The sequence below is a fragment of the Talpa europaea genome (assembly GCF_964194135.1).
Source record: "Talpa europaea genome assembly, chromosome: 16".
Classification (NCBI taxonomy): Eukaryota; Metazoa; Chordata; class Mammalia; order Eulipotyphla; family Talpidae; genus Talpa; species Talpa europaea.
The window spans coordinates 23,624,148-23,696,236 of record NC_140084.1 but is presented as its reverse complement, the minus strand read 5'-3'; the positions used below and the strand labels follow the sequence as shown (position 1 = coordinate 23,696,236).

The following is a 72,089-nucleotide window of genomic DNA, read 5'->3' as shown; positions in this document are numbered from 1 at the left end:
AGCATGCTATTATCTCTCATGTGAGGTGACCACACTCGAGGTTAACTCACCACGTCCAGCCAAATCAGCCACCTCTGTGTTGCCTGACTCTTGCCTTCATTCTAGTCATCGGTGCTTTTTTTTTTTTTAAGATTTATTTATTTATGCATACAAGAACTGAGGTAAAGGCCAGAGGCACATGGGGTGAGAAGATTCATCAGAGACAGAGTGGGGCACAGAACAGGCAGACTGACTGAAATAATCTGCTGAGGGGAGCAGCGGGCAAGACAGGAGAGGTCTGCTGTACCATGTATGTAGCTCCCTGACAGGGGATCAAATTCGTGCTGCTGTGGCTGCAGACAGCTTCATAGGTTGCACCACCAGGGAGGCCCAGTCATGGGTGCTTTTAAAAGTTTCTGCATTGGGGACAAGAAGTGTTAACATGTACCACGAGTCAACACAAACCCAAGAAATTGCAGACTTTCAAATGTCTGTTTTCAAAATGTTTACACTGAGGGAAATGTTAAGCCAGGTTCTCTAATTAGAACAAGTGTTTGTGTGATGCAAGGAAGATGGATTGTGGCTGCCAGGAGCTCCAGAGCAGAGGAGGCCAAGGCAAAATGGTGGCAGCGGGTTACAGGAAGCTGGGGGCAGGCCAGCCCACATCTCTTTTAGTTCTTTGGGTATTTAATCAACTAGAAAACCTACTGCCTGCTGCCTTCACTCCCAGTGGTCTCTCTATTATCACTAAAATAATAATGACAAATTGGGAGAGGCACAGAGGACAGCCCAATGTGAAACCAAGTGTTGCAGATGGCAACAGGAAGTGACAGCCAGCAGTCTTCAGATGCCAAGGGGAGCCCGTCCATCCTGGGGGCCTCCTCCCCTGGGAAGTAAAGTCAGCTACCTGCATTCATAGCCCACCAGGAAGAGGGGATGAGGCAGGAGGGCTGCAGGACAGGGACAAAAACCCCAGACCCAAGCTAAATCAGTCATAGGATCAGTCTTGTCTCGTTTCTATTGCAAAAGAGGAAAGGAAAAATCCTGGAGTCCCTGGGAAGAGGTTTGAGGTTGAACAAAGAGACCACTCCTGTTGCAGTCCGGCTCATCTGTAAAGATGGCCACGAGGACAGGCAGCCATGTCCCAACCTTCTGATGCTGTCCACAGTCTGGTTTGCAGGTTCTTTCTAGACCCAAACTTCAGAATCCTCTGTCTCATGAACCCATAAGTTAAAGCAGAAATTGGTTTATTATCCTGCACAAAATGATCTTCCAAAGTAAAAATGCAGGACCACCAAGTACCTGGAACTCCCTTGTGTTCCAGCCTCTTAGGTCCTGATTATTTCCCACATGCTCTTGTGATTTCATTCATTTCTCTGTGTTTCCATTACTCCAAGATTTCCTCTTCCCATAGCTCATCAGGCAGATAACTTCTGCTCACATACCATCTCTTCAGAGACACCAGCCTGCACCAGCCTTCCTCCCCATCACGTTAGATGCCCCATGTGCACTCTTTACCTTCGTGACATCTATTCCTTCTTTCCTTCATCCATAAAATGAAGGAAATTCAGCACAGAGGTAGGCCTTGGGGATTCGGCTACACTTAAGAAAGGAATAGTTCATGCCTTCTTGGAGATTTCCATCTAGAAGAGGCGATGTCATTAGCATTATGTAACTGACATTTTATTATGGTATTTGATATTTAAATGCTACGAAGGAAAAAATGTATTGAGCTATGAGGAAGCAATAATATATAAAGAAGTTGAGGAATTAATTAGAATTAAAGCACTACCCAAAAAAATGCACAAATGTTTTCTCCCCAGGCCCACTTCCTCCTGGCTGCAAACTCTCAAGATTGGGGGGGCCTGGACATGCAGCACAGGCAGCACTGGGGGGATGGGGTGGGCATGAGTTCCCAGCAGGGGCTGGCAGGGGCTGGTGAGAGGAGGGATGTTGAGCTGCTTGGCCATCTTTAAAGGAGGAGGGAAGCTGAACCCTGGCTTTCTCTTCCCTTCCTCCTACTCAGCCCCACAATTCTTTTCTCATAATTAATCCATTTGACAAGTGAGAAAACTATTTTCAAAGTAAACAAAATAAATCAAAATGGTGCTAACTTCTCTCACTAATGTCCTCCATCAATCACGGATGACTCAAGTTTTTAAATGGAAAGATTGGGGGAGCAGACAGAATGAAAGCTTTAAACTCAACTGCTCTCCCCAGTCTGTAACATTAAGGTGCTGGAATTGATTTGTCATTAAAAAGAGAGCTACAAGTATTTTATATGCCCAGAAGGAGGGGAAAAAAATCAATGTTAAACTACATAATTGGGAGAGGGGTTAGATAGAAGAAGGGGGTAAATTCCTTATTGATCCAGAAAAAAATGCAATAAAAAAGAGTCAAACACCTTCATTTAATGCTTCATTTAATGTTGTACAGGGCAGGGTGATGACACAGGAAAATGTGTGTGGTGGAGGCATTAATTCATCAGATCCCGACATGTGTGGATGGGGGTGTGGAAATGACTTCTCAGAGTCTCTAAGGACGGGAGTTAATGCTGTAAATCCAAAACCACAAAGGTAAAGTGGGACACAGAGGAGTAGACAATAGCAAGTGAAGTCTCCCAAGAAAACAAAACAGTGAGAATCTTCCAAATCAGAAGTCAAGTGCTTGCCTCCATGTTACTGATGAATAAAATTTTGCTAGGCAAATTAAAAAGTAAGGGTGGACTCATGAGATTAGTTATAATTTCAAAAGATGAACAATATCAGGTGTTAAGAAGGATGTGAAGAAACTGAAGTCCTCATACATTATTGGTAGACATGTAAAATGGTACAGTTGCTATGGAAAACAAGTTAGCTTTTCATTAAAAAGCTAAATATACAGTTAAATATATGACCCAGTATTTTCACTCCTAGGTATAAACCCAAGAAAATTGAAACTAAAAGTTTATACAAAAACGTGTACATGAATGTTTGTGGCTGCATTATTCATAATATTTTAAAGAATGGAAACAGCTCAAATATCCATCCAATGATGAATTGATAAATAAAATGTGGTATAAATGTGGTATATCCATACACTGGAATATTATTCAGCCATAAAAAGCACTGAAGTACTGATGCACTAAAACATGGATGACCCTTGGAAGCCTTGTGCTAGGTAAAAGAAAGCAGATGCTAAGGACTTGCATATTGCTTTTCTACTTCTAGGAAATGTCTAGAAGAGGAAAAACTATACACCCATATTAGTCATTACCAATACTCAGAATGTGGTGGTATTTGGAGACCATCTTTAATGAAGAGACAGTAAGGTCAAATGAGTGGACTCTAATGCAATAGGACTGGTGTCCTTCAAGGAAGACACACAACAAAGAAAGACCGTGTGAAGACAGAGAGGACAGGCATCTGCAGGTCTAGGAGAGAGGCCTCAGAAGACATCACCCTGCTAACACTTTCACCTTGGACTTCAAGCCTTCAGCAATGTGAGAAAATAAATGTGTAGTTTAACTCACCCATTCTGTGCTACTTTGTTATGGCAGCCCTAGCAAAGCACTACAGGAGGTGTGAATGTAATAGTAACTATTATAATAATATAATAAATTCAGTATCTGACTCTATAAATTATTATTATCATAAGCTGAAGCATATGATAGTGAACTAGCAAAGAGAGAACTAACTACTCCAGGGGTTTTCATCCTATTTCCTTAAGTCCGTAACATAATACTTTAAGGGATTTTTCCCCTATAAAGGTAATAAACAAGTTCCTCTCATGCATGGAGAGCGAACACTGGAAAGATGGTTACTCCCAAATGGGTGGCCCCAGGCTACTCTGCATGGCAACATGGAGGAAATGAATTTTGTGTTATTTCAATCACTGTGATAATCCCTGGGAGGATCATCTGGCTCATGAGAAATGTTTAAAATCAAGAATACATAATCAATATCCAAATAACAAATTGAACTCAGAATTCGTGGCCCCGATGCATTCCTAGAGAATAAACTCTTTGAGTGGATGGGGAAAGCAGTAAAAAATTCCTTTTTTTTTAAAGATTTATTTATACAAGAACCGGGGTACAGGCCAGAGGTGGGGGTGTGTATAAGAGGATTCACCAAAGACAGAGAGGGGAACAGAACAGGCAGACTGACCGAAATACACTGCTGAGGGGAGCAGTGGGCAAGTCAGGAGAGGTCTGCTGCGCCATGTGGGTTGCTCCCTGGCCGGCCGGGAATCCAACACGCGCTGCAGAGGTTGCGGACAGCTTCACAGAGCAGCGCTCAACCCGCTGTGCCACCGGGGAGACCAGTAAAAATTCTATTTTAAGCTTCTTTGGAAAGTCCCACCACAGTACTTAACACAGGACCAGACAAAAAATTACCCAGATCGTTTTCCAGATTCACTAACTGGTGACTTAACATCAAAGTAGCAGCTATTGTCCATATGGAAGAACCTGAGTTTCATGGAACATATTGGACACTACTACAAATAATCTTCTAATAATAAAAGCAATTTAAAATACTCCAATGTTGGAGCTAGAAGGGATCATGCTCAGCGAAATAAGCCAGAAACAAAAAGAAAAATACCGGATGGTCTCGCTCATAGCAGAAATTTAGAAAACCTAAATAAGGGACCAGGAAAAAGGCTAATAAATACAAAGTAAAAAATCAAAATTAACAAGCAACTAGAAACTAGAAACACACTACGGGGGGGGGGGTGCAATTGTTTGGGGAATATAACCAAAATGAAAATGCATACATTATGCAAAAATGAAAAATGGTGTAAGAATTATATAAAATAAAATATTAAATAAATAAATAAATAAAAATAAAATACTCCAATGTTGATTTTATTCTTTGTCAGTCTGATAGAAAATTTTAAGACGTATACTTCCTAACAGCCAAAAGATAGAAATACCCATCAGTGGATGGATAAGCAAATTGTCTATTATATATCTGTGTGTAGTAATATATATAATATTATGGTATATACAATATATATACACAATGGACTATTATTCAGTCATAAAAAGAAATAAAGTACTAAAGAATGCAACAACTTGTAAGAACTTCAAAAACATTATGCTCAGGGAAAGAAACCAGACAGAAGCAGTCACGTGTTCCACGATTCGTCTTGTGCTCTATTCCTATATTCAGAATAGGCAAATCCACAGAGACAGAAAGCAGATGGGGAGGCAAGAAATAGGAAGTGATTACTTAATGACGACAATGAAAAAATCTGAAACAAAAGAGAAGCGGTGTTTGCACGGCGTCGTGAATACCCTCGATGTCACGGAATTGCGTGCTTTAAAATGGTAATTGTATGTTATATGAATTTCATCTCAACTTAGAAGAAATTATACTCCTGCGAATGAAGGAGGCTGAGTGTGTCCCCCACACACACCCTCACCAACACTGAAGGTGGAATCTCCCACAGCCTTTAACTGGGACACGTAAGCACAATCTTACAGCTGCACATTCCCTTTGATCCGAAATTTCTAATTATTGGAATTTATTCTAAGGCAGTGTTTCTCATCTGAAGGCAATTCTCCCTCTGAGGAAACATTTGGCAACATCTGAAGACATTTTTGGCTGGTGCAACCGTGGTGATGGTCTGGCATCTAGTGGGAAGAGGCCAGGAGTGCTGCTAAACACCCAGAGTTCCCCTGGAAGCCCCACTAGGAACTGCCCCAGATAGGGTGGCCAGAGGGCCAAGGTCAGGAAACCCCATTGCAAGGAAATAAGCAGACAAGTGAGCAGTGATGCTCCTTTTAGCATGTTAACTATTATGCTATCATTTTATTATGTGATAGTGAAAATTTGTGTATAGTTAAATGTCCACCAAGGAGAAACTAAAGTCCAAATCCATATATTAGAATACTGAGCAACCAATAAAAACAATAATGTAGATTCACATAGAAAGTACTTTAGGGGCCTCCCTGGTGGCACAGGGGTTAAAGTCTCAGCGCTATCAATCTGTCAGCAGTCACTGCAGCATGGGTTCCATCCCCAGCCAGGGAGCTACCCACATGGAGCAGCAGACCTCTCCTGTCTCACCCACTGCTCCCCTCAGCAGTGTATTTCAGTCAGTCTGCCTGTTCTGCTCGCCACTCTGTCTCTGGTGAATCCGCTCACTCCCTGCCCCTCTGGACTACACCCAGTTCTTGTATGCATAAATAAATAAAAATGAATCAAAAAAAAAAAAAGGAAAGTAATTTAGGAATGCAATAGGTTCCTGAGTGTTATTTAGCAAACATAATTGTTGCCCAGTCCAAATGATGCGACACCCCTGAGCACTCACATCATCTGTCAGTAATGGGTGGAGTGGACCTGCTCTTGGTGGCAGCTTTGCTCATGCTTGCAGCTCCCAGAACAGTGCCTGGCACACAGTAGGTGCTCAGTAAGCCTTGGAGGAATACCTATATAAACATCACTAGATTTCAAGTTTTTAAGAGGAAGTTCTGTACAACAAAACAACTTCCATTTTGAAAAACTTTCCATTATGCTGCACATAATTCAATTCTGAAGACTGCTAATTGGACGTGTTAGGTGCTTTCATTGAACCACATTAGTTGTTCCAAAGTCTAAATCCACTTAGCTCTTTGACATAATAGACTTCTCCAAAGATATCCAAGCCTACTTAGGAAACAGAAACAGGAGCATTTAGCCACAACCACAGCTGTCAGCGGGCACCACTAACCCAGCTACCCAGGATTTGACTGTTCGGGGCTATGAGAAACAAGAGGCTACTCAGGATCTATCCAGTGATTCTCCTGACATTGACATTAACGGGTTAAAGCCTCTGAATGTGAGTCACTAGGGGCAAGAAACAACCCGGTCTGTCAATGATCCAACAGTTGACAGAAGAACAATCCACTAGCTTGCTATTCCCAAACTACTTAAAGACTGCTGTTCTCTTAAAAGACTCTTAAAAACAATAGCAACAACAAAAATCATTTTCTTCGACAATCACCTTGGGAACAAAAGAATAAGCCTGAGAACAATTTTTCATTTGACATACCAGAGTTTCTCATAGATTGTTTTTGTTTTCCTCTGTCACTTCCCCCATGCCTCCCACTTTGGGAATAAACAAGGAATTTCCACCAATGTTTCATCCTGACAGACCAGATGTAAATCAGCCTGGCAGGACCAGGTGGGCAGGGAGCTGTGAGGTTCATAGTTCCAGCTCCCACAGGGCCTTTCGACCCACATGGCCCCTCACTCATCCAAGAGCCCATGGCGTGGAGAAGCCTGGGCCAGACAGGATCCAGCTGCACATCCTCCAGGTTTTAAAAAGACGATGCAGGTCAAACAACACATCATGGGCCCATCTTTGGTTGTTTTATCTTGATTTTGATGCTGACCTCAATTCTTTCTACTCTTGGATCTTCTCTGAACAGGGGGACACATGGCTACCCCAGGACCCAAAAATTTACTTTTTCTCTTTACCACATGAATTTCTTAACACAACTCTGGGGAGAGAACTAACTCGTTGTCTTCTCCAGAACACTCCCGTTTTTGGAAGTCACATTAATTACACCCCCAAAATCAATTTTCCCCTCTAGTCAACTGGATAATAGAATTACAGGCCCTATTCCTAGAAAGGGCGCTTAGATAAACATTAGCAGATAATCATATCTGGATTGCCTTCTCCCAGATCCAACCCCCAATTTCCAACAAAGGCTGGGTGGCCAGTACAGATCGGAAATCAGGCCAGCCAGAGCGGGAAGTGAATGACTGTCCCTCAGCCACCAGTGCCTGGCACAGGGGAAGGATGCACAGATTACAGCCACTGCAGATGCTGGCTGTGACCCCATAGAAACTCTAGGGTCCCACCCCTAAGTGCCTCCCCCTTGGCCTTCTCTCCCCTGCACCTTTCTCTACTCCAAAGCTTCCTGTGTCAAGCACATGAAGAACATCTCCAGCCTCCCTCCCCATCCAGAAGCTTCCAGGGCACTAAGAGCAAGTACAATCCTCCCTTTAAGCTGGAGGTGTGGACGTGATGGTTACATACAGCACACCAAAGACGGTGCCAATTCCCAGAATGGAACATTCATCCCACCTTGAATGAAGACCTGTGACACCTGTCACAAGATCAATTCCACTTTCTCACTTGAAGCAGCATGTTGCAAGGGGATGAGCCCCCCACCGGCAGAGGCCTTCAGGCATCACCTGAGTGCAGAAGTCTCTATGAGCAGCTCTGCACCTGAGTGGGAGCCTGGACTTCGGGGCCACCCAGCTATCACTTTCAACAACAAAGCCTTACACTTGCACAGGGTTTGGGAAAATAGAAGTCCTTGTGCACATACCATCTTTCTATTCCTCCTCACAGAAACTCTGAAAGAGACATTTTATGCCCTTTTTACAAAGGAAGAAGTGGAAGCTTAGAGAGGTTAACTTAATAGGGAAGAGAGAGGCCTTTGTGTGGCTCTCTGCTCCAGGGCATCTCCATAAACAGTGGGCACTTGGAGCCAGGAGAGAGGGCAGAGGTGGAGACATGGCTCAGACTTCTTCGATAAAGGTTATGTTTGAAGTTGTATTTACATATGGAGCCAGCAAGGCAGAAGAAGAGAGTAAATCACTGCAAGCAGCAGAAACCAATTTTGAGTTTTTGATTCTCCTATCCTTCCCTAAAACTCCTGTTGTTGACTAAGACAAAGCTGTACAGAAAGAACCAGCACAGCCCCGAAGATCCAGGGGCAGAAATATGGATGAAGCACTGCCCATGGAAGTGTTACAAGGCAGGGAGAGGGACAGCCCAGGCCCCGCAAACCTGCCTATTCTACATGGGTTCTGCCATCCGCCGCATCAACACAAAACATATGAGAATTTAATGGGAAGGAACTTTAATACAATTAGGAAACAATACAGGAAAGGTAAAGAATCTATTTTCTAAACCCAGCACCCAAAGTCACCCGTCCCCTCGTGGGTAAAACTCCATCCAATTGGGATTGGCCCAGAGCAAGGCCCCAAAGACTGCCATGAGTCTAAAGCATCTTCCAGTGGGGACCCACAGAAAAGGGTCAGAAACCAGACAAGCCTGGAAGGAAAAGAGCAAAATCAAAATCAAAATAAAAGCTGCCATGGTCACCTCCCCATGGGTCTAACCCACATCTGTGTCACCCAGTCCACGACCAAAAGACAAGCGCAGTTTCTTCACATGTCTCTCCATTCCATGTGCCTCCTCCAGGTCTTCTCCTGGCTCCCCATCCTGTTTCCTTCCTTCTCAGTCTCCTCTGCAGATTCTTCTCTCCCTGCTCAGCTCCACCCTCCTTTTGGGTGGGGCAGGGAACCTGGAACCTCCCCCTTTCCTGGGGACCGCCCTGTTACAGAAGGAGCAAACGCTGCCATTTGCACTCTTTAGTCATTCTATGCAGACCCCAAGTTCTTGGTTGCCTGGCGGGTGTCTGTAGCAATGCACAGATATAGCTCTGGGAAGTCCTCTAGGTCTCGGGGAAGGGGCCAAAGCAATTCCAATTTTACTGGAGAAAAAGTAAGTGGTTGGGCCCAGACAGCTTGGCAATCCCAGAAAAAGTATGATCCTTAAGCTCCCCTACCTCAGAAGTAGGAAGAGTCCCGTGGACTTCAGGCTTGGACGCCCCATGCTTACCCTTCGCAGTGGAAGGTCAATGAAGACTCTTTAAAAATTTTTTACATCATTGTTCATTTTTAATCTATGAGATTTTTCTTCATGAAACACCACATGCCTTGGTATGGTATAGAGCAAAAGTCCTCATTTATTCTGCATCTTCATTTTACCTTGTTGCAATTGAATTTTGTTGTTTCCAATGTCCTATCAATCTGGGGCCATCATTGGTCTTACAAGTCAGATACTTTGAATTATGCCCACCACCCACAATTTTATCCAAATTAATAAACATCCTTGAAATGATCTGGAATGGAGGCTTGTTTTTAAAAGAATAATGATGCAATAATGAAAAAAAAAAATCCAGTTGTATTTGATAAACTAAGCTCATGTCAGCAGTCCACATATTGGCCAGAAGAGAACAAGCTCTTCAGCGAAGACTCTCCCCCAAGTCTGCATCCAATGAGAGATAGAGGGATAGTTCCTCTTGGCAAAATCAGGGTGCTTTATCAGGTGATGTCTCCACCCTGATTCTGGGGAGGGGACTGCATGACAGCTCACAGGAATTGCTCATTCAAGAAAGCAGCCTCAGCAGAGGACACAGAGCCCAGGCTGTCTCCCCCTTCCTGTCTTCTTCTCAATCCATGCAGAGACAACAGGAGATCAAATGTAGTGCCAACACTTGTGGACGAAGTTGGGGCCATGCTCAAAGTTCATTGCTATGTTCAAGCAACTCATTAGTGATCGCCAAGTAAACAACCAGCCTCCAACTTAAAAACACTCTTAGAGAATTTAAAAATACACCCCTTTGGAAATGAGGGATTTCAAAATATCTTTGGAGTCGAGAACCCTGCTGGCACCCCCCACACACCACAGCCACAGAGATAAAGGACAATCACACCGCCTTGCATCGGGTGCCTGATGGGACCGAGGAGAGTGGCTTCCCAGTCGACAAGACCAGGGAGGCTTAATGAGTTAATGTTTTCAAAAGCTTTCTGAGTGCTTTGATGGGAGCAGCTGCAGCACTACAAATCAGCCTTTCATCTCCCAAAATAGTCTCTTCCTGCCCCTCCAAATAACTGATCCTAACCAGCTCCACCAAGACTACCGCCTCCAAAAAGAGAGGAAAGGAGCTCACAGAACATGACCTCTGAGCAGCCCAAGGTCTCTGATCCTCTCTTCCCTTACCTAATGCACCTTGGCTAATTTTGCCCAAACAGTATCATCAGTGACACATGCAGCTCTGCTTCGATGCTCTGTGCCATCTGAGGAAGCGGAGAAACCCTTCTGCTGGAAAATGAATGCAAATAGATTCTAATCAACAGGAAGAGCTCAATTAGAGCCAAGTTCAGCGCGCTTCAGAGGTGTTGCTATTTTCTCACTGGCTTACCCCCACACAGTTCATTTGAAGGGATCTCTGACCTTGGGAGGGGGTTGGCAACCAGAACTTCTTCACACAACTGCATACCCAGACCAGCAAACTACCCAACCATCTTGGATATCTTCCACAAACCGGAAAAGTTGGAAAGCTGCTATTTACCTACTACAGTCGAGTTTAGAGCTACGGTTCTCCCGGTCTGAAGGTCACTGGGCCATAACAGCCCCCAGGGAATGCAAAAAACAGACCTCTGTCCCAGTTACTTCAAGTAGTGAGGGGTTAGTGTCTGAGGATTGGGAGGTGAGGCAGTGCAGGAAACAGGGCCCAAATGACAGGCACTGATTTTGGGGTTGTGAACTCAGCACCCACTACTCATCAGCTGTGCCATCTTAGTGAAATTTCTTAACAATCCTGCATGCAGTTACTATTATTTACTCCAGTTTGTAAAGGAAATAATCCTCACATTATCACAAGAAAAAAGAGGAAAATGCTAGGTACCTAGTAATTTCTCAATAAATGTTCGCGTCAACTGAAAGAGTTCTATAGCAGTGCTATAGAGGTCAAAGGACAGTGTGAAGGTAGAGACCAGGTCACTGTCTGTGGTGCTCAGTTGCAAGATCACTCAGGCTCAGGGAACAATGGGGTTTATTTAACAAACAGGGGGAACAAAGAGTTTCTAAGACCACAAATGCCCAGCTATCTCACAGTATCCAGAAGTCCCAAACAAAAGGCCACTCATGCAAGATGGCGCTGGCCCATCAATGAGGGCCTGGAGCTCATAATGCACTGACAAGCGGCGATCCAGGATCCAACTCACAGCGGCAGCTGGAGGTGCTCACAGATGGGACTGCTGAGATGACACCACAGCAGCCCACAGCAACAGTCTGAAGGCCAGACTGGACAGCACTGGATGTTGGACCAAACAGCAACAGAAGTAATAGCACCAGGAGGCAGTACCCAATGATCCAAAGCAGTGAACAGCTGTCAGTGGTGACCCAGACACGGGTTCTGGTCACCTGTCAACCGTGCTGGACAGCACTGACCAGTAGTGCAGGTCACCATCATCCACCAGGAAGCAGAGTCACACACAATAGTGTTAACAGCTTTTTATGCACTATTGGAGTGAACAACTAGCACAATGGCTCTTTGAGCCACCAGATCAAGGTCTATGGTGCTCCTTTCAGGGTAGGTGGCAGGCATCGTGGCCAGGTCTTTGTAAAAGTCTTTGCATCTCTTCTTTCTTGAGAGGCTGGCTGCTGATCCTTCTTATTTCTTTGGAGACCAGGAACAGAACTTTTAACTGACTCCTGCTCTGCCTTATATCCTCTTTCAGAGTCCCCCACCTACAAGCCTAAATGGACCATTTTCGATTCTAGGGGACTAAATGGACCAATCAGCTCATTCTTATTTATCTGAATAAATAATGAGCTGGGGGGGGCGGAGCAACATGGCGGCGAGGAGACGCTGCGAGTAAGATCTCCCATTAAAAAAAGTTAATAGGGAGGAAAAGCGGCAGGTCCCAGTGAGAGCTGGGACACGGAAGATAAACGGACGACTCCAGCAAACTGCTCGAAGAAGAAAGTTGCCATAAAAGAGGACGAGAAGGGAGGGAAGCGCAGAACCCTGCTCCCCTCCCCCGCCCACAGAGGCGGCACTCTCCGACCGGCAGAGACGAGGGAAACAACAAACCAAAACGGCCAACAAGAAAAACGGACGCAGCAAGTGGGACTGTGAGTGGAAAGGAACTATTTCAGCCACCACACCCCGTGAACGGGAGCTGAGGCGAACCCTGCAGGATCCGCCGCAGAGGTGAGCTCCAGGCGCCATTAAAGAGAGCCCCGCCCCCAGGAGGAGACCAGCACCAGCACACAGCCCCGGCCGCCCGGTAAGCTTGCGCAGAAAGCTGCACTCGGATCGCAGCTGCCCAGGTCCCCGTGCCTGCGACCTAGGCTTGCGGGGAGACGGCGGAGGCCCTCCCTGAGTGAACAGGAACAAGGCGCCCAGGCAGGGGAGCGGGATTCAAAAGGCGCCATTCCCGCGCACTGATCTGGGCTACAGCCCGCGTCCTGGAACTGAGGGCTTTGGAACTGAGACCCGGGGCACAAAATTAGGGGCGTGGGTTCCCCACGACGGTGGGGCACAAGGCAGACACAGCACCCCAAAGCCGTTGAGGTGTACCCTACCATCCCCGCTCTGCTCCCTGTCCCACGGGGTGGAAAATCAGCTCCCCAAGGGCTCTAGGAGAGATCTCTGGCGCCACCTAGCGACTTGACCCCAGCACAGGCTACTGAAGGAGCTAGTGGCCAGCTGGGGAGTTAGCCCACACCGGGCCCCTTCCGAACAAGTAGTCTGAGCCCACAGGGAGAGCGAGCACCCACAGCCGGGGCAGACCAGGCGCGCAGAAGAGTGTGCCTGAGACCAGAAGCGCAGGGAGTGTGTCCCACATCACCATTTTAGAACAGGGACATTTCTTCAGTAAAGACTACCTGCAGAAGGCTTCCTCAGGAGCCAGAGGTGAGCGGGGGAAGTTCGCCCACGCCAGACCCCCTCTGGCCTGCAGTCCAAGCCCAGAGGGGAGCAGGAACCCACCGCCGGGGCAGACCAGGCGCACAGGGGAGTGTGTTCCCACATCGGCATTTTAGAACAGGGACCTTTCTCCAGTAAAGGCTGCTTGAAACTGACAGATGACTCCTGGAAGAACCAGAGGGGAACAGAGAAGCCCACCCAAGATGCCGGCCAGTCCCAACAACACAGTGTCCCAACGCATACGGCAAATTAGAAAACAGACAGTAGGGAGGAGAAGAACCACACGCAACCTAGCAACTCTCCAGAGAAAAAGCACACCACAAAAAGAAAGCCAGCCCCCAGATTGCAACGACAATAACTTGGAAGAATTTCTGAGCCTTCCAGAAAGAGAATTTAAAATTGCCGTGATTAAAAAACTGACAGAAGTCATAAAGGAAAACAATGATAAGGGAAAAATAATCAACGATCAGAAGAATGCAATTGAGTCCCTAGAGAGGGAAAACAATGGTCAGAAGAAAGAAATTGAGTCCCTAAAGAGGGAAGTAAAAGAAATGCAGGAGATCAAAGAATTAATGGAAGAACTAAAGAATTCTGGGAAAAGCAATGAAAGCAGAATAGATGAAATGGAAGAACGAATAAGTAATCTTGAAGACACAGAAATAATAAAGAACCAAAACAGAAAAGGAAAGAGAAGTACGAAGGAAAAAGAACGAAGAAAGACTTCGGGAACTATCTGACTCCATGAGGAAAGGAAATATAAGAGTTATAGGAATACCAGAAGGAGAGGAGAGAGATGTAGGGACAGAGAAAATATTCAAAGAGATAATTGAAGAGAACTTCCCAAATGTGAAGAAGGAGCTGAAAATTGATATACAAGAAGCAAGAAGAACACCAAACTTCCACGACGAAAGGAAAAATACAGCAAGACACATAATAGTAAAGCTCCCAAGAATCCAGGACAAGGAAAAAATAATGAAGCTGGCAAGAGGGAAGAAACAGATAACATTCAAAGGAAAACCAATCAGGCTGACATCAGACTTCTCCGAAGAAACACTACGGGCAAGGAGAGAGTGGAGGGACATAGTCAACAGACTCCAAGAAAACAGATGCCAACCAAGAATACTCTATCCCGCAAAGCTCTCCTTCCTCTTTGAAGAAAGAATATGGACCTTCCCAGACAAACAGAAACTCCGGAATTTCATTGCAACTAAACCCCCACTCCAAAAAATACTACAAGGAGTCCTAAAGCCAGAACCTCAGAGCGACGAATAACAATGAAAGAAGGCCAAAAAAAAAAAAAAGTTATTAAAAGAATAAATAAATAAAATCAAAGGAAAGACAAACACAATGGCAAATACAGATGTTAACATATCAATATTAACTCTAAATGTAAATGGACTAAACTCTTCAATAAAAAGACACAGAGTTGCAGCCTGGATTAAGAAACAAAACCCAACCTTTTGCTGTCTCCAGGAAACACATTTAGCTACAAAAGATAAAAATAGGCTCAAAGTTAAAGGATGGAAAACAATCCTACAAGCAAATGGACCAAAAAAGAAAGCAGGAACAGCTATACTTATATCAGATAAAACAGATTTCAAACTCAAAAAGATAAAAAGAGACCCCAATGGTCACTACATTATGATCAAGGGGACAATACTTCAAGAAGAAATAACACTCATTAACATATACTCACCAAACGAAGGAGCACCAAAATATATCAGACAACTGTTGTCCTCTCTGAAAACAGACATCAGAGAAAACACATACGTAGTGGGAGACTTCAACACACCACTATCAACAATGGATAGATCAACAAGACAAAAAATAAGTAAAGAAACCAAAGCTCTAAATAAAGACCTAGAGCAATTGGGCTTAACAGACATCTATAGAACACTAAACCCCAAAAAAACGGAGTACACATTTTTCTCAAGCGCACACGGATCATTCTCCAGGATCGATCACATACTGGGGCACAAGACAAACATCAACAGATACACCAAGATTGAAATCATATCAACCATCTTTTCTGACCATGAAGGCATCAAACTAGAAATAAACCATAAAAAGAAGGCAAGGAACTTTCCTACCTCATGGAGATTAAAAACCACACTACTGGAAGACCATTGGACTAATGAGGAGATCAAAGAAGAAATTAAAAAATTTTTTGAATTGAACGACAAGGAGGACACCAATATCCTAAATGTATGGGATGCAGCAAAAGCAGTAATAAGAGGAAAATATATAGCAATAGAAGCTCACATCAAGAAACAAGAAAGAACGCAAAGAAACAACCTAATCTCGAAGCTCAAAGATCTAGAAAAAGAACAACAAAAAAACCCCAAAACCAGTAGAAGAAAAGAAATAATAAAAACCAAAGCAGAAATAAATGAAATTGAAACTAAAAAAACAATCCAAGAGCTGGTTCTTTGAAAAAATCAATAAAATAGACAAACCCCTAGCCAGGCTCACAAAGGAAAAAAGGGAGAAAGCACAAATAAACAGGATCATCAATGAAAGAGGAGAAATCACAACGGACACAGCAGAAATCAAAAGAATAATCAGTAACTACTATGAACAGTTATATGGAAACAAGTTTAACAATCTAGAGGAGATGGACAAATTCTTACAACTCTACAATCACCCAAAGCTAGATAAAGAAGAAATAGAACACCTAAACAGACCAATTACAATTAGCGAAATTGAAATGGTAATCAAAAACCTCCCCAAAAACAAAAGCCCAGGACCTGATGGATTTACAAATGAATTCTACCAAACATTCAGAGACGAATTAGTGCCTATCCTTCACAAACTCTTCCAAAAAATTGAGAAGGAAGGGACAATACCAAACACGTTTTATGAAGCCAACATTACACTAATACCAAAACCGAACAAGGACAACACAAAAAAGGAAAACTACAGGCCAATCTCCCTAATGAACACTGATGCAAAAATCCTCAATAAAATTTTAGCTATCAGAATCCAACAATGTATCCATAAGATAATTCACCACGACCAAGTTGGATTCATTCCAGGGGCACAAGGATGGTTTAACATCCGAAAATCAATCAACGTTATCCAACACATCAACAAAAAGAAATATAAAAACCATATGATAATATCAATAGATGCTGAGAAAGCTTTCGACAAAGTGCAACACCCATTCATGATAAAAGCCCTTGAAATTCTTGGGATACAAGGAACATACCTCAACATCATAAAGGCCATCTATGACAAGCCAACAGCCAGTATCATTCTCAATGGTGAAAAGCTGAAAGCAATTCCATTAAGATCTGGAACAAGACAAGGATGTCCACTCTCACCATTGCTTTTCAATATAATACTGGAAGTCCTAGCCAGAGCAATAAGACAAGAGAAAGACATCCAAGGAATCCAAATAGGAAAAGAAGAAGTCAAACTATCACTATTTGCAGACGATATGATATTATACATAGAGAACCCCAAAAACTCCACAGAAAAGCTAATTCAACTCATCAATCAGTTCAGTAAAGTGGCAGGATACAAAATCAACACGCAAAAGTCAGTAGCCTTCCTATACACAAACAATAAATCTGAAGAAGAAGAAATCAAAAAGGCCATCCCTTTTGTTATTGAAACAAAAAAATCAAATATTTGGGAATAAATCTAACAAAAGAGGTAAAGGACCTATACAAAGAAAACTATAAAACACTGTTAAAAGAAATAGAAGAAGACACAAAGAAATGGAGAGACATCCCCTGCTCATGGATTGGAAGAATAAACATTATTAAAATGGCCATCCTTCCAAAAACAATATACAGATTCAATGCTATTCCAATCAAAATTTCAATGTCATTCTTCAAAGAAATAGAACAATTATTGATGAAATTCATATGGAATCACAAAAAACCCCGAATAGCCAAAGCTCTCCTGAAAAAAAAAGAAGGGAATGGAGGCATCAGACTCCCAGACTTCAAACTATACTACAAAGCCATAATCATCAAAACTGCATGGTATTGGAACAAGAACAGACATACAGACCAATGGAATCGAATAGAAAATCCAGAAATAAACCCACAGATTTATGGTCAACTAATCTTTGACAAAGGAGCAAAGACTATGCATTGGAGCAAAGAAAGTTTGTTCAATAAATGGTGCTGGGAAAACTGGGTCGCTACATGCAAAAGAATGAAGCTTGACCACCACCTCACACCATACACAAAAATCAACTCAAAATGGATTAAAGAACTAGACATAAGACCTGAAACCATAAAATATATAGAAGGAAATATAGGCGAAACACTACGTGATTTGCACATCAAAGACATCTTTACAGACACATCACCCAAAGCAGTGATAGTGAAGGCAAAGATAAACAGCTGGGACTACATCAAATTAAAGAGCTTCTGCACAGCAAAAGAGACAATAACAAAAACAAAGAGAAACCCCACCAACTGGGAGAACATTTTTGCACCCAACACTAATGATAAAGGACTGATCACAAAAATCTGCAAAGAGCTGATGAGACTCAACAACAACAAAGAAAATAATCCAGTCAAAAAATGGGCAGAAGAGCTTAAAAGAAACTTCTCTGAAGAGGAAATGCAAATGGCCAACAGACATATGAAAAAATGTTCAACATCACTTGTCATCAGGGAAATGCAAATCAAAACTACCATGAGATACCATCTTACACCAGTGAGAATGGCACATATTAAAAAAACTAGCAACAACAAATGTTGGCGAGGGTGTGGAGAAAAAGGAACTCTTCTGCACTGTTGGTGGGAGTGCAAACTGGTCCAACCACTGTGGAAAGCTGTGTGGAGATTTCTGGACCTACTAAACATAGAGCTTCCATATGATCCAGCAATTCCACTCCTAGGTATTTACCCAAAGGACACAGAAACATCAATTCCAAAGAACACCTGCACCCCTATGTTTATAGCAGCACTGTTTACAATAGCTAAGCTTTGGAAACAACCCAAATGCCCAAAAATAGATGACTGGATCAAGAAGATGTGGTACATATATACCATGGAATATTACTCAGCATTCAAAAAAGATAAACACATGCAATTTGCTGCAACATGGATGGCGCTGGAAGGGATCATGCTCAGCGAAATAAGCCAAAAAGAAAAAGAAAAATACCGGATGGTCTCACTCATAGCAGGAATCTAGAAAACTTAAATAAGGGACCAGGAAAATGAATAATTATAAGAAAGTGAAAATAAAAATCAACAAAAAACTATGAACCAGAGACACTTTTAGGGGGGCGGGGGCGGGAGGGGAGGGATTGGGGTCAGAATGGGGGGCTGCAATTGTATGGGGAATATAACAATAAAATTAAAAAATAAATGAAGAAAAAATAAATAAATAAATAAATAAATAAATAAATAAATAAATAAATAAATCTTTTAAAAAATTTTTAAAAAATTAAAAAAAAAATATATAATGAGCTGGGCTTGAACCTGATTGGTTCATTTACCTCACACCTGATGGGTCCATTCTATGATCCAGTCACCAAATATTAAAGGAAAATTTGGTGCCTGCATAAACCTGAACTGCCCTGACCTCAGGACAGGCTCATGGGCTGGTGGGCTCCAAGGAGCCACAACCAGAGCTGGCCTCATTAGAGCTGGAGGAACACTGCACCCAGTACTCATTCAGCAGAGCCAGGTGTAGCAATGTAAAAGGTGTTGGGGGGTATGGGGGGGCATTGTTTGGCAGTAGCAGCACTGGGACAGAGGTCCTAATTGGGGCTCCATGCTCCTCCCTGCAGCCCTGGAGCTTGCTTTTACCTCCTCTGACAGACCCTGGGGCACTTGGCCAGAGGAACCACTGCTACCTGCAGTCACTGCTTGTGCCTCTGCCTGCAGCCTGAGCCCCAGTGGGGCCACCTGGGGAGGGCCATTAAATGCCTGCCATCCATGGCCGCCTGCTGCGGATTGTGCTGCCCGCAAGCAGCACACTCTTGGGCTCCTGTGCAGAAGGCATGATGGAGGAGAGCTCTCACGTTCAAACCCAGCTAGCACCAGGGCCAGCCATCTGAGGCCTCCGTGTAGCCTTCCCACAGCCTCCCACTGCAGGGCAGCTGGGTGCTAGCCAGAGCCAGTACTTCCGGGAGGCCAGGAAACTCTAGTTGCTGCTGCCTGCCACTTAGGGGCTATGGCTTTCCAACCCGGTTTGCCCCAGGGGCGGGGCTGCCCACAGGCACGAGTGCACCAGCCTAGCTGCCACTTGTAGAGCAGGGGGTGCTGGCTGATGGAGCAGCGGGAGGAAAATTGCCACTGCTGCTACCAGCCACCTGCAGGCAGCTGCATCAGCCTGCCCTCCAGCTGGACATGTAGGGGAGGCCAACAAAGCCAACATAGGCTGGAAAGAGCTGGTTTTTGCCCTGGGGCTTGTGCCCAGGGATCCAATTTCACCAATACTATGCTTTCTGTTGCATCTAAAGACACTGATGCCAGGGCCTTCCTGGTGGCACAGGGGCTGGGGACACAGCGCTATCAAGCTATACCAGCCACTGCAAAATGAGTTCAACCCCAGGCCAGGAAGCTAACCCACATGGTGCAGCAGACCTCGCCTGTCTCCCCCGCTGCTCCCCTCAGCAGTGCATTTCAGTGGATCCGCCTGTTCTGCTCTCCACTCTGGGGTGAATCCTCTCATGCCCCAAACCTCTGGCCAGTACCCCAGTTATTGTATGCATAAATAAATAAATCTTTTAAAAAATTAAGACACTGATGCGGAAAAAAAATGTTGACAGGAACTCTGAAAAGGAGCTAGTGACCAAGAAATTTTAGGAAAAGCCACATTCCTCCGCTGGGAGTTTGACAAGGCACTTTTCTCCACATCTTGAATATATTAAAGGAATGTTTAAGAAACATTTGTTAAAAACCCTTACTTATAAGCTTTTTGGTACAAAAAAAAAAATACCTGTGAACAGCAAGCTAGAGAAATGTTAGGAAGACGAAATTAAGAAATGCTGAAGCAGCACTTTCTCTGCGTGTTCTCTTCTCCCCCCAAATAAGGCTCCATGCAGTCTCCCCATAAATCTCATGCAGGGGTGAGGCAGGCACTGGGAGGGGAGAGGGGCCTGCCCCATTCAGGGTGTCACTATTGACTTCCTCTGTTTTACTTCTCCCCCCCCCCCCCCATGGGCTCTTTCTAGGCTGGAGGCCATTGTTCATTCCTCTTCAAGTTCGCTCTTGGATTTAGTAAAGTTCAGGGTGTGGTTTTGCTTTTTAATATCTAACCACATCTCTGCTGTTTTTTTAATAAAAGACCAAAATCTTGGAATTGGACTTAGGCAATTGAATTGTTCCTTCATCAATTTCATCTTTGCAACCTTTTAAAAAAAATAATTGGGTCAATCCATTCACTATCGTAATATCTGCAGCCCCAACTGAGAGCCTTTTGTTTTATTACAAAATCTAAATTAGGAAAGTGCTTCTCCCCAGGAAGGAATTTTTAATATAGAGGAGCAGGAGTCACCCCAATGCAAAGTCTTTGCCAGCAGAGATGAGCCTCAGGCCCCCTTTGCACTGTTTCTTGTGCAAAAAGAACCTTTGGAGCCTACTCTCCAGGCTCTGCAACTCTAGATTCTTTGTTCCCTTCCTGCCCTCTTAAACCTTTATCCTCAGTGAAAGCCCCACTCCACCTCACCAGGGATTGTGGGGTTTTCTCTTGGTTTCAAAAAGGATCCTTAGAAACATGGCTCCATGCCCTGAAGATGAACAGTAGCAAAGCAGCCTTTCAACCCCCAGGCCCTGGTCTTCTGAGCCTCCTTCTGACCTTCCTCAGGATTAGGAGGTGACATGACTTGGTGAGTCCTAGGGCAAGTCAGGGATAATTAGGCAGCCTCAGGGGCAGTGAAGGGACTTCAGGAAAGTTAAGGAAGTCTCCAGAGATAAGGGCAACAAATTCCTAAGGGGACTAATCAAATACCACAGGACTAGGGGAAACAGGACATTCTGGAACTAGGATGATAAAGAAAAGTATGCTAAGGGCTGGGCCACAGAGACTTAGTTCTGGGCACAGAGACAGTTAGGCAGTGAGTGAGACCACCGAGAACTAACCAATCACAAAGAGACTGGTGGGGCTTTAGAATAATCAGGGAAAGAAGGTCTACATTCCCTGAGGCACGACTCCACTTTGGCTTCCTTGCCCCTCCCTCTTCTGGTTCCACCGGCCTGGGAGTGCCACTTTATTTCTGTTCCTTTTCTCTCAATAAACTTTTCTTTTCTCTAAACAAATCTGCCTCCTCTCGCTTGCTTGTCTGAGCATGAGCGAAGTTCCTCTTGCAGCTTCATGAGACACCAGCCCATGGTGGTCTAGTGAGGCTGAGCCTGCACCAGGGATTGCTCCTGGTTGGGAGACTAGGCATGAAGACCTGCAATTTCGGTATCACCTGGTCAGAGGGTGAGTAAGGGGAGTCAGTTGTTTGTCCACTTGGTCCCCAGGTGGGGGCAGAGGGTCATTGCTCTACATCCTCCCCAGAGGCCAGGCTACCTTCTTGCAGTCAGTTCTGCCTCAAGGACAAGGCAACCAAGGGTCTGGCAGCTGCGTGCCACACAGTTGTGTGACCCACAGCGGGTGGCCACACAGCCACTGGCCCAGTCTCCAAGATGAAGAAGCTAATAGTTGTCCCTTAAGCCACAGGGTGGTTCTGAGATAAGCTAAACAAAGCTCTCAGCTCAGCTCCTGAAACATGATTAGCAATCAATATTTACTGAGGACAGAATAGCCTATCACTGTAACCAACAAATGAGCATTTCACTGCCCAAAAGAAAAAGGTAAGAAGGAATGGCTTCCAATCAATCAAAAGGGAAGCTAACATAAAATTGCCTGGTGTTTTCAGGTTTGGAGAGAGCATGCTGGCACAGATGTTACCTCACTTCCTTCCAGTGAATGTGTGAGTGGCAGGACAGGTGCCACCACGCCATTCCACACAGGAGAAACAGTCCAGGGACTGTGCAGGGACTTGCTTGAGGCCACAAGGCCTAGCACAGATCCAGAGCTGAGGTCCAGGTCTTCTGCCCCCAAGTACTGCAACAGGGTGGTCCCCAGGAAAGGGGGAGGTTCCCTGCCCCACCCAAGGGAGGGTGGAGCTGAGCAGGAAGAGGAGAAGCTGCAGAAGAGACTGAGGAAGGAAGCAGGATGGAGCCAGGAGACCTGGAGGAGGCGCATGGAGCCTAGAGACACGTGAAGAAACTGCGCTTGTCTTTTGGTCGTGGACTGGGTGACACAGATGTGGGTGAGACCCGTGGAGAGGTGACCATGGCAGCTTTTATCTTGATGTTGATTTTGCTCTTTTCCTTCCGGGCTTGTTTGGTTGTTTGTGATCCTTTTCTGTGGGTCCCCACTGGAAGATGCTTTAGACTTGTAGCAGGCTTTGGGGCCTTGTTCTGGGCCGATCCCATATGGATGGAGTTTTACCCACGAGGGGATGGGTAACTTTGGGTGCTTCATTTAGAAACTAGTCTCTTTGCCTCACCTGTATTGTTTCCTAGTTTTATTAAAGTTCCTTCCCATTAAAGTCTCATGTGTTTTGTGTTGATGCGGCGGATGGCAGAACCCATTTAGAATAGGCAGGTTTGCGGGGCTTGGGCTACCCCTCTTCCTGTCCTATAACAGTACCACATTGCTCCCACTGGATTAAGTTGTTTCCCACTTTAAACCATGAGCAATGGACAGAAGAGCTAAAAAGAAACTTCTCCAAAGAGGAAATGAAATGGCCAACAGGCATATGAAAAAATGTTCTACATCCCTTGTAATCAGGGAAATGCAAATCAAAACTACAATGAGATACCCGATCTTATACCTGTGAGAATGGCACATACTAAAAAAACTAGCAACAACAAATGTTGGCGAGGTTGTGGAGAAAAAAGAACTCTCCTGCACTGTTGGTGGGAGTGCAAACTGGTCCAACCACTATGGAGAGCTGTGTGGAGATTTCTGGACCTACTAAACATAGAGCTTCCACATGATCCAGCAATTCCACTCCTAGGTATTTACCCAAAGGACACAGAAACATCAATTCCACAGAGCACCTGCACCCCTATGTTTATAGCAGCACTGTTTACAATAGCTAAGCTTTGGAAACAACCCAAATGCCCAAAAATAGATGACTGGATCAAGAAGACGTGGTACATATACACCATGGAATATTACTCAGCATTCAAAAAAGATAAACGCAAGCAATTTGCAGCAACATGGATGGTGCTGGAAGGGATCATGCTCAGCGAAATAAGCCAGAAAGAAAAAGAAAAATACCGATGGCCTCACTCATAGCAGGAATTTAGAAAACTGAAATAAGGGACCAAGAAAAAGACTAATTATAATAAAGTAAAAATCAAAATGAACCAGCAACTATAAAACAGAGACACACTACAGGGGGGGAGGAGGGAGTAGGATCAAAACAAGGGGGGGTGGGAATTGTGTGGAGACTATAACCGAGATGAAAATGCATACATTGTGCAAAAACGAAAAATGATGTAAAAAATATATCAAATCAAATCAAAAAAATAAAATGAAATAAGCCATAAGTTCCCTTCTTCATGCCTACCCAGTGCCAGGAGACCCGTGGGGACGTTAACAATGGCAGCCTTTCTCTTGATTTTGATTTTGTTCTTTTCCTTCTAGACTTGCCTGGCTATTTCTGAACCTCTCCTATGGGTCTTCACCAGCAGGTGCCTTAGACTTGTGGCAGGCTTTCAAGCCTCAGTGGCCCTGCTTTGGGCCAACACTGTTTGGCCAGACATTTACCTACCAGGGGATGGGTACCTTCAGGAGCTTGATTTGGAAATCATATTCTTTGTCTTCTTGTTGCACACTAATTTAATAGTGTTGCACACTATTAAAGTTTCTTTTCATTAAAAGTCTTACATGTGGCAGATGGCAGAACCTATTTGGAGCAGGCAAGTTTGGGGTACCCTCATCATGTCCTTTAACAATTGAACTCTTTTAAAACTAGTGTCCTTCCAAACTTGTTTCACCATAAGCCCTTTGTGCAGATGACACCAGAACTGCTTGAAACAATCTTTAAGAGACTTTTTCACCATGGAAAAAGAACTCCCCTTACTTTTTTTTCTGGGCCTAATTCATAAAGTGGCCAGTACCTACAATGGCAGGATGGGGATGAGGATAAAACATCTAACCCAGTGCACTTAGGCAGTGATCAATAATGGCAGCCTTAGAAACCTTTTTTTTAAAAGAAATAATGCATTCGATAAGTGCACAAATCTTAAGTGAATTGTTCAGTGTACACACCCATGTAGCCACTATCCAGATCAAGAGGTAAAACTCTCCATCACACCAAGGTCTCCCTCAAGCCGAATTCTAATCAAAAACTTCCCCACACACCCGCCCCAAAGGTCACCAGTTCCTTCCTTCTCTCATATAGATCAAGTTTGCTTGTTGGTTTTTTTTTTAACTACTTATAAATGGAACCACACAGATTCTGATATTTTTTATGTTTGATTTCTTTTACCAATTATATCTTAGAAATTCACACATGTTTTATGTAATGGATTAGTCTATGAATGTGCTACAATTATATGTCCACTCTCCTGTTGTTAGCAGACAGGGGCACCCCAAGAACCCCAAACTTATATGATCTAAAGGGATCCTGCCATTTGCCACATAAATACAAAGCAGACTCTTAGTGTGTAAAATCTTTAACAGAATGATTGTGCATGGAGAGGGAAGGTGTGGAAGGATATAGTTTCCCATTGAAATACCCAAAGTTACCCATTCCCTCGTGAGTAAATGTCCAGCCAAACAGGGTCAGTCTGAAGGGAGACAAAAAGCTTGCCATAAGTCTAAGGCACCTTTCAGTGGGGAAGGGGTGAAGGGGTCAAGCAAGTTTGGGATGAAAGGGACAAAATCAAAGTATACATCAAGATAAAGGCTGCCATTGTCAACCTCCCATGTCTCTCTCACCCACGTGTCTCTTCTAAGTGTGTCTGCTTGTCTCTCTTGCACGTGTCTCCTCCAAGTCCCCAAGTCCTTGGTGCAAGTCCAAAGCAAGTCCAGAAGCAAGCAAACAAGTCCTTCTTTTTCATCCTCTCCTGTGTCTCCCCTTCCAGTCTCTTCTGTTTCTCCCACATCTCCTGGCCACTCAACTTCACCCCTCATTAGGTGGGGCAGGGAACATGGAAACTCCCTTTTTTATGGCCATGGCTCTGTTACATTAACTGTAGACATTTGGTTGTCTGCAGTTTGGAGCAAGCAGGAGCAATTCTACTATGAACTGATTTCTTGTGGGTCTATAGAGTAAAATGGGATATTGAGACTTAGCAATTATTTTTATCCACCACCTGAAATGCCCCTCCAAAACACACTCAAATTACTGCCAGATCTGGAGCCAGATCTTACACATCCTTCACAGTCCCACAAGATATGTCCTATAAGGTGCCCAGCAGGTATCTCCAGATATGGCACTGGATGAAGATTTAGACATTATCATGGAAACACTTAGCTTAGAGATTTGGATATTAAGGAACCCTTCTGAAATTAACTCAAAGCATGCCAGTAATGCTCTATTATTCCTATTTCTCAAACAGAAAACCTTCAGATGGGTTACATAGGTGTCTGGTAGCAGAAGTCAAGAAAAAAGATATTTTCACACAACTGTAGGTATTTGGAGTTCTGGGCTTTCTACAATCACAGCTACCAGGCGATAATGTACCAGCTTGGGAGAGTTTGCAGATCTGTTTCTAGACTTGAATATTAATTAGATTCTATCATTTCTTGCAGAGCACAAAATACAGTAAAGAAATCAGGCAAACACATCCCAGCACCCTTACTCTCTGAACAGTATTACGGTACTATTTTTACTGTACACCTTCTACCAGTGCTTAGTCCTAGCAGCACATCAGAATCTCCCGTGGTGGTTTAAAAAATTATCTATGCCTGAACTGACTCTAATCTGTTAATTAGAATCTTGGGAGAGATGGGAGGCCTAGAGTAGGTCTGCGTGTGTGTGTGTGTTTTTTTTTAAATGCCCCTAGTGATTCTAATGTGCAGCCAAGTGCTGAGAAACATCATCTAATACCCCAGCTTTGTGTCTTTTATAAAAGTGGCACAGATGAGGAACACAGAGGAGCTGAAATAATGTCCCCAAAAGCTTGGTCTCTAGAAATGACATTCACTACCAAACCCTTGAGTGATAAACCTGAAATAATTCCGCCTTCACATTCCTTTGGATCCTGAGAAGCAAAAGTGCTGTATAAACATCAGATATTCATACATTTCCATTCATGAGCTCTAAAGTGATATCTTCAGCCATTTTCCACCTTTAATATTTTTGAAAATGAATGTGAAAAAAGACCCAATCTCTTTTCTCTAGGTGCTCTAACACATGCCTCAGAAAAATACCAACATTTCCACTTTGGGGAAAACAATTTAGCTTTACTATTGTCAATATTTACTTTGATATTCTCAGATCTTTCCATACGATATTATGCAATTAATTTCACAGTGTAAGCCCTGTCTAACATTACCAGCTCACATCAGCCTCCCATCCAGAAAAGCTTTTAGGTGATAGTCTTCTACAGAGCAGATTTCCTCCCTCTCCCTTATCACAGCACAGAGCCATCAGCAAATTAGTCATTACATTCCACAGAGCCAGCCGATACCTCCCCTGTCAATTGCTGAATAGTCGATTACAGTCTGGACATACACATTTTACACTGATTAAAAAAAGAATTACAGCCGTTGATTCTGCTTTTTAAATTAAGGGACAACATCTCTGTAATATGGAATTACAGAGACTTGGCTTAACAAAATGGTTATTTAAAAGAACGAAAATTGAATTTAGAGGAAAACTCTGTGACCAAGACAATGTGACTTTCCAAAAACAAGGAGTATGAAATCGGCTAGCCTCTCTAAGCCCAAAGATTAAAAGACCCCAAGGAACGTAAACTCTAAACTAATATCGATACTGTGTTGAAAAGCCAAAATGTTAATTTCCTCCAGCATTGGCGTGGATTTGCCTCACTAGCAAATTTTAGATATGAACACCAAGTCAAAAATAATTCTCCAATGACTCTGAGCATTTTACCAATGACAACAGATTTGAAATGCATTTTCAGAGCAATGACAGGGAATTAAATAGATTTCTAGTGCTATAAAGCTTAATATTACCTTAGAAAGTGTTAAACTGTCTGCTCATCTTCCTTGCGGCTCATTTGGTACCTTGTAAGCACTGAAGAAAAGCTAAGTGCAGGAGCACTTTATTAATGTACCAGAAGCTGCATCAACGCTAGCATGCTTAACACCTTTAGAAAGTTTTTGAGAAATGTAAAACAGTAGGTGAGCGCCTAAGAGGCTTAAAGAAAAATATCACCAACCCTCACCTAAAAAGTTGTCTCTTGTTTAAGGGCCAATTATAAATTAGGGATACTTGATTCTTGCAAAAACAGTCACAACCTATTATGCTTCCCATGAAAATAATGCAGATCTAATTAGTTTTTAATTGCTTACTAAATCGGTCTGATTTTGTACAAAATAGACTTTAAAGAGCTATGAATGAGATTATTTCCGATATTTTCCTGAGAAAGCTCTCAGTCCACCCAACTTGAAAGCAGTAAAAGCTAAGCCTCAGAGGTAGATCTGCAGAGTGAACCTTGCCTTCACCCCCATGAGTAGGCCTGAATGCAGAAAACTTAATTTTGGATGTAAGCAAACCTAATCAGAGTTGACTGAGATTCTAGAAATGTGAATGTGTTCATCTGTGATGCTACTCCTCCCACACTCCCCTTTTGATGTTCTAAAAATGTTTTTATGGTCAAATACCAACTATTCTTATAAATATCAACAGAAACGAGAAACTTAGAAACTTGACCTGCTTATCATTGACTACTAATTTAGTATCTCCCACTTCCTATGAAAGTGGTTCCAATTTGAAGCATTCAAGAAAATATCCACTTTTAGTCAAAACTGAAAAGCAAGTAAGCAAGTATCAGATTTCTCTCCTGCCTTAAATAACTAGAAAACTATACAAAATATATCAGACAGTGATCTTCCAGACATCAGATGCTAGGCAAGACAGGCTTGTGATACCTGAGAAGAGAAAAAAAAGAAGAGAAAAAAAGAAGAAAAAGAACCACAATTATACCAGCTTACCGCTGGAGGTAGTTTCTAGGTCTCAGTAAAGGCAGGGAAGAGTCCAGTTGATTCACTAAGATAAGGAGACAGAAACCAAAGCTTGTGGCCAAAGCAACCAGAATTTGCAAAGCAAAGTACTGGAGGAGATACACAGGGAGCTCCAGAAAATGCAAAGTGTTCCCTTGCATACTGGTTGAGTTACCAGCCTATGTAAGTGTGAGAACAAACTACCTAAGACTGGAAAAGGGGTCACTAGAAAAGAGTAAGCAGAAAAAATGTCACTCTTACAGCCAAAGTGAAAAAAAAATCTCCTAACACCTGGGCACCAGATCCAAACAAAGCAAAGGCTAATGAAACTGCTAACCATCAGTAATAAATCTTTTTTTTTTTTAATACAAGCGCTGGGGTACAGGCCAGAGTGCGGGAGGCTGACAGGATTCAACAGAGATTGAGCAGGGAGCAGAACAGGCAGACGACAGAAATACACTGCTGAGGGGAGCAGTGGGAGCAACAGGAGAGGTCTGCAGCACCATGTGGGATTCTTGCTGGCTGGCCAGGACTGAACCCACACTGCCCAGGCTGCAGACAGCTTCACAGCATGGTGCTCAACCCACTGCACCACCGGGGAGGCCCCAGTAATAAATGTTAAAACAGTCAGGAGAAAAAGATTTGTGACAGCAGTCTACTGCTTAGAAACTATGTAAGCCAAACAACAATGGAGCAACATGTTTAAATACTGAAACTATCAATTTAGAATTCTCTAGGCAGCAAAAGTCAAATTTCAAAATTGAAGACAAAATAAAGGCATTTTCAGATAAACAAAAACTGGAAGAATTCATTGTTAACAGACCTGTATCAAAAAGAATGATAAAGGCAGAATATAATACCAAATAGAAATTCAGACGTACCCCTATGGCAAGGGAATTAGATATAAAAATAAACAACTGGAATTGACTCAAGTTAAAAAACTTCTAGACAGCAAAGAAAATACTAGATGTTTAAATAGACACCCTACTGAAAGGGGAAAAAAATTATACAATATATAACTGATGAGGGATCAATAATAACAAGATAAAATACATACAGTTCAACAGCAGAAAAACAAATAACCCTATTAACACATGGGCAGCAGATGTGAACAAACAATTTACTAAAGAGGATATCCAGGAGGGGCCTCCCCAGTGGCGCAGCGGTTGAGCGCTGGGTTGCGAAGCTGCCCGCAGCCTCTGCAGCACTGGTTCGATCCCCGGCCACCGGGCGAGGGTCCCACATGGTGCGCAGACCTCTCCTGCTGCCCACTGCTCCCCTCAGCACTGTACTCCGTCCTTCGTCACTCTGCCTGTTCTACTCTCCTCTCTGGCTCTGGTGAATTCTCTCACCCTCCCGTGCCTCTGACTGTACCCAGTGCTTGTATAAATAAATAAATCTTAAAAAAAAAAAAAAAGAGGATATCCAGGAGGCCAAAAGACATATGAAAAAAAATGTTCATCATTCCTAGTAAGCGAGAAGCAGATTAAAACTGCAAGGAGATACCACTTCAGACTGGTAAGATGGGCACGTATGAAAAAGACCCCCAACAACAAGTGCTGGAGAAGATGCAGAGAACCAGGAACCTTGGTATATTCATGTGTACTGGTAAGTATGGAATATGAACTGGTGAAACCATTATGGAAAACAATCGGAATTTACCTTAAACAAGGACGACTAGAAATATCATACAACTGGCAATCCCACTCTTAGGCATATAGCCACAGAACATGAACTCAATAACAATGCATCTATGTTCTGCAATATTCACAGCAATGTTATTTATATCACTAGGACATGGACACAGCCTAGATCTCCTTCAATGGGAAAATGGATCAAGTTGTAGTACTATGGAATATTATATAGCCACAAGAAAGGATGAAATGCATTCATTTTCAACAAAATGGAGGGAATTTGAAAAAAAAAAAGACTAACAATAATTTTCTTTATGTGTAATTCTAGAACATGCAAAATTATGGTGACACAAAGCACATCAGCGGTAGCCAGGGTCCAAGGGTGAGGGGAGAGGATTGATTGCACAGGAAAATGAGGAAACTTGTATAGTTGATAGAAACATTCGATACTGTGACTGAAATGAGGGAACTTGTAGAGGTGATAGAAACCTTCGATACTGTGATTGTGGTAGTGGTTATACAACAGATATATTTGTCAAGACTCAGAACTGTATACTTAAAACTGATGATCTTTTATTGTAATAAAGAGAAGCTGATAAAAGCTGTTTAATAAAAACTTCAATAGCCAAGAAAGTTCTGAAAAATAAGAAGAGAGTGGGAGTGACTTCCCCAAGTCATAACTAAAAAAAAAATCTTGATTCATGATTGGAAAACAGTCCTTCTGATCAAATTTAATTGAGTGCTAGTGGATCTTATAAGAAAATATACACATTCACCTGGAGATCAGCCAGGAGTATTTAAGCACAAGGGTGAACAATAGACAAACATGGGAATTTAGTATGGTTCCAAATAGGTGGGGAAAGAATGGGCTATTCAATAAACTATATCGAGAACTTGCTTAACTCTAAATAAGTTCCATGTCATACCATATACAAACCCAATTACAATGGATTAAGAATGTAAATGTAAACAAGATTATAAAAGTGCTAGAAGTTAATATAACATATTTTCATAATCTTGTAATAGGCAAGTCCTATGTAAACAAGCCACATGACCCAGATAAGCAGATTTGACAACTGAAGTAAAACAAAATAGCATAAACAAAGCTCAGACAGATCAGCAGGAGAAAACTTCATATGTATATATGTATATACACATACACACACATACATTTTCACATACACCTATATATTTAATATTGCAGGGTTTGGTGCCAGCCTAAATAAAACTCCTATAAATCTTAATGAGAGCAATAGACAATGTGAACAGGCAACTTTCAGAGAAGTAGATATAAGAAAATATAGTTTAAAAATATCAAATCAAATAATAGTAATCAAATAAACACAAAAAATAACAACTTTTTTTTCATTCAACGGATAAATATTTTCTTAAATTTGATATTTGGTGTTATCAGACTCTTGGGAGGATGGTAAACCAATGCTCCTCTTTTAGAAAACAATCTGACAACAGTAATCAAAATTTAAATTCATAACTCTCAACCCAAAAAGTTTTCATCTAATAATCTAGTCACAGAAAACCCTAGAAAAGTCACTAAGTATTACATTCTTTTGTTTATCTCTTTGCTATAATCAAACTCTAGCAACCTAAATAGGGGAATTGGTTCTGATTCACCCATCTTTGACAGATCACTGCTTTTGCCTACAAAGCAACCCTTCCATTTCTAAGAACAGAGTTCCCCTTTTCCACTGCAAACTGCTCTTCTAATCACCAGGCCCAACCTGTTGCCCATGAGAGCAAAAATGCTACTCAAAAATGCTCCTCAGGCTTACCAGTGCCTGGTCAAAGGGAAAACACAAAATCAATCAGATTTTAGAGCCAATCAGATGCTAGGTCTCTCCCTCCTTGCGGGACCATAAAGACTGGAGGTACTAAGGCTATATTCTACACCACGTGGATAAAGCCAAAACACCAGGGAAGGCACAGCTGAAAAGATGGGGCCACACAACCAAGCCAAAAATCAACTCTCGTCTTCAGTCCTCCCAGTTGGGGAATAACCCTCACAAGCCTGAGTTGGGTTTTTCCACTTACAAATGAAAGGATTCTGACAAATGTATTATCCAAACATCAAAATTAATGAGGTAGATCTGTGCAGAGATTTCTACAATGTAAGGAAAAATACCAAAAGCAATTTTCGGAATAATGCAATCCTATACTCATAAAGGAGTTTTTCCTATTAACTGTGAGAACTGGGAAAAGAATGTTCACTTTAACACATAACTTTAACACGCATCGTGTGTGTTCACTTTAACATATTTTTAAAATGTGTGTATATGTGTGTATGTATATATATAATTTTTAACAGAATAAAATGTTCTACAACTAGTGCCATGATAAAATTTGCATCATCTAATCATCTACTTTAGTCCATTTTAATTTCCATAGAAGCCTGTGGAATTTTCTCCCTAGAAAGGAATAGAACAGCAAAATGAATTCTAGAAGAAATGTAAGTGAATTACACCTACGTGCTCATCAGTGTTTTATATAGTTTCTTCCTCCATCTACTTCTGAATAGCCAAATCTAGAAAGACATTTTGTCATCCTCTATAATAAGTAAATTCTAGAAAAGTGGAATATATACATTTGAGATCAAACAACCTCTGGCTGAATGAATGAAAACATACTCATATATGATGCAATAAGAAGAAACTGAGGAAGACACTTTTAGAGATCTCAAATAAAGAAAATATAAAAATCAAGGTATAGAACTTTGCTACCTGCCACAAATTCAAAGTGACATGAAGGGTATACCATAAAGACAAGACATACAGTAATTCAATCAACCGAGTAGACAGCCCTTTATCTATGACAGTGTTTGTTGTGAGGTGTGTGTGTGTGTATTTATTTATTTCATGCACAGAAGAACTGGGGTATAGGCCAGAGGTGCTGGGATGAGAGGATTTACCAGAGACAGAGTGGGGAGCAGAACAGGCAGACTGACTGAAATACACTCCTGAGGGGAGCAGTGGACGGGACAGGAGAGGTCTGCTGTGCTATATGGGGGGTAGCTCCCTGGCTGGGATCAAACTCAGGCAGTAGCAATGATAGTGCTGAGATTTAACCCAGAGGCCACTAGGGAGTCCCCACTTCGACATTTTTGATGATGAAGGGCCATTTATTTATCATGACTGAAGTGTCATTGTTTGACATTCTCACTAGCGTTTTGACAGTACAGGATTTCCCCCCTCAGGTGTGGTCACTGTAGTCCTCCCACCACTGAGGTACCCATGGTCTTCCACCATAGTCCATTGTGCTCTCCTGTCTCCCCTCAATTCTCACCCTTCCCCCTCTGAAAGCCACAAGTCTTTGGTCAGCTTTCAAGGGTTGGTTTTAAAGTTTGTATGACGGGGGCCTCCCTGGTGGCGCAAGGGGTTAAGTCGCAACCTATGAAGCTATCTGCAGCCACTGTAGCACGAGTTCGATCCCCCGGGGGCCAGGGCACAGCAGACATCTCCTGACTCGCCCGCTTCTCCCCTCAGCAGTGTACTTGGGTCAATCTTCCTGTTCTGTTCTCTACTGTCTCCGGTGAATCCTCTCACCCCCCACACCTCTGGTCTGTGCCCCAGCTCTTGTATGCATAAAATAAATCTTTTAAAAAAAATTTTAAAAAATAAAGTTTATATGACTGTTTTTTTATCTCAAATGTCAAATCCACATCCATCCAGGACTCTCTACCCCCTTTACTGACAGAGGATGTTAAACTCTTTATGACTGAGGCAAAATGTATTCTATACAACTTAAATAACACTACAAGTCTATCCCCTAATAACTAATCAAAGGAATAAAAATTAATGTTTATATTTAAATTAAGAAATGAAATTTGGGGCCTCCCAAATTTGCGAAGCTGCCCGCAGCCTCTGCAGTGCTGGTTCATCCCCAGCCACTGGCGAGGGTCCACATGGCGCGCAGACCTCTCCTGCTGCCCACTGCTCCCCTCAGCAGTGTATTTCGTTGGTCTGCCTGTTCTGCTCTCCGCTCTGGCTCTGGTGAATTCTTTCACCCTCCCACGCTTCTGACTGTACCCAGTGCTTGTATAAATAAATAAATAAATCTTTAAAAAAAAGAAATGAAATTTGAAAAACTATCACAATAGTTATAAAAATGACAAAAGTATTACCTCTACCTAGCTACTTATTATGCTCTTGACACTCTTAACTAGTTACAAGAAAATATATAAAATCTAAACTCCAAAATAAAGTAGAAATTCAACTGAAAAACCAATTTGATTTTTTAAGTTGAAAAAATGACTTTCAAATCAATATTTGGCTCAAGATGATGCAAAATTAACTAGCCTAACTTTTGCAACAGGATTTAAAGAGTAAAATTGCTTTTTCAATGGTCAAACAAAAAAATCTAACAAATCCTTCCACATTCAGTAGCATCTGAAAAATAAGAATTTTAAGTTATTCAAATTTAAAAAACAAACATAATTATACTTAGGAAGAAACTGAATACTCTTTCTGAAACACTAAAATGACATCAAAATACAGTGTGTACCTCCAAGGGTCACATATGCTGCACTGGCATTACGGCCCATAATGCATTAGCAAAAATATAACAAGATTCAATTTTATTATTTCATCAGTATTACTTTAATCAGTAAGCATATTAATATCACAAATACTTTTTTTATAAATATCTTTAAAAGATGTGTTCTACAATATGATATCAAAACCAGAGTTGGTGTAGGTTGTTTAGGTAATCATTTTGACTGTAACACATTTGATCAGAATACTGTTATGGTGAAAGTTAAGCGCCTTCTTTTTTAATCATTCATATTCAGCAACAGTGAAAATGCTCTACATATGCATAGCTCTGAACAACACTTTTCTGTTTCAAACCTGCAATGGTATCTATTACTGTTTTGAAGATTACATAGTTCAACATAAAAATGCATCCCACTCAGACTCTCAATAATAAGTCTGATTAGACAGATAACCTCCCAATCATAAAAGCTTTTATTTTAAGACAGTATTATGCAAATGCAGCATGGAAATCAGACTCACTATAATTGGGATAAAAAGACAACTGGAAAAAGAATACCACACATTTGACACTTACTGCATTTTTTGTGCACTCATTTTTTCTTCCTCTTCTCAAGTGCTAGATGAAAGTTTATTTACACTAGAAAGTTCCTAATAGGCATATCGAGAGAACCATTTACTTAAGAAAGTCACTTCTAAACAGAAATCCCCAAATAGTTTCTATTGCATGTTTCTATGACCTTTCTTATAAAGAGTATTTTATGTGCAACACCTGCAGATAAAAATAAACCTACATATCACTCAAACCCAATCATATATCAAATATAAAATGGAGACAGACATGAAGCAAACTACAATAGCAGCAGTGATTCTTGGGGTAGCATGTGCAAAATACAGTATGTTGCTATTTATTTACATCATTGTGGTCAGAAAAGAAATGTGCCAAAACTTCCTTTTCCATTCCACTTGAACTGGTTCCCCACAATTGAAACAAACATCTCCTGCGACATTAAGTTGTCATCAGCTTGTGTGATCCCCAGTTCACTCAACCTTTTCTTCTTCAACTGGCCTTTTTGTGTGGAGGCTGCAAGTAGTTCACTGAGAATTTCACAATTGCCTTCGACCTGTTCGGCAAGGTCCGATCTTGCATAGAGCTCCATTTTACCAGTTGCACACTGGATGAGCTCTTCCAGATCCACTCTTTCAGCTGCATCTCCCTCTTCAATTGTCTGAATTTTAAGTGCTTTATTTTCTAGAGAAACAAATTATAGAAATTAAAGTTAAGTACACAAACTAGCCCAAATAAAACATATATTCCTACCATATATTAGAGCTTTGGAGTTTTCCTGCCAGGGATTCCTGCTACATGTGATTGGATTTTACAAATTCTTGGACCAAGGATCCAAATGAACAGTTGTCTTCACATCAAGATTTCCTCACCCTCACATATTACCTTTGAATTATTTTTTCTTTTCATTCTAGAATCTCATTATTCCCACGCACTTCCTGGTATTTACTTATATACTAAACTCTGTGTTAGGAATTGGAGTCAAAGATAAATAAAACAGTATCACTTTTCCTAAAGGACTTCCCACTTTAGCAGCTAAGGAAGTGCTAATGCTGGTCAGTTTTTGTTTTTGTTTTTTTTTAAAGATTTATTTGTTTGTTTGTTTGTTTGTTTGTTTGTTTATTTATATAAGCACTGGGTACAAGTCAGAAGCACAAGAGAGTGAGAGAATTCACCAGAGCCAGAGCGGGGAGCAGAGCAGGCAGAAGGACCAAAGTACACTGCTGAGGGGAGCAGTGGACGGCAGGAGAGGTCTGTGTGCCATGTGGGACCCTTGCCAGCGGCCGGGGATCGAACCGGCGCTGCAGAGGCTGTGGGCAGCTCCGCAACCCAGCGCTCAACCGCTGCACCACCAGGGAGGCCCTGGACAGAATTCTTGATGTCCAGGATAATGCCTACCCCTGGTGTTCCTTTCATTGCTGTTAAAAAGCAAGAGAATTTTGCAGCTGTATTAAGATCACTAATCTGGGCCTCCCTGGTGGCACAGGCGGTTGAGCGCTGGGCTGCGAAGCTGCCCGCAGCCTCTGCAGCATAGGTTCAATCCTGGCCACCGGCAAGGGTCCCACATGACACGCAGACCTCTCCTGCTGTCCTGCTGCTCCCCTCAGCAGTGTATTTCGTCAGTCTGCCTGTTCTGCTCCCCGCTCTGGCTCTGGTGAATTCTCTCATCCTCCCGTGCTTCTGACTGTACCCATTGCGTATATAAATAAATGAATAAATAAATAAATAAATAAATATTTAAAAAAAAAATCACCAATCAGTTGACCTTAAGGAAAAGGAGATAATTTAGGTGTGCTCTTCCTAACCAGATGAGCCTTTTAAAGCACAGTGTTTTCTGGCTGAAGTAAAGAAAAGCGCAAGAGAGTCTCAAAACTTGGGATTTGCCTTGAAAGGGGCTCTCTGTTGGTGAGATGGAGGGGATCTTGGGACAAGGACCCGAGTGTGGCTTCTAGTTGTAGACATTATTGTCCAGCCAACAGTCAGCAAGAAAATGAAAACTTCAGTCCTACAACCTCAAGGAACTGGATTTCACCAACCTAAATGAGCTGAGAAGTAGACTCTTGCCCTACAGCTTTCAAGTAAGAGCCCTTCAGAGCTGACACTTCAAATTTGCCCTTTGAGCACAAAACCCAGCCACACCCAGCTGGACTTCTGACCCACAAATCTTTGAGGAGAAAAAGAACCCCCAGAGATATAACTAGAGCAGACCCTGAAGGAAAATGAGAGCTACTCATGCTGATCCTTTAAACTTTCCTCGTCCATGTCAATTTTTAATCTTTCTCTAACAGTGAGATTTCACAGTAATCTGGGACATGGTTTAAAATTCATGAATTTCCCACTGAGTTAGCTCAACTTTGCTGCCAAGAAAGGCAGGTGACAGGAAGGCTTTTACTTCTACCAATAAAAAATAGAGGAAAATTCCACGAACCACTGCAGTAAATGCAGCCTGGCACATTCATTTCTCTGCTTCCATCCTTGAAAAATGACAGCACTGCCACCACTGCTATCATTGGCCTGTTCTTAAGCCTATAAACTTAGAAAGTCAAACATGATAAGAAGGGAACTGTAGCACCACAAAAACCACAGTTCCCGGTCTTGAATGAACAGCCAAACTAACTGACCTTGAAAGTTTCTTTCACCTTGAGAGTATGTTATGTTACAGCCTTTCTAAGCTTCTCTACCTCCATGCCCAAACATATGTCAGTTAGTTATCTTTTGTAAAGAGGGAAGGAAGACTCAGAAGCTTAATCAGTTTAATGCTGAAATAAAGTAAATTAGATCTGGCTTTTACAATAAAAAAATTACTAAATATAATCTTACCTTCAGTTTCATATTGGGCATTTTCTTGCAGGTCAGAGAAAATGGTAGGTTTCACCAAGACAACACCATAACCTTCATTATTATGTATGACATTATTCACCATAGATATTTTGGGAATGTCATAATGTTCATCTAAGAAGTCCTGTGACATTGAAAACAAATGTTTTAAGGAACTGTCACATTCAACACTGCCTGCTTTAAAAATCTTCTCACTTTTTTTTAGGCTCATCTAAAAATAAAGTAGAAAAGCTATGCTTATTAATATGTGGTAACACAGTCTGAGCTGTGAGTGACACAGCATTCTTCTGTGATTTCTACAGATCCACAGACAGGCAAAACATTCTCACACGAGACTTCAATCACCAACTATAAATTTTATTAAAATTTATATACTATTTATACATTTCAAAAACAGAAAACAATAGAACCCAACATGGGAATTTAATAAAAAATAATTATTTCTTAGGTAAAAGAACTCTAACCTTTAGAAAAGGGTATTTCAGCAGGTGCTCACCTTAATGAGTATTCCTTCCTTGCAGTGATGGATTCCATTGTCACTCAGGGTGCACTTACTCCCAGGGTATATTTCTATACCAGCACCCTACAGGTTATAATTTAGGGTAAATACAATCAGTTTTTTAAAGGAAGGAATATAAGAGGTTTATTACAATCACTTCTTAGACTTTAACACAGCACTAATGTAAAGTGCAAATGTAAAGTGTTTTATGGAAAGTTCTAGTAGGTGTTTCTAATCAACATTTCCATTTGCTCCATTTCCAGCAAGATGACTATCATTTATCACTTTCAAAAAACCACACACACACAAACACTGGCTACAAGTACCAACACTTAATTACTGACCCACTCTCTTTCATTCTGGACAAATCAGTTTCCTGATTCTGCCAAAAAAAAAAAAAAGTTAAGAGATACACTTATTCTAAATGACCATCCTCTCAGATACTCAATTAGTTGGAGTACAGTATCTGAGTCTGGTAAAATATTTTAATTTGAGGATAGAAAAAGACTCCATTTAAAAAAAAAAAAAAAACACCAGTTTTAAAACATATCAACCTGACTTAGAAATCACTTCTATGAAAGGAAATAAAGGCAAAACACTACATGACATGCACCTCAAAAACATCTTTACAGATACATCACCCAAAGCAATGACAGTGAAGGCAAAGATAAACAGCTGGGATTACATCAGATTAAAAAGCTTCTGTACAGCAAAAGAGACAATAACCAAAACAAAGAGAAACCCCACCAACTGGGAGAAAATTTTTGCACACAACACTAGTGATAAAGGACTGATCACAAAAATCTACAAAGAGCTGATGAGACTCAACAAAAACAAAGTAAATAATCCAGTCAAAAAATGGACAGAAGAGCTAAAAAAGGAACTTCTCCAAAGAGGAAATGCAAATGGCCAACAGGCATATGAAAAAATGTTCAACATCACCTGTAATCAGGGAAATGTAAATCAAAACTACCATGAAATACCATCTCACACCAGTGAGAATGGCACATATTAAAAAAACTAGCAACAACAAATGTTGGCGAGGATATGGAGAAAAAGGAACAATGGAATATTACTCAGCAATCAGATAAACTAATGCAATTTGTAGCAACATGGATGGAGCTGGAAGGGATCATGCTCAGCGAAGTAAGCCAGAAAGAAAAAGAAAAATACCAGATGGTCTCACTCATAGCAGGAATCTAGAAAACCTAAATAAGGGACCAGGAAAAAGACTAATTATAATACAGTAAAAATCAAAATCAATAAGCAACCATAAACCAGAGACACACTAACAGGCGGGGGTAGGGGGGCGAGGGGAGACAAGAAGAGGGATTATGGCCAAAATAATGGGGGGTGGGAATTGTATGGGGAATATAACCAAAATGAAAATGCATACACTGTGAAAAATGAAAAATGCTGTAGGAATTATATAAAATAAAATATATAAAAAAAAGAAATCACTTCCATGAGATAAACAATTAATGGCCATCATTTTGCTGATATATCAATTGAGGAGGGCATCTTGGAAGAAGAGCTGAGTTCACCAAGACATCTTATCAGTCCTGTGGAACACTGGCAGTGTGTGCTTATTAATATGCTTGAAACCTTGCCTTCTAGGTGGCCTGCACAATGCCCCCAAGTAAGACTGTTATCCTGTCCTTAAAAACCTTGAGATCTGGCACTAAGTTGGCCTTCTTATGAATGAATGAAAGTCTTTGCAGGCATCTATTTCCAGAAAGGGGAGACTTTATCCACACTGAATATTTGCATTAGAAAGTGACTTTCTCTTCCAAAAAAATTTCAGCTGCCTTTACTTCAGCACTCACAGGTTCGCCGCTCACTTGCAGTGAATAATGATTCTTGAATCATTTCAGCCACCCAGAGCTAGCAGACTACATCATATGTAGCTGGGTCCAGCCTTTTCTTTTAATATCACAGACATTTTGCTCTCATGGTGATCATCACAGTGCTGAGAAGAATATTCTCTGTGTCTGGTTTCCTATCCAGGTCATTACAAGTTTCTCTGTATCTGATTAAGGCCCTCCTCGAATTTTTGTTAATCTCATTGTTTTCAATGAAGCAGATCTTTTAACAGCTTCCGTTACTTTGTTCTTGTTCTTCAAGATTGTAGCTTTGGTAGAATGGGACATGCCTGACTGGCGAGCAATAACCATCACTGATTTTCTACTTCTGTAATCATTAATCACTTTTAACTTCATTTCCAGGTCAATCTCTGGACGTGGACTCTTACTGGCAACATTTAGCAGTGGATTTTATAGGCGCAGGGGCCATAATGACAAAATAACTCAAGATTAAATGAAGTACAGGGGAAAGTAATTCTATGAAGAGACACAGTAAACATGCATGTGTGAGTAAACAGTATGAGAGGCTGCTTCCAGGATAAAAAAAAACACTATCACAATGTGGTGGCTACACTGCCATTAGACAACAGGAATTTTGGGACCACCATCACATATGCAGTCCTCTGTTAACTAAAATATTGTTATGGGGCACATGATATACTTCGCTCTAATTGGTGAAATGACATCATCAGTAAACTGTGATAAGTTACGCATATATAATGTAATACCTAGCATAACCACTAAAAACTTTTGTATTAAAACGAACATTCAAAGAGATGTTCAGGTAACCCACAGGATATCAGAAAAAAGAGAAAAGTGAAAACTAGAGAACAGAAAAAGAAACAGAATTATAGACTAAAAACACCAATAATTATATAAAATGCAAATGATCTAACTACACCAATTAAAAAAAGTGGCATGTGATTATTCAAGATACTTTTACTTGAGAAAGAAACCCAGATTAGGCAAAGGGGATGAAATAGAAGATTTTAAGGAACTGTTGGGATGTGGCCATAGAATTCTCTTAGGAGGAATAGGAATGCCTGGACCAGAGGATTTATAAAGGGATATGAAATTAAAGAACTACAAAAATATGGTCTCATTGGGTCTCACTCTATCTGAGTCAGACCTGGTCATCTTTCTGGAGCAGAATATACAGATATCTCTTTGCATGACATGCAGGTCTTATTGCCAAAGCCAGATATAGAACATTCATTCCCAAAAGTACTACTGGGAAGACATCGAAGCTGTGGCCTTAAGAATTTACATGTGATAAAAAACTGGAAAAGTGTGTTGGGAATAGGGGGTTGTGAATGGCCAAACAGTTGTTATGATGGACCTAACCAAACTAAGACAATTATCCACAATAAAATCTGCACTACCAAGAGATCAAGTATATAACACCTCTTGAAAAAAGTCTGTGAATTTTGTAGAACAATGTAATTCTCTAAGGAAAGATGCACATAAACTTTATACACATTCTCTGAAAGGAAACCTGGAACATCTGGAAAATACCTAGTGCATCCTACACATAAATCATTCCAATCATTTCAAATATCCAAACAGATTAAGCTTCAATTCTAATAAACTAAGTTTTAAAATGAAACATCTATAAATGATCAAAGTGAGAAGTTTTCAAAAAACATTTTCAACATCAAGGTTCATATTGCAGAAAAACCATACAAATTTAAAGAATGTGGCAAAGCTTTTAATCAGTGTTCATATCTCACTCAATATCTGAGAATACATAAAGGAGAGAAGTCTTTCAAATGTAAAGAATATGGCAAAGCCTTAATCATTCCTCAAGGTTGTCTCAGAAAGTCTTCTTTGAAAGAAGACTTACAAATGTGAAAATGTGGCAAAGCCACATATTACTATTTTAATATCAGAGAACTCATTCTGAAGAGAAATCTTAAGTATGTGATCAAGTCTTCAGCAAAAGGTACAGCCTTACTCAACATCAGATAATGTATACTGGAGAGAAACCCTACAAATGTAATAAATGATGACTGAATTTTGTACACAACATATACTGTAGAAAACACCAGAAAAGACACTTTAAAGATGTAAGAATTATAGGAAAGTATTTGAGAATCAAATATAAATATATGCCAGAGAACTTTAGTAGGGCAGTAAGTCAGTAATACTTTTTATATTTTATTCTAAATCAGAATATTTATTACAGAAAACATAACCCAAAATTAAAACACTTAGATAACTTATTAGCATGCTTCAAATTATCAACGAAATGGGTATTTAGGCAGGTATAATTATTTGATGTATCTTTTGTATATCAACCCTATTTGAATTTTTAAAAGAATTATTAGCATAATTCAACTCTCAAATCGCTTCATTCTATGTCTTTATTCTTTGTTTGTATGTGAAATCATGTAGCCGATTATTGCTGCCTCAAAGATACTTTCTGTATTAGGTGAGATTTATTCATATCTACCTGACCATGGAAGATTAATGGCACTGTAACAGATGATGTATGAAGAAAATAAATAGAGATACTGTTTGTAATAGAATTATAATAGTGATGTTAGTCACCAAGAAGTATTCAGGCATCATTGTTTGCATTAAAGACAGGAACATTCTGGATTTTAAATAGTTTTGCCAATTGCTCTTAAAGGAAATAATGCAAGTACATATTTGAAATCTTGATGCCTCTTCATAATAGCAATAAGTAGAAATCATAGATTTTAAGTGATATGATTGAAACAAAGAAATCTTCAGAGATAAAACTATAGCTAACTTTGCCCTTAAAGGGCATGAAATTTTTGTACATCCACATTTACTAATTAGCCTCACTCTAAAAAAACCACAGAAAGTACACCAGAATGGGGATGTTTCTCTAATGCGTATTTGAACAGATTCATGTGGTGATATTTTCAATGCTTTAGACAGTGGGTGAACATAATACTTTTAATTAATAAAATTGAATTTGTTTCAAGAGAAAAAGAAACTGGAAAAGTGGATTAAAAAACAAGGCCAAACTATATGCTGTTTATAACTCACTTCAAACAGAATAGTATAGGCAAGTTGAAAGCAAAAGGATGAAAAAGCATATATTATGAAAACATTAATCAAAGAAAGCAGATTTGACTATACTATTATCAGATAAAGTAGACTCCGAAGCAAAGAAAATAAACAGAGAAAGATAGTAACATTAATGATAAACTCATAAAACTAAATGGAAAAACAGAAGAATCCACAATTGCAGTTGCAGACTTCAACATTCCTGTCTCAATGACTGATAGAATTAGAATTAGACAGAGACAAAGAAAGAATATAGAAGAATGAGCTGACATTTATAGATGCTTTCATCCAACAATAGTAGAAAACACATTATTTTCAAGTGTTTGTAGAATGTATATCAAGATAGACCATATCCTGGACCATTAAAAACAAATCTCAACAAATTAAAAAAAAAAATTGAAATCATATGGTGTCTTCTAACCACAATAGAATCAAACAAGAAATTAACAGAGAGAAAGGTAACAGTAAAACTCCAAACACTTGGAAACAAAATAACATACTTCTAAACATAGCATTAGTTAAAGAAAGAAAATACAACATACCAAAATTTGTGGAACACAAACAAAGCAGAACTGGAAGGAAATTAAAGGCCTAAAAAGCATATATAGAAAAGTCTCAAATCAACAATGTAAGCTCTAACCTAGAGAATCAGGGGAGGGGGGGCGGTGGCGGGGTGGGGGGGGGAGGGAACAAGCAAAGGAAGGAAATCTTAAGCACAAGAGCAAGAAAACAAAATTAAGAAAATCAATGAATGGATTAGGAAGATGTCATACATACCACACATACCATGGAATACCATTCAGCAATAAAAAAAGATAAACTCTTCCCAGTTGTGACAATTTGGATGGAACTAAAGGGGATTATGCAAAGTGAAATAAGTCAGACAGAGAAAGACAATTACTAGATGGTTTAAGTTATATGTGGAATGTAGAGAAACAAAACAAAGGGTCAGATAAAACCAAAGTAGTAACAAACCCTAGAAATGTGATGATAGAATTGAGGCTATCAGAGTGGGAGACGGAAGGTGGAGAGCAAAGGGGGAAGAGGCACAATGGACTATGATAATAGAGGATTATGGGTTCCTTGGTAGTGGGTGTGATATAGTAACATACACCTGAAGGGTGTGATCCTTTAACTCCTAATTACATTCAATGTTGTAAATCAATGTTAACACAATAAAAAATTTTTTTAATTTAAAAAAAAAAACAGCAATAACCCTCCCACCCCTGCTGAAAAAAAAAAAAAACTAATGAAGCAAAGAGTCGGAACTTTGCATAGACCAACAAAATTAAAAAACCTCTGGCAAGATTAACATGAAAATCCTTCACCGCTAGCCTAGTGCTCTGTAACTTATAAGCACATCCGTTAACTCACACAATATGAAATAATAGGTAATTTAAACAGCGCTCTATTAAGGAAATTGAATACATAATTTAAAAGCTCCCAAAGAAAAAAATCTTCAAGCCAGATGATTTCATTGGCATATCTACCATATATTTAAAGAACTATCATCAATTCTATACATATCAGAAAACAGAAGAGGAAAACTTACAAATTTATTTTATAAAACTAGTGTTACCCTGATACCAAAACCAGACAAAGACAGTAAAAAAATTTCGGAGTGGGGGTACTTCAGAGCAATATCCTTTATGACCATAGAAGCAAAAGTTCCTAATAAAATATTAGCAAATATAATATATAAATATATTTAAAAATTTATATACTGTTGTTGTAGAGCAACCCCGATACAAAATGGGGTGCCTGACTGTGGGTCCTCACCCGCGCGCTTAAAAGGACTTATCAATGCTCTACTGCAGGCACACGCGAAAGGTTAATAAAAGGTTTATTTACAAGGGAAGGGGAAATGAGGAAATGTACAGCTCTGGGAGAAAAGCGGGAGACAAAGTTTTAAATGAGTCCTACCCGATCCGCCGATCAGGAATCCCAAAATGGCGCTCTCAGAGATCGCCGCCAGCCAGGAGCGGTGAAGCCGGGAGGCGAGCGATCGCGAGCCAGAGAGCCGGCAAGGCCCATGTGTTTGGTTTTTATATCCAACCTGGCTGCCCAACTCCACCCTCAGGTCCCAGCCACCCTCCCCTTGGTGGTGATGGGATTTGTCTTCCCCAATGTCCTGATGGCTTTAGTCTGGAGTGGGGGTGGAGTCCACAAAGCCTGTATGAGATTATCTCAGGACATCCTTTCCCCCTAACAATTTGACTAAGTAGGATTTATTCCAGAAATGAAAGATTGTTTGAAAATTTGAAGATCAATCAATATAATCTACCATTTTCTTTCTTCCAAAAAGAAAAATCATGTGAAAATATCAATTTGATAAAAACTGATAAAAATCAAAAAGCATTCATTATAAAAATTCTTAGAAAACTGAAGTAGAGAATTTCCTCAACTCAATAAAGAATATCCACAAAAACCTATAGTTAATCTTATACTTAATGGTACAATACTGAATGCATCCTTCCTAACATGAAGAAGAAAGTAAGAATATCCACTATCACAACTTTTTATTCAAGAGGGTGGGAAGTGCCAGTCATTGCCATAAAGCAAGAAAAGAAAACAAAAGACATATAGCTAGGGAAGAAAGAAAGAAATTGTCTCTATGTGCAGATGACAATATTGTCTATATAGAAAATCCCTATTTGCATATGATACTATTGTGTATATAGAATACATAAAAACACTCCTACAACTAATAAGTTCAGCAAAGTCACAGGATACAAAACATACATACAAATATAAATTACATTTATACTAGCAATGAGCACATGAAAATTAAAATTGAAAATACATTATCGGGCCTCCCTGGTGGCGTTAAGACGCAGCACTGTGAAGCTAACCGCAGCCACTGCAGCACGAGTTCGATCCCTGGCCAGATAGGTGACCCACATGGCACGGCAGATCTCTCCTGTCTTGCCCGATGCTCCCCTCAGCAGTGTGTTTCAGTCAGTCTGCCTGTTCTATTCTCTACTCTGTCTCTGGTGAATCTGCTCACTCCCCATACCTCTGACCTATACCCCAGTTCTTGTATGCATAAATAAATAATTTTTTTAATTAAAAAAAAGAAAATACATTATCAATTATAATGATTCCAAAAAATTAGTTAGGTACAAATCTAAACAAAACACATATAAGACATGCATGCTGAAAACTACACTATGTTTTGTTTTGTTTTTTATTTTATATATATTTTACATCATTCTTTATTTTTGTACTATATATGCTTTCTTCTCTCAGGTGTAGTCCCCATACAGTTCCCATCACCAATTCACCCCCACACCATCACCATAGTCCCTTGTGCTCTTCCCTCCGGTTTGGATCCTTCTCTCTCCTCCTCCCCTGCAGAATGTCTCTGATTTATAGTTGCTTGTTATAATTTTTTTTCTTGATCACTTATTTGGCTCCTCCATATTCCTCCTATAAGTGAAACCATCCAATATTTTTCTTTTTCTGGTTTATTTCACTGAGCATAAGCTCTTCCAGCTCCAACTATGTTGCTGCAAATCACATGAGTTTATCTTTTCTGATTGCTGAGTAATATCCTGCTGTGTATATATACCACATCTTGATCCAGCCCTCTGTTTTTGGGCATTTGGGTTGTTTCCAGAGCTTACCTATCGTAAACAGTGCTGCAATAAACATTGGGGGGCAGGGCCTCCCCGGTGGCGCAGCGGTTGAGCGCTGGGCTGAGAAGCTGCCCACAGACTGCAGTGCCGGTTCAATCCCCGACCACTGGCGAGGGTCCCACATGTAATGGCAGACCTCTCCTGCCGCAACCGCTGCCCCACTCTCAGCAGTGTATTTCGTCAGTCTGTCTGTTCTGCTCCCCGCTCTAGCTCTGGTGAATTCTCTCACCCTCCCGCACTTCTGACTGTACCCAGTGCTTGTATAAATAAATAAATAAATCTTAAAAAAATAAAATAAAGGGCCTCCCCGGTGGCACAGCGGTTGAGCGCTGGGTTGCAAAGCTGCCCGCAGCCTCTGCGACGCCGGTTCGATCCCCGGCTGCCCCCTGGCCACCGGAGGAGGGTCCCACATGGCGCGCAGACCTCTCCTGCTGCCCGCTGCTCCCCTCAGCAGTGTACTTCGGTCCTTCTGCCTGCTCTGCTCCCCGCTCTGGCTCTGGTGAATTCTCTCACCCTCCCGCACTTCTGACTGTCCAGTGCTTGTATAAATAAATAAAATAAAATAAAAATAAATCTAAAAAAAATAAAAAAATAAAATAAAATAAACATTGGGGTGCAGATATCCTTTTGAAGTAATGTTTTTGTGTCCTTTGGGTAGATTCCTAGGAGTGGAATTGCTAAATCATATGGAAGCTCCATTTTTTTTTTTAAAGATTTTTATTTATTTATTTATACAAGCACTGGGTACGTCAGAAGCGTGGGAGGGTGAGAGAATTCACCAGAGCCAGAGCAGGGAGCAGAGCAGGCAGAAGGACCGAGGTACACTGCTGAGGGGAGCAGAGGGCGGCAGGAGAGGTCTGCGCGCCATGTGGGATCCTCCACCGGTGGCTGGGGAGCAGCCAGGGATCGAACCGGCGCTTTAGAGGCTGCGGGCAGTTTCATAAGCCAGCGCTCAACCGCTGCGCCACTGGGGAGGCCCTGGAAGCTCCATTTTTAGTAGTTTGAGGGACCTCTATACAGCTTTCCATAATGGTCAGACCAGTCTGCACTCCCACCAGCAGTGTAGGAAAGTCCCTTTTTCTCCACATCCTCGCCAGCATTTGTTGTTGCTAGGATTTTTTTAATATATGCCATTTTTTACTGGTTAAGATGATATCTCATTGTGGTTTTGATTTTCATTTCCCTGATTACAAGTGATGTTGAACATTTGAAAACTACACTATGTTGATGAAAGAAACCAAAGATCTAATAAATGGAGAGCCCTATCATGCTCACAGGTTAAAAGACTCAACTTGAAAAATCCTCCCCAACTTGACAGATATGTTTACTAGGAATTCCTATCAAAATCACAAGAGAAAAAAATCACAACAGGATATATATATACGCACACACGTACATACATATATACATATATATGTAGATATATACATATATCTGTAGATATATATGAGAGTTTTCTAAAAATATATTATAAGGCAGAGGGACCAAACAGCTAAAACAATTTTGGGAAAAGATTAATAAAGTAAGAGGAATCACTCTACCTAATTTCAAGATTTAATATATAGTTTAGACATATTGGTTGATGGATAAGTACAGCTCAGTAGAACAGAATAGAGAATCCAGAAATAGGCCCACACAAATACACCCAAATGACTTTTTAACAAAAGTGTAAAAATCAATTTATTGGAGGAAACATAGCCTTTCTAAGAAATGGTGCAGTTACAATTGGACATCCAAAAGCAAATAAATGAACCTTGACCTCACATCTTATACCAAAAGTAACTCAAAAGTGAATCATAACCTTAAGTACAAAGGTAAACAATGAATTTTTAGGGAAAAAAATAGAAAATCTTTAAGATCTAGTGTTAAGTAATGAGTTTTTAAACCAAAAGCACAACCCTCAAAGGAAGAGTTGACACACTGAATGTCACCAAAATTTAATATTTTGTTCTGTGAAAGTTCATGTGAAGATAAAAACACATGCTACAGGCTAGCATAAAAATATCTGTAAATCTCATGTCCAACAAAGGACCAGTGTCTAGTACATAAAATACTTTCAAATCTCTATGGTTAAAAAGAGCAAACAATCCAACTAGAAAATGGACAAGGTCATTAATAGACATATCACTGAAGAGATAGGGATGACAAATAAGCATTTTAAAGTGTTCAGCATCATTAACCACTAGGAAAATGCAATGAAAACCACGTACATATCACAATAATGGCAAAAAAAAAAAAAAAAAGTGAAAACACCAAAAGCTAGTGAGCATACAGAAAGTGGATTACTCAATGCTGGTGAGAAAGTAAAGTGATATGACTGCTCTAGAAAACAGCTTGGCAGTTTCCTAAAAACTGAACATCCAACTACCACATGACCCACAACTACAGTCCTGATAATTTATCCCAGAGAAATAAAAACAATATTCACACAAATACCTGCTGGGGACATACTATGGAATATTACTCAGCAGTAAAAAAAAAAAAAAGATCAAACTATTGGTACATGCAACCACCAATCTGTGGATGAAGTTCCAGAGTGAAATAGTATATACTGTATGATTACATATATATATAAAAAATTCTTGAAATGATGAAATAATAGAAATGGGAGGTAGATTAGGGTTTGCCCGCATCTTAGGAAGAGGTCAGAAGAAGCAAGTGGATACAACTGCAAAGGATGGAAATATTCAACTTGATGGAATCCGTGTTATCCTAGTTGTGATACTATATGAGTTTCAAAGATGTTACCATTAGGGAAATCTGGTAAAGAGTATACATTCAGGATATCCCTATTATTTCTTACAATAGCATATGGATCAACAATTATCTCAAAACAAAAAATCTAATTTTTAAAAAAGCACTAAACTACACTTGCTACAAAATTATTTACAAAATTAATGAAGGACCTTCATCTTTCAAAGTTACCATAGAGAAACTGTGAAACTTATATTATTTTCCTTCCTAACCTATTTGAAATTCTAAAGAATATTACACAATTGAGTCTGGCTTACTTACCATATGTATCTGAACTTCTTTGAGGAATGAGAATAGCAGTAAGCATTTACATGTTGGTCCCACACTTTATTTTCTCATTTAGAACTTTAAACTATTTGCCAAAAGGACAAGAGATTATCATACCTTGGCACCATATAAATCTGAGTTCTTCATTAAAAATTCTGCTGATGTTCGTACTGTGACTCCTGTTGTTTCACATTGCAGTACACAGTTTTCCAGTGTAGTCTTGCCACGGTGAATGACTATGATGAAAACATGCAATCAACTGCCTTAAGAAGTAATGTGTCTTTTCAACATTAAAAATGACCTAAAGCTGTCATTAGATATAGTCTGAGTATGTCTCAATAACTACCATTTAAACTTTGTTACTAGAATTACAAATTCATAATGCATGAAAACAATTGTTTCAATTATTGTCTAAAATCTAAAAGTAGCATTATTTAAAATATGACTTCAGAAATGCAAAATCAAGTTAAAAAGCATTACAAACAAAAGCATCAAAAAGTAACTTTCTTATAGAACACAAGACCACAATATTGGATATTTAGAAGAAAAAAAAAACTGATCACACAGAAACAAATATTAAACTAACAAATTTTATAGAAGGACTGAACTACTTTGACTTTGGGGTAAGTTTCCCAGTCACTATGCTATGTAAATAAATAATTTTTATTTAATAAATAATCAGTCCTCCATATACTCAAGTGGTAGCTTATTGTATCTTCCAGGGAAAGGAAAAAACACAAAATATTCACTTACTTAAGATTCCTTCTACGGCATCATGCTGAACAAATTTTATGCTTGAGATTTTAATATCTGCACCAGTACAATCCACAAAAGTATCACCTTTGCCCCTCTTTTCTATTACAATATCATCTGGTAGACCATATCCTAATGAAGAAAACAAGATTGGAAAACATCTAAACAAAATCGCTATGACAGATTTCTCCATTTCAAACAACTCCAAAGGAGATTTGAACCCAGTCAATCCAGTTGCATTTAAATAGTAAATTATTTCCCCACATAAATTGTTTAAAGCAGGTGCGATTTTTAAGAAACATATATTTGCTCATTGAGATGAGCAAAACAGATTTCTCAAATATATTTGGTCTTTATTCATAGTACTCACAGCTCCCATAACCTTTCAAACTTCCCAGGAGGGAAAATTTCCCAGAGTTTTATATTAATGAAGTGGCTTTTGGATTGGACTAGAGGATAAGTGGTTACTTTCCACGGGACTCAACCATGTGAGTAGAAGGATAGAGGGTTGGATTCTTCAGTCCAACTCCCTGATTTTTCCAGGGAGGGAAGAAGGGCTGGAGATTGAGTTCAACTGCCAATGAGTTAATCAAACATGCCTGTGTCATGAAGCCTCCATAAAAACCCAAAAGGACAAGGTTTAGAGTTCACCATTTGGTAAGCAGGTGAAAAGTTTCATGGGCCTCCCTGGTGGCTCAAGGGGTTAAGCACCACACTGTGAAGCAATCCATAGTCTCTGCAGCACGAGTTCGCTCCCTGGCTGGCCAGGGAGAAACCCACATGGCAAGGCAAACCTCTCCTGTCTCACCCACTGTTCCCCTCACCAGTGTATTTCAGTCAGTCTGCTTGTTCTGTTCCCCACTCTGCCTCTGGTGAATCCTCTCATCCCCTGCATCTCTGGCCTGTACCCCAGCTCTTGTATGCATAAATATATCTTTTAAAAAAAAAACACACACACATGAAAGTTTCAGGAAACTGCATTCTTTCATCTGGTAGCTCCTGAGTTATAACCAACTCATAAACTGGTAACCTAGTGAGTAAAGGGACTGCAAAAGTTCTTGGAAGTACGGGGCCTCCCTGGTGGTACAGGGGTTAAAGTCTCAGTGCTATTGCCAGTCACTGCAGCATGAGTTCGATCCTGGCCAGGGAGCAGACCTCTCCTGTCTCACCCACCGCTCCCTCAGCAGTGTATTTCAGTAGATTTGGCCATTCCACTCCCCACTCTCTCTCTGGCAAATCCTCTCACCCCCTACAAGTGCACCTCTGGCCTACACCCCAGTTCTTGTATGCATAAACACATAAATCTTTAAAAAAAAAAAAAAAGTTCTGTGAAGTTCTTACAAATTAAGAGAGCCCAAGGAGGGGGTCATGGAACTTTTGATTAAAGCCTGTCAGAAGCCTTGCAACTGGTAGCTGAAGTGAAGGACAGTCTTAGGATACTGAGTCCACTGCCTGTGGAATGCAATGCTATCTCTGAGAGATTACATCAGAATTGAGTAAAATTCTTGGACACAACATTGGCTTCTGGGAATTGTTTGTTTGTGTAAGGAGGCCTCCATACACACTCATGCTGAAACTGGGTCCAAGAAGCTATTCACAGGATACATAAGTTTTAACCATAACAATTCCTCAGTCTGCTCCCATTTATCAGGAAGACTACGCTATCAACCGTCTTAAACCAGCTGAGCAGTAAATTCACTTGCCAAATTATTATAAAAAAAATAATAACAAACCTAAGTACTCACAATCGGGTCTGAGGCTTTAAAGGATTCAGTCCTTAAGTTTGTTTCTCCTAATTTAAGATTCCTTTATTCAATTATAAATTAAGTTTGAAATGTCTAAGCATTTCTCAAGATAGATAATTAAACATGTCTCTTCAACATTTAAAATCTGACAAAGTAACTTAAAACTGTTTTAGCTATTAGGAAAGAGGTCTATCTTGTTAAAAAAAAAAAAAAAAAAAAAACCATTGGATTTCTACAAACCTTAATCAAACTGATAATGTATACCAGACATCTGAATGGGTTTACAAAAGTATGGAGTACCAGAAAACTAGAGCTCTAACCTGTTTCCACCAAAAACCAAAACCATATAGACAAAGCTATAAGAAATAACTGATTGTCTAAAAATGAATAAAAGAAAGCAGTAACTGCATAAAATAGGCAGTCACTGAAGTTAGCTACACTTGAAGAGTACAGACAAGCCTTCAAGGGCACTAGAGAATGCAAGAAGACTCTGTCCCATGGGCTCACTAACAGCAGCGGAATCTGAATGACTGGATTGTGAATTATTGTCTGATTTTACGCATCTGCTTATGCTTTGCACACTTTCTACAATAACCAGTTTTGTGCCATCAGAAAAATTAAAAATATAAAAAAATTACCATAGTAAAAGAAGAAATAAGATTATTACATTAAACAAGTTATGTGTTCTCAATAGTTTAAAACATAAAATCATCACCTAAGTGAATGGATGTCCTACACAAGAAGGAAAAACCCTACTATATATAAGTAATAGTAACATCCTGTATATAGTAGGTACTTAATATATATCTTGTATTATAAGTGTTAGATATAGATCACTATCAAATAAACTGTAATCTTACTCATGAAAAAGTACTCCATATATTCATATTAGAGAAACCATGTGATTTCCCAAATTTTCAGAAATTCAGTGTTAGTAAATTTACAGTCATTTATATACTTAAGTATCAGAATTTTAGATGGTTATTTATGATACTCTAGCAACTACATTGTAATTTCCACACCAATCTAGAACTTTTAACTACAACACAATCTAAAATATCACTGCTATTTTCACTATGCCAAGAAATAAGTGTTGTTATTGAAGTGATTTATTCTGCAAATGTGTTATATATTTATACACACATCTATTATATTCAAATATTGGAGAGGAAAAACAAAAATTACACACATAAAACAAAAAAGGGGGTGAGGTGATGTGCCAGTGAACAGCAGGGCATTAAACTCCCAGGCTTGCTTCCATTAAGAAGTTTTGACAAGATAAAGATAAAGAACATAGCTTAAGCAGTTTGTGAACAGCTGCATAAGTCCCAAAATGATATATGATTTTTTGCATTACAAGCTTTATTGCTAACTTGAAGCTCTTTTGGTAAATAGTTGAACAGGTGCATCTAAATTTGACATGTTATGAAAATATACAGGACCAGGATGAATGACTGTAAAGTAACCTAAATCTAGGAATCACTCTAGATGTACAATAAGGTTATAATGGTTAAAAAGTTATTTCAACATTAATATTCTCAAAAGCACACCTTGGTCAAGGGGAAAAAAAAGTAGAGAATCTGTGACATTCAGCAAGCTTCTAAAGAATTAAGATAAAGTCTTTTTGGCCCAACTTCAAGTTAAATGTGCTTTACTATACCGCTTAAAAAAATAAGCTAAATTTATAACAAAAAACCATGCACTAATATATCCATCACATACACAAGACTAATAAGAGTAAGCAACGAATACACATCCAAAACAAGAGTAAACAGCAAATAAAAAAATACTACATTTAAAAAATTGCTGAGAATTTTTTTTTTTTTTAATGCTAGATGTGAAATTTCCTTTCCATAAACCACCTACAATCTGGAAAGTATGCTTCTTCCTAACGGACCCTTTATAGATACAGGTACTTGTCTTCCCAACAAGCACAATGCCACAAAGAAACACCCCAAGTTACTCAAGCACTGATCCATCTCCTATAAGCTTTAACTACCCTTAATGCCTCAAGGCTACTCATTTGAAATCAAATGGGTTGAAATCATCCTCAAAGCTTCAACAAGGTCAGTGATTTTATGTTTTCTTAAGTGGATCATGCACGAGAGTTTGGTTGTGTGATTGTCTATACTCACCTTCCAACTCAATGGAGTCAGCAATGGAGAATGTGCCAGGTACCATGTAATGACCAGGACAAATAATAACAGTGTCACCTTCATAGCAGGCATTTATAGCGGACAATGGATCACTATGGAACTAGAAAACAACATTATTGCAAATATATACCCCCCAAACCTAAGTATTACTTCAATTACCTTCATGTACTTTTTGAAAAGGAAATGATATAGCCTCACTTTTCCCTTTTTATTGAGTTTCACTTTATGGCACTTCAGATATTACATTTTTTACAAGACGCTCTACCAGTAAAAAAGATTATGACTTGAAGAAGACTTGATGGTTAACATCTTTCAGCAATGAAGTATTTTTTAATTAAGGTATGTACATTGTTTTTTAGACGTAATACACACTTAATAGACTGCAATATGGTGTAAACATAACTTTTATATGCACTGGGAAGCCAAAAATAATGTGACTCACTTTATGGTGATATTGGTCTTATGAAAGTGGTCAGGACCTGAGCCTGCAACCTCGCAGAGGTGAGTCTATCCTTAAACATCTCCTTAAACTGCACTGAGCCCAAAGCAGACTTGCTAAGTGCTGATGAAAGACAGTTCTCACGCTACTTTCTATTTCACAGACAAACAGCTGTAGCAAGCTTCTGTAAACACTTTGTAGAATTCATGAAAACTTGGAGTGACTCAGAAGAAAGCAACCTGAAGCAAGAAACTCTTACCCGAATTTCTATTTCTTCCTTACAAGGCTCCTGACAAAGCCTATCCCTAAGCAGGGACTGCAGCAGACCAGTCATCATGATGGAAGAGACCACGTGTGTGACCTTCTGACCACTTGGACGGACGCCCTTTGCTTGCATATTAGAATTCTTCTGATAACCAAACACGTACCTTAAAGAAGTGAAACAGACCTATCAGTTCTCAGTAAGGCAGCTGATAAGATGTCAGTTAGCTAAGAATAACAAAGACATACATACCTCAACAAAGGATTCTCAATGAGTTTTAGCTTTTGTTTTAACTGTTCAATCTCTGAATACAGTTTTAACCCTTCCACCATGGAGATGTTCTCTTGCTCGGAATCAGAGTTACAATTCGACAAACTGCTTCTCAGATTTAGAAATTTCCTGTAACTCTCCTCACATTGAGACAAAAGATTACGGTAGTCAACAATAAGTCCTGAAGGAACTCGGTCTTCAAGAATGTCATAATGCCTAAAAGTTTAAAAGCATGTTGAAATCCATTGCTTTTCAGACACATTTTCCTATAAGTAAGACAGCCCATTTAGTCCTCAAAGACCCAGTAAGAAAAGCGTTTTACATTATCTAGCTCAGGTACATGTTCAGTCTTTCTTAATAGCACTCTATTATAAGTAGAAGCTATTGAAAGTTTTAAGCACCACTTCATTAGGGTCACTACTTTTTCTTCTTTTGAGGAGTGCTATTTTTTCCCCTTAGATCCAAGCATTTATGCTCTAGAAACAATGAACATTCGTGTTGCACCATTTGCACTCATTATTTAAAAAGAAATTATTTTCTCATATGTTAGATTCAAAATCTTAATAGGTGGCAGAGAGCAATCTGGGGGTAGGGGTGGGGAAGGAAATGTCCCAAATAGTTTTACATCAGGGTTTAATATTATCAAATTTAAAGGATTAAATTTAGAAATGATTCAAATCATCTGGTCCTTCCCCAAATTTAAAGTACTCTGGCACAAAATCATGCTGACAATTTTAGAAACTTAGATTTCTGAGAAAAAAAGTTGTCACAAATAAACTAGAAATTAAAACAAAATAACTTTGTATTGAACAACATTACTGGTATTTAAAATTTATTTACATATGTTCTCAAAAATATAAACAGAACAAAAAATATTTCTAGATTCAATAAGCTAATGAATAAATGTACAATCAAGTTAATGGATGAGAAATTAATGGATTTGAAAATAAAGTCCAATATTGTCATTACCTATAGTTTTAAAATAATTGCCTTATTTCTCAGTTAAAAGTATATTGACAATCTATATCTTAGGCTTGGGTTTCTCAACCTTGATTACATATTAGAATCACTAGAGAGCATTTAAAAATAGAGATGCTCAGGTCCTGATCCAGATGAATTAAATTGGTCCCTAGAAGCAGAGGTATTTTTTTTATAAAGTTCCCCGGGGATTCAAATGTACAAGCCAAGGTTGATCACTATTGCCTTAGATGATGTTGTTTTGTTTTTTTTTTTTTTAACTCTGTCATGCTCTAAATAAGAAAGGGGATAGGACATCCTAAACAAATATACATCTTATTATGGCTAACATTCAAGAAGTACTTAAAACAAATATTTCCACATTTCAAGTAAATGAATTAAGTAAAGCTTGAAAAGCAAGGATTTTGTCTGCTTTGGTTAATCCATACTCATTTAAAGACATTCTGGAAATCCACTTTGCAAACAAGAAACTGGGGACCAAACCAATTGCTTGATCAAGTGTATTACGTTATTAAAATTAAGACTCAAATTTTAAAATAAGTTTCTTAACATTTCCAATATCCATGCCAATCAGCTTATTTCTTCTCATTATAGTGATACTTCTAGTCTGGAAGCAATGAACCAGTATCTGTGTCTCAAACCCACAAGCTTTGAAGCAGAGTATTTTGAATTAGAAAGGAAAAATATTTACCACACAATGCAAAATCAAGACAATATGGTTTGATTCCATTTAAATCTTGCCTCTTGATAGTTCTACTCCTATCTTAGCCCAGAGATCTTTTTAAAGCATCTGCCCACATTTGATAATATTCCAGTTTCCCCAACAAGTACCAGAATTTCTTCTCCATAACTGAAAACAATTCCTCCCTTATGCTACCCTGTCTGCCAATAATGTACAAGGTATGTATGTTTCTTGTTGTTCACACATAGGGCTATGAAATCAGAATGCAGTTTTTTCCACGAACAAGCTTGCCAGATACTGGATATTTACCTACTATATTTCACTTCAGTCGGAATCAACCATCACTCTTTAAGAGCAAGTATGTCAAAATTAGAAAATACACAAACTTATTAAAATGCTGGTATTTTATTGCCTACATTAGGAAAACAGGAAATGAACAATGAAAAAATTGGAAAGAAAGCACAGCCAACTTAGGAAGCGCTAAAATCATATAATGCTAAACCAGGCCGAACTATAACCAGACCTTTTACAGATTTTTTACTAATTATTTAAACCAAGAGAAACTTACTAAATCAAATTGGATTCTAAAAAAATTAAAGAGTTACTGCCTTATCTTATATAACCACATCATCTAATGCAGGGGAAAAATAACATCTATAGCTTTTTTTTTTGGGAGTTTAACTTCTAATTTTATCCTTATTGCAGGACTGTCTACTAAATAACCAATGATGACTATAAGGAAAAATTACCTGGTCTTAGGGCACCATCTAGTGGAAGGCTAAATGCCACATTTCAGTTACTTGGTTAATTTGGGTTTTTTTTTTGTATGAAAATAGTTTTTCCCTACCAGAATTTGATAAATTAGAAGATGAATGTGTCCCAGTATTTTAGAAATTTGTATTCACCAATATTAACTACTTGGTATTTTCATCTATTGTCAAATAATCTAAGGAAAATAGATTGCCAAAACATCCTGGCTGACTCAAATCTACTGGTTTAGCCTACACTGTTTTACTGTAGGAATTTAGAGTAAAGCCTTGTCTTTAAAAGCACACTTTTAAAAATAAGCAGTCTCTATAATTCAATTAAATTCACTGTTTTTCAAACAACTGTCTTTAAATTTAATAGAGTTTTTATTAACACATTAGCTCAACAGTTTTATTCAGATTTACACAGCACTGAGCTATGTTCATGAACTGTTTTTAGACTCAGCTTATAAACACTAAAAGTAGAATGTCTGCACTTCTATCAGTTTCTTTTAATAACTTATCAATGAATTATACTATTTCTTTATCAATCTGTTTCTGTCTGTGGGCCATATATGTATATGTGCCCATACTGTGGGTGTATATATACCACACAGGTAAAATTAAACCATAGATAGCTATTTTTCCAAAAAGGTCACAATAAACACTTACAATCTCAATCGAGGCTCCACACATCTGACAAAATAATCATACTCATCCTCCTCTTCTTCATCCCAACTCCTCCAAATGTTTTGGTAGAAAAACCTGAAAGGAAGTATCATTCAATTCAAGCTCTAGCTCAAAATGTTAGTGGGAGTTAAAGAGTAAATCAAAAGAAGTCCATCAGCTATAGCAGAGAATGCTGTACATTGCTACATTCAATAGCCATGAGTCATAAAGACTTTCTTGAATTTGCTAAATAAGTTTTCACATAACACTGGTTCTGTTAGGATTTTCTTTGTATCAGAACTATTTATTGACCATCTCTAACTGGGTGGGTGCTTGTGCCATTTGTTAAGATAGAAAAGAAAGAGGGAGAAACAGGTTTGGGTTGAAAACAAAGAGTTGTGTTTTCACCACATTCAGCTGAGATGACTATTAGACCTGCATGTGGATGGATGATGTCAACTTTGCAGATGAATGTACCCAGAGTTCACGAGAAAGGTCAGAGCTAGAGATATAAATCTAGGAATCATCAGACTATCAATGGTATTAAAACAACAGATGAGATTATCTAGGGACATAATATAAAGTAGTAGATCTCAATCCTGGCTGCATATTGGAGTCCCTAGGAAGCTTTTAAAATTGATTCCCAACCTTATCCCAGACCAATAAACCAGAACCTCTGCAGGGCTGAAGGCCAAAGGAGGAAGGCATTCACCTTTAAAGCTCCTCAAGTGATGTAACAAATTTTTTATTATGGAAAACTTTAAAAAATACAAGAGCTAATTGTATCATTACTACCATGTTTCCATTACCCTTTTTCAACAATTATTGATTCATAGGCAATCTGATTTCATCTCTACTACTATTCACTACTTCTGTTTCCCTCCCCACACCACCTTGGCCCTGGATTATTTTGGAGGAAACCTCAGACATGTATCATTCATAACATTCTAGAGCACCTCTCCTGCCTCATTCATAATTTCTTCAGTATGTGTCCCTAAAATAAATCTTTATACCAAAGAAAGTTTTAATTCCTTAATATCCAAATATTCCATGTTTTGTTTGCTGCTGCTGTTGTCTTTCAGCTTGTCAGATCAGGGTCCAAACAAGGGTGAGTGATTGAATTTTATTAAATCACTTTTTATTTCTATAGATTATCCATCCTTCTTTTTCCCCTCGCTATTTAATAGTTTTCCTACTTCAAATTCCATTGATTGCATCCCCATGGGGATCATTTAACATGTTTTTCAGTTTCTTTTAAGTGTAGTAAACTGATGGAAAGATCCAGAGTCTTGATCTGGATCAGGATTTTTAAGCAAAAATATTCAAGGGAAGGACAATGTGCTTCCATCAAGAAACACATAATGTTTCATCTCTTTTAATAACACAGTAAAGATTGATCAGTATATAAGGTGCTGTCAGTCTGACCTATCTACAAAATTTTTCACCCAACAATTATAGCAGCGATTGATGATCACTGCACAACCTTTATTTCATTAGTGGTCGTAAAATATAGATATAATCCAATCCTATCATTCCTCCTTATGTATTAGTTGGACTACTCTTTTTTTTTTAAAGATTTATTTATTTATAGAAGTACTGGGTACAATGCGAAGCGTGGGAGGGTAAGAGAATTCACCAGAGACAGAGTGGGGAGCAGAACAGGCAGAAGGACCGGAGTACACTGCTGAGGGGAACAGCGGGGCGGCAGGAGAGGTCTGCACACCATGTGGGACCCTCGCCAGTGGCTGGGGATCGAACCGGCGCTGCAGAGGCTGCGGGCAGCTTCGCAGCCCAGCTCTCAACCACTGCGCCACCAAGGGAGGCCCTGGACTACTCTTATTAAGAAAATTCCCAGGTTGAGTCTCCCCGGTGGCGCAGCGGGTTGAGCGCAGTGCTGTGAGGCTGTCCGCAGCCTCTGCAGCACCGGTTGGATTCCCGGCCGGCCAGGGAGAATCCCACATGGCAGGGCAGACCTCTACTGTCTCTCCCGCTGCTCCCCTCCGCAGTGCTTTTGGTCGTCTGCCTGTTCCCAGCTCCCCACTCTGTCTCTGGTGAGTCCTCTCACCTTCCTGCAACTCTGGCCTGTACCCCAGCTCTTACATAAATAAAATAAATCTTAAAATTTTTTTTTTTTAAAAAGTTAAAAAAAAAAAAAAAAGAAAATTCCCCAGTGATTCTAACGTGTTTCCAATGTTGATTAGAGAAGAGTAAATAGGCTAGGACCTATCCCTGGGTAAGTCCAACACCCTGAAGTTCAAGGACAAGAGGAAGAATCAGCCAACACGACCAAGAAAGCTATGCGCCATCAGAAGAGTGGGGTCTCAGAAGCTGGAAGGAAATAGTGTTGAGAAGATTAGGAAAGACCAAACAACTAGGAGGGCTTTGGTGACCTTAAGCACAATTTCAGTCATGCAGTAGGGGGGTAACAGCAATACTAGAATACCAGGAAGTCCACACTATGACTATATGGAACTGTCAAGAAGTTCTGCTATGAAAAGGGAAAAGCAATGAAAATGAAACCATCTCTTAACTTTCATAGATTGGACTGCCAGTCTCTTTACCGTCTAGAGCCCATCTTTAAAAAAGAGAAGAATGCAAACGTGTCTCCTCAGAGTCCCTGCATGCAAACTCCCATCTTCACCTCCATGTGACATGCTGGTTAGGTTTCCACCTTCTCCACCTGCTAAGCTTACATTTAGGTTTCATGACTCAGCTCAAATATTATCCTTGCCAGTTCCATACTGGGCATTCACCTAGCATTCCCATCTGTACCTCCTCTAGTGTTCATTCTCTCAGGACAGAAATCCCCCTAGCCACTCACATCTCATCCCCCATATATCCATTCCACCACCAAGTCCTAGCCATTCCACTTTCTCAATAAGCTTCAATCTTCCATCTCCATATCTCCACTTTCTTGTTATCTGATCTCCCTAGTCCATCTCCCTCTATTCATTTTTCACATAGCAGCCAAAACGAATCTTTTAAAACAAAAGCAGATCCACTCCTGAATGAAAACCATTTAATGGCTTCCTACCGCTCTTTTTTATCTTAAATATTTATTTATTTATGCATACAAGAACTGGGGTACAGGCCAGAGATGCGGGGGTATGAGGATTCACCAGAGACTGAGGGAAACAGAACAGGCAGATTGACCAAAATACACTGCTGAAGGGAGCAGCGGGCAAGACAGGAGAGGTCTGCTAGGCCATGTGGGTTGCTCCCTGGCCAGGGATCTAACTCGTACTGCAGAGGCTGAGGTTAGCTTCATAGGTTGCTTCTTAACCCCTTAAGCCACCAGGGAGGCCCCACTTCCTACTGCTCTTAAAGACAAAAATGATTGACAAAGTTCTGCAACTTCTGACCCCTTACAATCTCTCTAAGTTGGTTCCCCAGGTCTCTCCCATGCTAAATGTGCTCCAGCTACACTGGCGTTTCAGCAACGTGAACTCACTGAGATCCTGAACTTTCCCCCCCACCTCCTGCCCCAATCCCTTTCACAGAGATAACCCTTTAGACCCAAGTTCAAATGATTTTCCTGAGGAAAATCATATAACAGCTACCTGCCTAGTCTGAGGATACTCTGTAACTGTTTACTCACTATAGATTCCAGTCATGTATACCTTTGTGTGATTATTTGAGATTTAACTCCTGCCTTTAAACTAACAGTTCCCTGGTGATGGTGATTGTGTGTGTTTCCTCCAAACTCACCCTTTATTGAGGACATGGCACTCGAGGAAATATGTGAGGTTTGCCTTCAAATAACACCATTACCATTCTAGATACTTGTCTTTCTACCAAATTCTGTACTCATACACAAGATACCCGATTGCTAATTTCCTAAATTCATCAGCTACCCCTTCACCTTCGAAATGATGAATTTTGTAATGAGAGAAACATCAGGTAGTTGTCTAGGTTCTGAGCAGCCGCCAATTCTTTCGATTTCTATTGCTTAGCCTAATATTGAACACCTAGGGTTAAACACTCTTCACACAATTAGAAATCTTCCATGAGAAGTCAGAAGCAGGGCCCTAGACACTTGCTTCCTTGTAGAGTATTCAATGAAACTCAGCAAAACCAGGTTAACTCACTAACAGTATAGACACTAGAAAGTTCATTTTAAACTACAGAACACCAAGCAACAATATCAAGATGAGCATTATCTTATCCTATCTTCCAGTTTCTCAAGGAATGTAAAAGTCCATTTTTAAGCTGCCATTTTAAAAGATTTAGTGAATATGTTTATATACAGAAGGTCCTAGCTGAAAAGATTCAGGAACTAGCTGAAAAGATTTATCTGAAAGCTAAGAAAGTATAAAGATTAATCCAAATATGGGATTCCTGCTCACTTAAGAGACAAAGGGTGCACTAGTGGAAGTGGAAATTAACTACACCAATAAACGCTGACAGGCATAAACACATCCCTTAAGGATTCAGCAAGAAATCTGAGAAACGCCATCTTGAACCAGACACAACACTGAAAAAAAAACGGCTGTTAGTCTTAACAGTGCACAAGTCATGGGAGACCATCTTCTTCACTTTCTTCCTGTCTTCCTTCTCTTTCCTCCTATATTCAAGACCTCAGCTGTAAGGCTGAGCATCCATAACTTTGAATGAAGCTTCTAAATATAAACAAACCAAATTAAAATCCTCTGTCTTTTGTTAACACCTGGGGACACTAAGTAAAGGTTACACAGGAATTCTTTGTACTATTTTTTTTTCAGCTTTTCTACAACGTGAAATTATCTCAAAATGAAAATTTTAAACATTTAAGAAAATGTTTTAATTTAAAGAGTACTTAATCTTTGAATATTTTAAAATATTACAAAGACCAAATTTGAGTTTTACATTTGGTGTAACATCAGACCAGAGTTACTATATTTCATCTAAAGTGTCTGGCCACAGGTTATTTTTATCAACCTCTCTTCCTACCTGACATGCTCCACTGCAAGTGCCGTCTGGTCAAATATTCCAGAATCATCAAACACCACCCACAGTTCCTGCAAGGGCAACTGATGTTCCTTCAGCTCAAGAAGCTCTTTCATACACTCCAAGGTAAAAGTGCTCACTTGAGATTCACAAAGGTATGGGTCAGCCAGTCTCACCACTGCCTTCAAGGCTGCAAAATCCACATCTGTGACCTGAAATTTAAAATAATGGGACATAAATAATGGAAAGTGAAATTAAGACACACATATGAAACACTGCTTACAACCTGATTTTTTAAAACAAGAAATGGTACAGAGAGCCTTCTTCCATAAAATAAAGGACAAAGATGCACCTGGCTCTCTTCCACATGGGGGTTACATAGTAGTCAGAGAAACAAGCCACAAGATGGTGACAAGTATGTGAATAACTAGCAGGGGTGGTCTGGTTTTGCTGGGATAGTCAGAAGTCACTTTAGAGCTGCAACGAAAATGTATAAAAAGAAAGCAGTCATTTGAAGAGCAGGAAGATACAAAGGCCCTGTGGTACAGACAAGCTTGACAGATGGAGGCTCAGAAAGGGGTAACAGCAGGAGATAAAGTGAGAAAGGAGACCAGGTCATGAAGGGTATTGGAAGAAGCTTGGACTATAAATGTCTCCAGCACAATGAGAAGTCATAAGCCAGCACCAGGCCTTTGATAAATGCTAATGTCTTAGAGGTTCTAAGCAGAGAAAAGTGCTAATGTCTTAGAGGTTCTAAGCAGAGCTCTGCTTAGAACCTCTAAGACATTAGCACTTTTCTCTTTTTAAACAATGATTTTGACTGCTCTTAGAGAACAGAGGGGGTAAAGGGTTCTCAAAGCCAAATTAATTGCTGAACTGCAACCAAAGGTATTAGCATAATCCAAAATTTAAAAATCACTAGGAACAGCTGCAACCTACTGCTTGTGCATAATCACTGCAGTATGTGAAGTCATTTTCTAAAAGAGCTGCAACAACAACTTGTATTTGAACTCTCTGGTTTAACAATTTAGTTTAAGAGAGTTTTCTGTGGTCCAGTTAGCAAACAGGAAAATTCTCAACTGTAATTAGAGCGCAAATTTAACGTAAAAGGCTCAGTCAGTTGAAAAATAAGATTGTTTTTACTTTCTGCAATGAGACACATTATCAAGAAATTAACCACATCTCTACAAATTTGTTGGCAAAAATAAGACTAGTTTTAAAATGCCTATTTGGGTTCAGCTACTTAATGGCCTACAACTAAAAGGTAAAAAATTAACTGAAACTCCATATTGAAACTTCATAATTAAGCCTTTTTATTTTTTAAATGATCTCAAATATCTCCTCCACTTCATAGGTTTACAATCCATTTCCCCTGTCAAAGGACACGGATATTTAAACCACCTTCACTCCCTGGTAGTTCCTCCTCAGTTGCCTTTAAAATTTTCAGAACACTTCATACACCATGGCAATTGGATGTGAAAAACTTGCTATTTTCAATCAGCTCATAAACTTTAATTAAAAATAAGCACTTGGCTATAACACTCTGAAGGAAAGTGCTCTTAGCTAGAGACAAATGTCTTAACAACAGAATTAAATTTACCTCAACCAGTACCTCGAACACATTAGTGTGCCAGACCGCCCGCCATCCAGATGGTTCAAGGACCTTCTCCAAGAACTCAGCTGTGAATTCTCTTACCTCAGAGGCCTTGCAGTCAGCTACAAACAAATTAAACACAGTAAGAATTGAGATTGCATAAAGCAAAGAGAAATTAATAAAGCACTTTCTCAGAACCAACAACTGGCAGTCTGAGGGACTGAGATAGACTTGTACACTAAAAAACAAGAGCAGCAAAAAAAAAAAAAAAAAGAGAGAGAGAGACAGAGAGAACATACTCACCTAAAATGTAATCTTGATAGGCTCTGAACCGTTCATAGAACAAAAGATGACTCGTTTGGAACATTTCTGGAAAAAGAGTTTTTCCTTCCAACACAAAACTTTGTAAACTGCTCCCTGGCTTATAATTGCTACAATCACTGCATGAATCTTCATCTTGGAACAAACCTAAAATAACAAAAATAAGCAAGGTCAACAATCCAGACACTTTCAGTGCTTATCAAGTCTTTCTATATCCTTGCTTAAAAAAGCCAAATAAAATACAAACAAGGATTTAGATATGATGCTTTACTTATCTCTATCAGTTTTCCAAACTTACAAACATTTCAAAATCCAAGTTCTACTTCAAAACAAAAAGAACTTAAAATCTTTCATAGCTTAGTCCTTGTGGTTGGTTGTCTGTGAGGTTTTTCAGGGAGGCATAAGAAGATTGGTTTTTTTAATTCAGTGGCTTTCACCCAAGCTCTCTCTCAAATGACACAACTATGATTTTACAATGGCAAGCAACTTATAATGGTTAAATATCTTCTCTTTTTCTTAACTAAAACAATTCCATAGTCTCATTAGAATAAGGAGCTGATTTCCTATACTCCCTCTCCAATGAGTTGAAGGCTCCCTCTATTTCCTACAATATCAGTCTATCAAAGGGTTTCATCCCAACAGGGATGAAAGATTCTTAATAATGCATAAGGTTTACTTCATTAAAGCTACTAGGTTCCCCCTCACTAATTTCAATGACTGTGTCTAAGGAAAAGATTAGAAAATGCTAATCACATTAGGTTTGGGCTGTATGTAATTATGTATCATAAGGCATGATTTGGCCAGTGGCACATCTACTTCTGTGTAATATGTTTCTAAGAGATAAAACAACTACTAAATAAACAATGCTAAGGGTAACGTTAAGATTGGCAAACAAGTTTGCATAGGTGGCTTCCAGGAGGGGATCTGAGAGGTAGCAGCAGCAGAAGCTGCTGCCGCTGCCTTTCCCCTCTCCCTACTCCCCTCCCCCTAGTTATTTTCTCCTTCTTTAGACGTCTTTGCCCCTGTTCAGGCCACCAGAATTACTTGGCCCCAGAGAGGATCAAAGTATACTCAAGTGTCCTCTGCTCACATTTACCCATGCATACGTGCCTCAGAGGACATCAATATCTTGCCCCCTGTGAGACAATCTCTGTGTGTTAGTTTCCTGCCTATAAAGGGATGACGAAAATAGTATGCCTATTTCAATTAAGGGAAATAAATGATTTGTTAATCACAACAGTACCCATCACACAGTACAGATAAATGTTAAAGAAATAATACCTCATACCCATTAGGATGGCTACTACCTCCCCCCGCCCCCCCAAAAAAGGAAAGGAGAGAAGTGTTAGCAAGAATGTGGAGAAATAGGAACCACTGTGCACTGGGAGTGGGCACATAAAATGATACAGCTGCTTTGGAAAACACTATGGAGGGTCCACTGAATATTTTTCAGCCTTAAAAGGAAAGGAAATTCTGCAATATGCTACAACGTGGGTGAACCTTGATGACATGCTGAGTGCAATAAACCAGTCACAGAAAGAGGAGTACCATAGGGTTCCATGGATGTGAGGTGGAAAATCAAATCCATTAAGTCAGAAGCTAGAATGGCAGTTGCCAAGAGCTAGGGGGAGGGCCAACAGGAGTTACTGTTCAATAGGTGCAGTTTCCATTTTACAAGGTGAAAAGAGTTGTGGGGATGGTGACAGCTGCACAAGGAATGTATTTCATACACACAAGTGTATTTGTCACACTTAAAATGGTTAAGATGGTAACTTTTACATTATGTGCATAGTAACAATTTAAAAAGGTTAAGACACCCTCCCTCCAGCACATTTCTTTACAGCCACTTTGTTACATTTCACACAAATTACACTTTATCTTTTCAGCTGTGTCCCCCGGCTACTGTTCTCCACAAGGAAAACTGAAACTGAAGACATTTTTACAAATTCAGGAGAAGGGTTAGAAATGGAATTAAGTCACACCCATGTTTGCTCACTTCATCGGCCCTTTCCACTTCACAACTGAAAATGTTAAATTAAAAAATCTGAACCAGCTTAAGATATGGGACTTGCACGAAGCGGTAGAAAGGACTGAGAATTAAGCAGGAATTTAGAAAACCTAAATAAGGGACCAGGAAAAAGACTAATTATAATAAAGTCAAAATCAAAATCAACAAGCAGCTATATAAACACATGCAATTTGGGCCTCCCCTGGTGGCAGAGCGGTTGAGCGCTGGGTTGCCAGGCTGCCCGCAGCCTCTGCAGCACCAGTTCGATCCCCAGCCACGGGTGAGGGTCCCACAAAAATATACATATATATAAAAATAAAAATAAAATAAAATAAAAAAGTGCAATTTGCAGCAACATGGATGGAGCTGGAAGGGATCATGCTCAGAGAAATAAGCCAGAAAGAAAAAGAAAAATACCAGATGGTCTCATTCATAGCAGGAATCTAGAGAACTTAAATAAGGGACCAGGAAAAAGAATAACTGTAAGAAAGAAAAAATCAAAATCATCAAACAACTATGAACCAGAGACACACTTTGGGGGGGGGGGGAGCGGGGAAAGGAGGGATTGGGATCAAAATAAGGGGGTTGCAACTGTATGGGGAATATAAAAATAAAATTTAAAAAAAAATCAACAAGAATCTATACACCAGAGACACACTAAGGGGGGGGGGATGTAGGATCAAAACAAGGGGGTGGGAATTGTATGGGGACTATAACCAATATGAAAACGCATCCATTGTGCAAAAATGAAAAATGATGTAAAAAATATATAAAATAAAAATGCTAAAAAAAAAAAAAGAAAGAAAGAATTAAGGGACTCGGGTTCCAATTTCAGGCTCGGGCCTCGGGGCACCGCAGCTGCTCCGCACCGTCCCCAAGCCCGGCTCGGGCTCCGTCCCGCAGGCCGAGGCGCGTGGCCCGCGACCCCCTCCGGGACGCGGGTGCAGAGGCCGAGCCCAGCCCCGCCGAGCCCCGGAGCGCGCCCACTTCCGGGTGGGGAGGCCCGGCCCGGCCCGCCCTGCCCTGGGGTCTTCCGGGGGGTCCCGCCGCCGCGGGCCGCCGGATCGGGCCGGCCGCTCGGGGGCGGCGCCACGGCCGGGCGGCGGGGGGCTCACCTTGGTCGAGGGGCGCCAGCTCCTCCTCCGCCGTCCAGTCCGGGCGCCCCGGCCCGGGCGCCATCGCCGCCGGCCCCGGCCCGCCACCCGCCAGCCACCCGTCAGCCATTTCAAATTTCCGCGGGCCGCGGCCGGCTCGAGGGCGTGCTGACGGAGGGGCTTCCGATTGGACAGGGGCCGAAGCGCTTGGACCAATGAAAGAAAGGCTTGCGCGCTCGGTTTCCGCAGAAGCCCCGCCTCCTCCAGCCTCGGCCCGCGCGGGAGACAGCGCCGCAGCGCCATCTGCTGGCAGGGCCCGTCTCAGCCTCTGTTTCTGCGCCAACTGGGACGCGTTTGAATTGGACCTAATTTGGGATGATTTTCAAGAAACTAAATGGGATATAGAGGAAAAGGCCCAGGGCGGGGAGTCACAAAACCATAATATTTAGACATGTTTCTACCATAATTGTGGCAGTAGTTTGGGCAAGTCAGTTCACCTCTCAGAACAACTTCAATTGTTGTTAGATTTTGGCCCAGGTGGCACCAAACCTCCTGAGACCACCAAGTCAGCCCCCTTCTCTCCTCTTCCTCCCTCCCCTGCCACCTGCCCCTTCCTCCCCTTCACTGCCCTGCTACACACACACACACACACACACACACACACACACACACACACACGATCGTTTCAAAAGTTAAATTAAATTTAGTAAGTGAAAGCATGTTTTACCCATATCAATTAATCAAAGGCAACTATAGCCTCCAACAATAACAGCTAACGTTCATTCAGTACTGTGTACAAGACACCCTCGGCATGCTCTACCTGCTTCATCCCACTCAATGGTCAAAAAAAATCCTATGAGTCAAAAAATAATATGAGTCCCATTTTACAGATGAGAAATTGGAATCATTAAGAAGTTAATTTGAACTCGGCACAGTCCAGAAGCCCACCTTCCTACCTCCACCGAACCATGACCTGTCAGAGTTAGAAGGGCCGCTGATGGCAGAGGTGGGATGAGTCCCACAGAGGGGGGGAGACCCTGGTCCAGTTACCCTACATGGTCTTATTGCAGGGAAAACATTTCCACTTCTGCCTCGAAGGAAAACCTGGTGCTAACGTCTCCCAGATCTCTTTTGAGTGAAACGAAATGGAGCTGACTGTGGAAACCTGCACTTAATTCAGCTAGCTTTTCAGAAAACAAGATTTCTTTGACTCTCGTGTACAGAATCTGACCTTACATTTATTCGTTCACTGAACAAATATTGAGCACCAGGAGGTGAAACACTCAGAACAATAAAATGAAGACTAGAATAGGACCTTGAGAAGTAAGCTAGCTTTCTCATAATTGTCTTCTTTAACCCTCCCACCCACAAGGCCCACAAGTGGCAGGATTTCCCTTCAGCCATCTCGCTGGGTCCTGGCGACAACATTTCTCTCTTCTTCAGTTACCAAGTGAAATGTCTATGCTCTTCCAAACTCCATTAAGAACTGATCATTTAAAACTGAATACATTTCCAAACTTATATCAATATTTATTCGTTACTTCCTCCAATTATTTAGAAAGCTTTCAGAGTTTTCCCCTAAGTGGAAACCTTTTAGGAGCACATATTTCTTGGGAGTTTGCTCTCCCTGCACCCTATGACTCCTTACCCTAAAGAAAGGGTTTTTGGGGCCTCTGTCGTGGCGGAAGGGGTTAAGCACTACACTATGAAGCAATCCGCATCCTCTGCAGCATGAGTTCTATCCCTGGTCGGCCAGGGAGAAACCCACATGGCGCAGCAGACCTCTCCTGACTCACCCGCTGCTCCCCTCAGCAGTGTATTTCAGTCAGTCTGCCTGTTCTGTTCCCCACTCTGTCTCTGGTGAGTCCTCTCACCCCCTGCATCTCTGACCTGTACCACAGCTCTTGTATGCATAGATAAATAAATCTTTTTTTTTTTAAAGGAGGGGGGGTTTCCTTCTTCCTTTCCAATTCCTCCACCTGTGACCCATCACCTGCCGCCTACCTGCCCTAAAGTGGGGTGTCACCCATTCTTTACCATCTTTTTTAATCTTTACTCTCTCACCACAAGTTTGTGTTAAACGAAGTTAAAGTTAACATAAACTAGGGACCCCTCTCCCTACTCCCAAACCTGTAAGCAAGCCAGGAGTCAGAACACAGCAGGTCTGGTCCTGGGAAGAGGCTGTGCCTGGGGAAGTATGTCATCTCTCCAGGCAATCAGTAATCTCAAAGGGATGTTGGCTCCACAATGCGCATTTCTAACTCAGCAGATTCTCAGATGTTTTCCCAAGAAGACAGGGTAGGTTTAACTACCCTGCTTATTCTCCTTAATGCATAGATAAAATTTAAAAAACCACAAGACTCCTACCCAAATCTTTCTTGTCTCTGTAGTTAAAATCTCTTCTGAACCTCACTACCCTTATAACACATGCATAAAAACCTCACACTAAGACTCTGAAATCAAAGCAGTCCTCTCAGAGCATTCTGAAGTCTGTTCCTGGCCTCAAGTCCTCACTTTGATGCTTTAATAAACTCACTCAAATGAACTCATCTCAATTCATTTTAGTTGGCACTCTTTATACTGTGTTCACACAATGACTCAAAACTAATTGCCCCTCCCTGAGAAACTTCCCAAAGCATTATTGGAAAATTAAGTTATGAGCCCTCAGGCTTGCCGTACAGCACCAAGAGGCTCAGGGGTCATGCATGTCCTCTCCCACTTTCTGGAAGACCAGGAGCTCTTACTGAGGCCTCCCTCTTTCCCCCTCCCCAGGCTCCTTCAGTCACCACAGCATTGACTGTGGTTAAAAGACCTCTGTAGTCTTTTTTCTTTAAGATTTATTTATTTATACAAGCACTGGGGTACAGGCCAGAGGCACAGGAGGGTGAGAGAATTCACCAGAGATAGAAGGAAGCAGAATAGGCAGAAGGACCTAAGTACACTGCTGAGGGGAGCAGCAGGTGAGACAGGAGAGGTCTGCCACACCATGTGGGTAGCTCCCTGGCTGGAACCGGGGCTGCAGAGGCTGCGGACAGCTTCACAGCACTGCGCTCAACCCGCTGTGCCACCAGCGAAGCCCAACCTCTGTAGTCTTTATAACTCCCTGGTCTGGGTCTTCACTCTCCTGGTTCTCCTTCCAGGTCTCTTACTTCTCCTTCCTGCCCTCTCCCTCTTCCTCCCCCTCAGATTCCCTAAGGAGTTTCCCAGAAGTCCTAACTCTTGTCTCATGCCCACCTCCCCACCATGTCCCCCTCTGGGACACTGTTCCT

The 72,089-nt window shown here is 40.5% G+C and overlaps 1 protein-coding gene across 1 annotated transcript; it reads right to left on the bottom strand.

Annotated features, from left to right (window-relative positions):
• Positions 1-35,638: 35,638 nt before the first annotated feature.
• SHCBP1 (SHC binding and spindle associated 1) lies at positions 35,639-68,950 on the bottom strand (the record flags this gene model as incomplete). Its single annotated transcript, XM_084257105.1, has 13 exons — positions 35,639-35,964; positions 38,101-38,242; positions 38,615-38,701; positions 50,295-50,413; positions 50,931-51,062; positions 54,811-54,931; positions 55,530-55,698; positions 55,785-56,018; positions 58,881-58,973; positions 63,807-64,015; positions 65,404-65,519; positions 65,701-65,865; positions 68,842-68,950. The coding sequence occupies 13 exons, from the start codon at positions 68,948-68,950 to the stop codon at positions 35,639-35,641; spliced, it is 2,022 nt and encodes a 673-aa protein (XP_084113231.1).
• Positions 68,951-72,089: the final 3,139 nt, after the last annotated feature.